The sequence below is a fragment of the Poecilia formosa genome, unplaced genomic scaffold (genome assembly GCF_000485575.1).
Source record: "Poecilia formosa unplaced genomic scaffold, Poecilia_formosa-5.1.2 Scaffold122, whole genome shotgun sequence".
Taxonomy (NCBI): domain Eukaryota; kingdom Metazoa; phylum Chordata; class Actinopteri; order Cyprinodontiformes; family Poeciliidae; genus Poecilia; species Poecilia formosa.
The window spans coordinates 128641-199276 of record NW_006800061.1 but is presented as its reverse complement, the minus strand read 5'-3'; the positions used below and the strand labels follow the sequence as shown (position 1 = coordinate 199276).

The 70636-nt window shown below is 39.8% G+C and overlaps 4 protein-coding genes across 7 annotated transcripts in view; 3 read left to right on the top strand and 1 right to left on the bottom strand.

The window, feature by feature from the left end:
• Nucleotides 1-14264: 14264 nt before the first annotated feature.
• naga (N-acetylgalactosaminidase, alpha) lies at nucleotides 14265-19548 on the bottom strand. Its single transcript, XM_007560935.2, has 9 exons — nucleotides 19390-19548; nucleotides 17877-18033; nucleotides 17501-17641; nucleotides 16923-17134; nucleotides 16737-16831; nucleotides 16254-16415; nucleotides 15358-15555; nucleotides 15102-15242; nucleotides 14265-14940 (listed from the first exon to the last, which is right to left on the bottom strand). Exons 2-9 carry the CDS (start codon nucleotides 18029-18031, stop codon nucleotides 14752-14754), a joined length of 1293 nt encoding a protein of 430 aa, XP_007560997.1. The 5' UTR covers nucleotides 18032-18033; nucleotides 19390-19548; the 3' UTR covers nucleotides 14265-14751.
• Nucleotides 19549-20661: 1113 nt separating this feature from the next.
• Nucleotides 20662-37115, top strand: adcy3b (adenylate cyclase 3b). Its single transcript, XM_007560933.2, has 22 exons — nucleotides 20662-20778; nucleotides 22283-24307; nucleotides 24401-25135; nucleotides 25445-25594; nucleotides 26525-26664; nucleotides 26778-26889; nucleotides 28273-28400; nucleotides 28620-28778; nucleotides 28853-29012; nucleotides 29142-29249; nucleotides 29412-29488; nucleotides 29623-29781; nucleotides 29876-29963; nucleotides 30118-30234; nucleotides 31632-31903; nucleotides 32025-32106; nucleotides 32207-32365; nucleotides 32960-33106; nucleotides 34289-34405; nucleotides 34498-34624; nucleotides 34703-34827; nucleotides 35180-37115. Exons 3-22 carry the CDS (start codon nucleotides 24458-24460, stop codon nucleotides 35360-35362), a joined length of 3288 nt encoding a protein of 1095 aa, XP_007560995.2. The 5' UTR covers nucleotides 20662-20778; nucleotides 22283-24307; nucleotides 24401-24457; the 3' UTR covers nucleotides 35363-37115.
• A 414-nt stretch (nucleotides 37116-37529) lies between these two features.
• Nucleotides 37530-55879, top strand: wdr26b (WD repeat domain 26b). The gene is made up of 14 exons (XM_007560932.2): nucleotides 37530-38341; nucleotides 40650-40749; nucleotides 42219-42275; nucleotides 45563-45699; nucleotides 48551-48648; nucleotides 48766-48922; nucleotides 50275-50413; nucleotides 51218-51358; nucleotides 51909-52028; nucleotides 52374-52519; nucleotides 52637-52715; nucleotides 52869-52998; nucleotides 53820-54014; nucleotides 54098-55879. Exons 1-14 carry the CDS (start codon nucleotides 38034-38036, stop codon nucleotides 54121-54123), a joined length of 1833 nt encoding a protein of 610 aa, XP_007560994.1. The 5' UTR covers nucleotides 37530-38033; the 3' UTR covers nucleotides 54124-55879.
• Nucleotides 55880-60094: 4215 nt separating this feature from the next.
• fez2b (fasciculation and elongation protein zeta 2b) overlaps nucleotides 60095-70636 on the top strand; it is a 14263-nt gene continuing 3721 nt past the window's right edge. Inside the window, exons 1-10 of one of the 4 annotated variants that reach the window (XM_007560930.2) lie at nucleotides 60096-60487; nucleotides 64681-64789; nucleotides 65591-65719; nucleotides 66431-66572; nucleotides 66967-67094; nucleotides 67710-67859; nucleotides 68122-68202; nucleotides 68914-68989; nucleotides 69112-69177; nucleotides 70245-70272. In XM_007560930.2, coding sequence (XP_007560992.1) covers nucleotides 60183-60487; nucleotides 64681-64789; nucleotides 65591-65719; nucleotides 66431-66572; nucleotides 66967-67094; nucleotides 67710-67859; nucleotides 68122-68202; nucleotides 68914-68989; nucleotides 69112-69177; nucleotides 70245-70255 — 1197 coding nt within the window. In that variant the 5' untranslated portion in view covers nucleotides 60096-60182 and the 3' untranslated portion in view covers nucleotides 70256-70272. Of the gene's footprint in view, nucleotides 60488-64680; nucleotides 64790-65590; nucleotides 65720-66430; nucleotides 66573-66966; nucleotides 67095-67709; nucleotides 67860-68121; nucleotides 68203-68913; nucleotides 68990-69111; nucleotides 69178-70244 lie in introns of all 4 variants that reach the window. The other 3 variants (XM_007560929.2, XM_007560928.2, XM_007560931.2) reach the window with 3 other exon arrangements.

Below are 70636 nucleotides of genomic sequence, written 5' to 3'. Positions count from 1 at the left end.
ATACATATGAATTCATGCCTCTGTTTGTCCGGAAGAATGGGTCTGATAAATATTTTTCAAAGTTGTCACTGGGCCAAACTAAAGATCCAAAGTTCAGGGAATTCGTGGAGGAGGGCAGGGGTGGTAAAATATTCATGTGAGCTGGAAGCAGAGAGCCTGCAGTTCTGGCAAGGCTTGGGCGGCTTACATTTGGAGTGTTTGCTTGTTTTCTACTAGAGATAGAAAACTTATCAATCTTGATTATGCTAAAACAAATTATATCATTATAGTCTAATTTACATTGTTTGTCAAAGCAAACAAGTAATTTTCATTTCTAAATAAAAAAAAAGATCCACGGATTCCTCCCATCTCATGAATAAAGTATAATTATTTCCCAATATTCTCCCTATAAAGTTTTCCCCCACAATAATTAGCTGCAGTAGGAACTCATTTTTCTCTGTGTGTGAGCCAAATGAATGAGAGTTATGATTGCGTAACAGTATTTAACTCCTATTCTCTCCAGTATATCTTTAGCATTAGCCTAAGACTGCATGTAGCTCTAAATGTAGAGTTCAGCAGCAGGACAGATGGTATCTTCGAAATGAAGCTTACAGTTATTGCTACATTTTGACCACTGCAAGAACACTTAGTAGGGTGTGGAATCTCAAGACTTTCAACTGCTTCCATTCCCCGCTCTTGTGCTTGCTGCAACCGCGGCACAACCCACTAGTACAAAAGGTTCCAGTGACATAGTCTTTTGAGGTAAAAAAGCAGCACTTGTGCACATCAGATTTAGCAAGCAGTTACTGCCACTGTGGCAACATTACAGGCATTCATCATTTTGATACCGTCATGGAGAGCTTTTAAATATCTGGGTAAGGTGCCGGTCTATAACATCTCCATGCAACTGCCTCAGAAAACATTTCTTTTTGCTTTCTTGCAGACATTTAGTCACTGTGTTCCTGATATTTTTCTGAGCTTCAGACATTAAAATAAACATAACAATTTCCACCAACAAGCTATAAGACAATTGGAAAAGCAACGTTGTAAAAAGTAAGAGACATGACCTTTAAAGAACAATTTACAAAAAGTTTTATTTTCAGATTAGCACAAAATTTAAGGCTGGGGTTGGAGAATTATAATGACCAGGTTTAGGGAATGCATCTTCTTTTGGAGAGAAAATGGGAATCTGTGTTTATGTGTGTGGGTAAGACGTTGAGAGAAACAGTGAAATATTCGACACGCTCTAATTGCAGCTTTAGTCTCATGGCTTTAAACGGTCACATTTTCCGTATGTGTTGTAATCGAGGCTGTTGTTGTACCCGACAATATGCTTCTAAACCAGACTCTTCAAGTTATTCACATTCTGTGTGCATTAACTGCTTAACTGTGTGTCAAGCAGGAAAGAGATCATTAGATAAAAACTTAAATCTATCAAATTTGGCTTTCTTTTTCCCTTCTTAGTGCAACGTTTTTCAGTTTTCCCACCCTCCTTCTCCAATATTTCTACACTTTGCCCTGAAAATCACAGCAATAAAAGTGACACATTTTCAAAAGACATTTATTCTTCCTCTATTCTGTACATTTTCAAACCCCAGATTCTCATGTTCACATTTTCTTTTTCTTTTTTTTTTCTTTTTTTTTTTACATAACCACAAACCAGAAACCAGATTGTGTTTCCTTTGCACAGTCTTCTAAAACAAACAATGGTCGCTTTTCAGGACTTAAAAGAGTCCGAGGGGGTGAGAATGGATTGCTTTGTCCCATAAAATATCAAGGTGAGATTAGAGCTTATCAGATGTTTCCATTCAGAAAAAACTGCTTTGCCCTGCAGCTGCTGCTGGACTGAGCAACCAGCGGACTTGGAGGGAGTCTCTGGGTGTTGCAAAATGTCAGAAGGTCAACCGCTGGTGGTTTATGCACATGTACAATGAACACTAAGGTCCACAAAGATGTTACCCACGCGTCTCGAAATCACTGCCTTTCATTTCTGTGCGATGCCACACTTCCATTTTGTTTAACCTAATGTGACCAGAGGAGCAAAATTACAGGAGAGTGCTAACCTTCCAGGAAAGTCCCCATGAGGCGACTGTTTTCCAGCTATGCCCGTCTTGAGTTCAAAATGAAAAAAATGGAAAAAGCGAGAGCAAACAATGATCAAAATTTTGAAAAAGAAGCAGCAGCAAAGGTTAGCAGAAAGGATTGTTTTTGGAGTGTGGTGTGGCCGGTGAGTGCAGCCAGGGCATTGGAGACAAGGTCGCAGCTATAGCTGATGTCACTTCAAATGCCAGTCATTCATGGAGGTATGGGTCATTTCATCAGAGGACATGTGGCACAGAAAGTTCTTGTGGGTGGGGGGGACTACCTGAGTTACTTGAGGGTAAATCCTGCGCAACTGGTGATTCTATACCCTACTGCCCCCCTGTGGCCATGGAGCTAATGCTAATGGGTCACTTCAGTGCACTGACCTGGTCAACCGGACTTAAAAAAGTGAGGGATATGTGAAGCTGACGTTTTAACTGAATTTATTTTCAGAAATAAGCTCCTTGGGATATTTGAAAGAAGTAGTAAGTCATTTTTCAGCCGAGGGTGAGATGGGGGGGAAAAATGAGTGCAACAGAGCTAGATAGCAAGTTACAATCTTGCGAATTATCCATCATGTGATTCCATCTCATGAAGAACTTTGCAGCTCCAAAGGAACAGTGAGCAATCCCAGATAAAGCAAATTTGATACCTGGCTGACAATAATCAGCCGTGAGTCATTTACAGCGCCGTACGTGACAGTTTTCACACATGGCTCTCGCGAGTTGACCCAAAACTTCCCTGACACTTTGATACAGAGAGGGGGGACTTTTTGCGTCACCGCTTCGACAAGTAGCTCTTTTCTTCACGCCGCACAAAGCCTCGACTGTGCTCATAATGGAGTGAAAGAACAGCTGCTGGCATGTCTGCTCCAAGACTGTGAGCCACTCTTAGTGGTGGTTGAAGAAGAAGAAGAAGGAAAAAAAAAAGCCCCCCCTGCAGGTGGCAGCAGGCCCCTCAGCCCCCGGTGTCGAGGCAGCAGCAGCACAGGTGGAGCTCTGCAGCCAGCTGCATCTCGAACCAGACGGACTGTGGATGCCAGCGACGCAGGTGCAGTCTGCTGCCCGGCGAGTGTCTGGTTAGGGTAGACACTGAGGCAGCATCTTCGCCCTGCCTCCATTTGCAGTGCTAATTTATAACATCTGCTTCCTTCTGCTGACGTGACATTAAATAAATGTTTGCTGTCTCTGCTATTAGTCTGCTTCATAAAGTCTTGCACAACAGGTGAGTGGGAGCACATGCACTCCGTGGACACTCATTCATGTCAGCTCCATTAGACTAAACTGTGCCGAGTCCCCGGAGTTAATGTTTAGACGCATTATGCCCGCCGAGATACATGCAGCAGTTGGCTGAAGGTCAGGCCCACATGTTCCATGTGATCTCTTTAAAATAGACCCAAAACCGTGTAGATTTAAGCGCTGGGGGGCCGGGGAGGTGGCTCTTTAGGGCAGCCCAGTCCTAACAGCTGGCTGATGGCCCACACATAGCGTTGTGTGGTCTTTCCAACCAACAGCAGCCCAACTGACTTGGCCTTCAAGTCTCAGCAGCTGACTCAGTCAATAACAGACAGACGCTGTAAAAGGGGGAGAGAATCCCAGTTGCTAAGCAGGGCATCAAGTCACAGCGATCAAAAGACGCCAATTTTCAATCCGACTCACGCGCCATTTAATCCGTCGATTTCTTTTGTCAGATTTTAACTTGACGAAAGCAACAGTTTTGGTAAAACACTTCATAACGTTACTAATGCCTTGTTTCTAAATGCGAAAATATTTTGTAAATAATTGCGTTATTATTATTACCGATCAATTATTTTATTTTGTTTTTTGTTTTTTCAGCGCATTCACATTAAAGATGATATTAAATGGAAGCAGCTCATCTAGAACCTTTGAGCAGTGTAAATTACATTTTATAAAAAGAAATGATTAAATATTCCATAAACTCAAGAGCTGCTGTTTCCATGCTCCCAAGTATAAAGTCCAGATAAGACCTCAGGCGGTTCAGCCGCAATAAATTCAGCTTTATTGGTTTAGTCAATTTCAAACCAAAATTATCTTAAAGAACTGTTAAAATGCAGTGTGATTAATTACAGTTCAGTTGAGTTCAAATGTATAAAACTACGTCATGATGTAGAGAGTTTGTTGCTTTTCCACACAAAACTCAAGTTTGACAGAAACAGCATCATAACAATATGAGTCAGACTAAGAAAATAGGAGAAAAATGGCACTGTTGTTTTTGTGGTTGCTATCATACATGTGTGCTAGCAACGCCTGCATGCTAGCATATAGGTGTGCTCGAAACCACATTTGCTCTGTCACATGCATTTTATCAATATCTCACAAACAAATTAAGTTTTTTTTAATTAGTTTCTACTTTAGAAACTTGAACCTCTCTGTTTTCCTTGCTGTTTTAATATAATTTAAAGGTGGTTTCAAACCAGGCAGTTTTTCTTGTTTTTTTTTTTTTTTTTGTTATGTTTTGTTTTGTTTTTTTCAAAGTACTTATGTTGCAAAGTACTCATTAAAACTAAAACCAAAAACAAACTTGCGGGACAAAACTCTTGAACAATACACCATCATTATTGAGTCTTTTCACAGAAATACCAAAGCCACAAGATAAAGGAAAATCCTAAGATTTTATCCTGAGAGCTTCTGCCATGTTAGCTAATCGTGCTAGTGACGTAGTCAAACAGTCGCTGTGGTCTACAGTGCAAACCATTTGAACTTAGAAGCCAAAAAAAACTTTTTATTGACAAGCATTGCTAATATTAGTCGAAAGTAAAACAAGTAGCAAATCCCACACTTTCAATCTGGAACTATAATGGGCTCAACTTGGATGTGATCTCATTCTCAGCTTCAAGCTCCAGTTACAGAGACAAATTGAAAACAGAGTTTGTGTCTGAGCACAAACGGGGAAAAGCGCAACATCGTTTTGCATTGCAAACAGTTAGAACCAAAAGAAAGAAGTCCTTCTGGTCTTCCAACTAGTGAATTGTTATATCTTTTGCAGCTGTTACACCTGAATTTCCAACTTTGCAGGACAATGAAGTCTGTTTCTATTCCATTCTGGATCACGCTGTGTTTATTTGCGACGTCATTATAAGATCAGAGCTTTGACTTCTGAGACAAACCGAGTGCGGCGTCAGTGCAATGTGTTGCTGAAAGGGACGGATATCGAGTTCTGTGGATTTCCATGGCGCAAATTGAATTATCACAGTCAGCTTTGACCTTCGTGTCACGTGGATCCCTTTGCTCGTCATAGTGATACTGTACAAACAACTGACAGACAGGCAGGCCAGCAAGCCGGAGGGGTCAGCCGAATTAAAGAGAGAAAGTTCACATGCTATTAGGCCCAAGCAAAAATAGGACACAAAACCACGCACAGATTCGGACGGGCCAGACAAAAGGTTACGATGAGCATTGTTGACCGACCATGCATCTATTTTTGTTGGCCTCCTGCAACAGGTCCCCCTTTTGCACACTAATCTCATCAAAGTTTCTGCTGTATCCTGCTGGGGGCTTTAAATGGCTTTTCCCCCAAAATAGACCGATTATGGAAAGTAGGTGACAAATTGCTGCTGCGCGAGAGCTTGTCAAATGTCTGTTGGAGTTCTCACACCCACAAAACTCATTTTCCAAGGAACTCTACCTGCGCTTTCCAGCTCTCTCTAACCATTTTCCTCAGAACCTAGCTTGAGCCAGACCCTGCAGCTGGGTTGGCTGTGAGTGGGTCCGAAAGCTAAAAGTAGATTTTATTCTTGCTGATCTGTTGCCTAGAAAGGTAGCGGAATCTGACGAGGAAACCTCAGACAGACCTCAGAGTGGACAGATGTGAGGAATGTCTGCAGAAGAGTCTGAGAGTTCCCTGTGTGGTTTCGGAATGAGGAGCCCTGAGATGTGAAATGAGCAGGAGGCGGCAAGAGAACATGAGAAGGACAGTGTGTGACCGAGAGTGCAAAGTCAAAAAGGGGAGATATAGAGTTAAAGGGAAAGAATGAGCTCATGGCACAGTGTGCGTCTGTGTGAGCTTGTAAGCAGGGAGAAGCGCATTGGCTGCAGCCTCTGACTTTGACCCACACAGACTGCCAGTAAGAAGGCAGCTGACATTTTGGCCGGCTCCCAAACACTTCGGCAACGTGCAGCCTGCCTCGTACGCAGCGGCGTCAAAAAAACAGTTACCAGGCACGTCTGTTTTACTGAGTCAACAGCAGCCACTGGTGGACAAGCCCTGACATTCATTCATAAAATCTAACAGACACCAAATTTAGTGGCTGCAAGCAGGAAAAATCTAGAGGAGTGAAAGTCCCATGAGTCATGCATGAATCAGACACTCCACCCCCCATCGACCAGCTGCAGACGTAGCATATGATGTACATCCTACGTGTCTTCCTCCCACACCCCCCGTGTGTGTACATGTCTTAGAAGCTATATGCACAGAATCCGGCTCAAGCTGAAATAACAAACCTCCACACAAAGACGTCGTCCTCTGTTGCATTCATTTATAACAGAACAACTTACACCAGCCACTGGGATTCTGAAACAATATCAATTACATGCACCAGACTCAGGGAGGGGGTACCTTTATTGCTTTTTTTTTAACCTAAAATGTTAGAATGAAATGTCTTATTGGCCTTACATAAGGATGCCCTATTCTTAAACACCTATCAGTACCTCCTTACTAATACGAGTTTAGATGACTTTGCAGAAAAATCTGGTAAAAAAAAAAAAACCCAGGTGAGCCCAGGTCTTTTGATATATTCAAGCATTGTGTGTGTTTCTGCATGCTCGTAAAAGTCAAAGAGTGCAGTTTTCCTGGGATTGCTGCTTACGGCAGATCAAATAGTAAGTCTCTCCAGCGAGGCTTGGCGGGGTGTGCCTCGCCGGGTCACAGAGTACAACAGGGGAGGGGAGAGTGTGCGCGCCGTAGCCGGTCTGATCCCAGAGGTGACAGCATCCAGTCATCAGTGAATGCATGAGCAAGTAAACGTAGAAGGAAAAATACGGCAGAGGGTCACAGAAGACGCCAGAGTGACAGAGAGCAGGATAAGTTCCTGTTAGGTGATGCGCTGCAGGACTTTCCGTGTTTGCTAAAAGCGATGTCTCGTCTAAACTTTCAGAAGAAAGAAAATGACGAATCAATGATTCATGATGGCTAAACCTAATCTGCGCACGATGACCAGTGTACTGTGCACTAATGGAAAAGCCGGTATGATTCTGTTTGCATTGAGCCATTCCATTGTTAACCTCACTACATCTGTAGGATTGTACCAGGAGGTACAATTAGGTATAGGTATAATTGTACCATTATATAATTAATCTTCAGCATTGGGGAGAACTATAATGAAGGGGTTAAAGAACATAGGAACTTCTCCATAAGCTTACAGTGGACTCCAGCTAATAAAGGATGTTAAGAACCCCAGCTACCAGGGAAAAGCTAAGACTCCCTCCAAGAATGCTTTCTACTGAAGTTCAAACCAAATATGCATTAATATGCATTAATGCTCCTGGCACTACTGCAGAAACTATTAATATGTTTTTCTTCCTTATTTCCGCTCTTGGGGGGGGGGGGGGTACAGCCAATGAGCGGCAAGGAAAATAAATGGCACTCCAGAATTGGCCGCTTTGCAAATGCCAGCCATCTACATGTCAAGCAGAATTGTGCCAAGGTATTTCAGCTTCCTGAGTTGCATGCTTTTAGGTGGATTTTCCAAGAAAATTTGCAGTCATGTTCCACTGAAAAATCTGCAAATAGGTGAATTTAAGTAGGCAGAGTCCCACTGTGTAACCAGGTCAAGATAATTTTTTTTTCTCTGGTTCTTCACATCATTCACACAGTATGATATGGGAACTGTGGAATATTCAGGACGATGCACAATTCTTGACCGTATTTTGCCATGCTATGTTTTTTTGTTTGTTTGTTTGTTTGTTTTTTTTTGCATTTGGACCAGAAAGGTTAATTTTGGTCTCATCTGTTTGCTTTGGTTGGTGGCAAACTTCCAAATAAGATTTCTTATTGCTTACTTTTTGCCAGACTTCTATAAAGTCCATATCTGCAAGATGCAATGGGTAACGGTCCAGTGTACCTAAGAATCAACGTTACTTTTCACCAGATATCCTAACATTTGGGGCTAAACATACACATTTAATGTAACTTCAACATATTTCATTCAAACAATGCTAAACAATTGTCTGAGATAAAATTCTACAATGTCACCTTCTACAGTAACTGTGGTTACTTCTGAAAAGCAGTTGAAATGCTATCAAATATCTTAATATCAGCAAAAAAAAAAAAGCTGAACCAGTCAATTCACACTTAATGAAATTAATCACACTTATGTTTTCAATTAAAACTGATTTATATCGTAATTTTTTTATTTGAAAAGTAATGTTTTCCCTCTTTCACCCAAAATGCTAAAATAAAAGGAGCCTTATTGCCCTTACAGAGAGACACCCTAGTTTTTAACACCTGGGATGTCAGAAGCTACTTTGTAATAGAAAGGAGCTCAGATGACTTTGCTTCATCTTTGACTCCAGGGACACAAAGATCTGGTTAAAAAAAAACCCCAGGTGGTCCAGTTCTGCTTGCTCACTCTTTTGTTGTTTAAGTATTCTACATGTTTCTGCATGCTCAGGAAAATCAGAGAACACATTCATTTTTATTGGGATTACTGTTTGTGGCAGAAAATTATGATTACTTGCAAATCCAATTAGTTGTACCAATGTGTCAGTGCGAGGTTCTGCTGGGGGAAAACTGCATCTGGATGTTACTTTGACACTTGCCACCTAAATAAACATTTTTTGCAAATCCATATGGGCAACCTTTAACCCTAAACTAGCAGGACGGAGGAAGTTAGCTTAAAAACTGCAGAGTAATGTTTCAAAAAACACACACACACAAAAAGAGTCTGAAGCTTTCTGCCAGCATTAATGCACACCAGACAGAAATATGAGGTGAAGCAAGCATATTTCGCATAGACCCCGTCCCACAAACCACTAATTCCTACATTGCTATTACTCCGTTCCAGCACCAGAGACTCCATTACATTCTTCTGTGTTCTTCCTCCAAGTACTGGATTGAAAGTGCCTTGAAAAAATATTCATATTCCTTTAACTTGTTTTGCATTTTGCCCTATTACAGCAAAAAGTATCCATGTACTTTATGGGATTTTGTGTCACAGACCAACACACGGTGTATTACTACGAAGTTGAAGGAAAATAATGTCAGCTTATTTTATTATTTAGTTTTTTTTAACCAACAGAAATTTGTGAAGTCCATTTGAATTGAACTATTAGCTATGCATCACATATATAGCATTTCAAAAGAAGTGAGAAAAAGAAAACTGTTGTGGGGAAAAAAAAAGTCATAGGAAGTCGGTTTCCGTCCTCCAAGCCATGTAGATGCATCAAGCGTTTGGAATTTTATCGTGCAATCAAGCAATTATGTTACCTTCAGTTGTTATTAAAAAAAATTCTGCTTACATCAAATATAACTTAAAAGAAAATTTGACTTTGCAATTTGACACTTTGAAACTGGCCTCCGTCTCTTTAAGTTCCATTAGGTGAAGCTCACTGGAGGTTGCAGCTCCAAGGAGGAGCTTTTGGTAAATAGGCGGAGTTAGTTTATGATTATAACATGATAGAAAGCGCCAAAATGCCCCACCGCCCCCTACAGATGCGAGGAAGTTTGAAGGGTGTAAATGTTTTTGTAAGGCACTTTAGATCTACTCTGCTGGCACATGGAGGATCTCTAGAAATTAAGCAAAGACTAATTTCTACAGATCCTCCATGCCATTGGCAATACAGTTTTGCTTATTTATTTATTTTTTTCATTTTGCAATGACTCAAACAGTAAATCTGGAAATAATTTGAATTCCACCCTATATTCTTGGATTTAAATTTAACTCTGATAGTAATGACATGAATAATTCGATTCCAAGCAGGCTAGATTGGATTCGATGTAGGGTTTTGTGCTGACTGTGCAAACATACTGAAGCCAGCCAGCCAGCCAGCCAGCCGTCCGTCCAACGAATCTCAGTTCCTAGTACCTTCTTGCTGTGTAGGCCAACAGTTGCACGACTCAGTATCACGCAGTCACACCAAACGTGAGTTTGGCATCAAAAAAAGTTAAAGAATCAGTTATTATTTTTCAATTCAGCATCATGGGAATCTTTTGTTCCTGTCAGTGGATCACATGATCAGGTTTTATTGCTCCTAAGGTTTGGAGTCAACGCAGATCATAACATGGTAAAAAGGAGAGATGAGATTATGGCGTATGTGCCTATCAGCTTCCTAGCATTGGATCGTGTTAAGGGGTGGTGATGTCACGAGTTAGCATCCAGCCAAGTAGACTGGCAGCGTCAGATGGGGTGATGATGTTACCACGATCAGGTGCATGGAAACAAATGTTTCAGTTTCTTTATGCAGAGAAACAATCCAGCTTGTATCTCTGCACAAATAGGAATGTGTGGACAGACTTTTTTTTTTTTCCTTCTCTTTTCTACCTGCAGTTCTGGAGGCAATGCATGAGCATAGATGTAACTATCAAACACCTCCCTTTTCCTTTCTCCGTAGCTGAACCTGAGTAGTGTCAACCCCCCTCCCCGTTTTCTGAGAAGGCGCAGTTACCCCGGCGTGTATATATACAAAGTCTCGTCTGCATGCATTTAATGTCAGAATCCCCTTTATGTGTGGGATTTCGGAGCGCGAGGCAGGGAGTGTGACTAGCAGCGTGACAGAAATGAGTGGGATGGCTGTAGGAGGGAGGGCTGAACAGAACAGAATCAGGGGTGTTAGTGCGACACAAAGACGAGACTGGCAACTGCGCCTCTCTGCAGCTGTGGGCCTACGTGAGCATCGGCAGGAACGCTCTTCTCCTCTCTCCGGCCCCTCCCTTACCCGCGCTCTCATCTCTCCCCCTCGCTGCCTCGCTCATTTGCACCTCCGTATAGACTTTTTGAGGGCCCCCGCCTCCCTTCCTTTGTGCAAATCCTTCTTCCACTGTTCTCTCGTTATTTCAGTCATAACTCCCTTCACTTCTCTCCCACGTCAGGTTGCCAAGCGGCACAGACCTGGACAGGAGAGAGAGATGGGCTCTGCTCAGCCAGCCAACAGATATCCGAGCCGACTGAATGGGGAAGAAAAGAAGGCGAAGATCTGGTTTCCCACACGCACGCACGGCCAATTTGGCCTGAAAAGACAGACGAGAGCCATGTCTGTGTGTGTGTGTGTGTGTGTGTGTGTGTGTGTGTGTGTGTGTGTCTGCACATCACTAAAAGCAAGTTAACTCGTTTTTATGCATGCATGCCACACCATAGGTTCACGTGACAACTCCAGCATGTTAAGAGTGAGCAAACACTGGGCTTTAAGGCCAAGGTCAGAGGTGACACGCAGAAGATCGAGCAGGAGGAGACAAGTGGGAGGAGGAAGAAAGGAGCGTAGATTAGGCGACAGAATGAATACAATGAAGAGATCAGAGGATTCAAGGACAAAATTGAACATAAAAGTAGTTTATACATTGTAGTAAACGTGCAAAAAAATTGGGAAGGTGGTGTCAGCGGAGAGCAAATCATAGCAGAGAGATAAATGAGCGGACTCAATGGGCTGATTGTCCTTGTGCCGTTGAGCAGGTGCATTTCTTGGCAGAGGATGGGACTGGCAGGCGCACGTTGCCGTGACTACAGACAGAAGAACGATGCTGACCTCTACAGGCTCAGAGGGAATGTGTTGAAACAAATGCAAGCGTTTACATTGAGCTTGCTTGACAAAAAAAAACATACAGCTTGTCGGAAAGGTATTCACAAAATACTAAAAATTGTGGAATGTACTCATTTTTAGCCCCACGTTACTTTAAAACTGCCAAAAATACAATCCAGTCCCTCATATTTAGAACTAGAAGTCACCCATGTCGTGAGTTATTTTGCAAAGAATGGGCAAGAAACATGCAATGCCAGGAAGAACAAACCCAGAAACTTTATGATTGTGTAACTGGCTCAGTTGGCTGTAAAGATATATAAATAATGTTTCAAATTAAACAATTTAAAAGCCCAAATTTTAATTTCATTGTATTTTTTTGCATAACTTTGTGTTGGTACATATAAATCCCAAAGTAAATATATTAGAGGTTGTTTTTGTTTTAAGGCAGATGAAGCATTTTTAAAAGGCACTGCAGAAAGACAGCCACCTGAAAGTTATGTTCACAGAAAGTTCACAACGTCTTAAAAACAGTAAAATATAATTAAAGTTGCGGTTCATAAAAAAAAAAAAAAAATGATTTCAATCAACATGCACACCATCTATTTTCCTCTCTCATTGCTTTTGACAGACGCTTGCATTTTTATTTATGTTGTGCACAGCGTTGTGGAAATAAAGACGAATGGAAGACTTGGGTTTCCACAATGAAGCAAATCAGAACAAAAACACTCACAGAAGCAGAACTGGGGTTGGAATGTTTTCTGCAGATGTGACTTTAGGCGACCTAGTTCAATAAAAAAAAAATGAAGTGAAAACTAGAAATGAAAAACATTTTTCTGCCCATGTCTGCAGAAATATTTTAACTGCTTTCCGATTGATTGAGTACTTTTCTTACAATATCAATATAAAGAAAAGTTGCAGTTTCTTATCCCTGAAAAAAAAAAAAAAAAACAGGAGCCGTATAAAATTGTAACTTTTTGGGGGGGATATTTTACAAAACTCCAACATCCACATGTGGGTCGAAAATAATCCAAAGTCATCTTAAATGTAATGTCATGACCACCTTTGATTCTTATCAACTGCGCCTGTCAGTAATAGTTTATGAACCACACAAACTAAATCATAAGTGTCACCGTTTAAAATGATTATTTTTACACAGCAGGACCTTATGTATGTAATTCTGATCTTATTACTTTGAAAAATACTTTGTCATCAAGTTGACGCATTTTAACAACATACTTGCATGCGCTTCCAATTTACCGTAAATTTGCCTGTTCTGTTCGGACGTCAGTTAAGGTCAGAAGATTAGACAGCAGGTTAAGTTAGGATTAACCGGATAAGCTAAGGTGAGTTGAGAGAGTAAAATAAAGCAATGCTTCAATGAAGCAGGTTTTGATTTGACATTTGCATTCAGTCTTCTTAAGTTCACACCTACCAACATCATTTAAAAATAAATCTGATTGCAAACGCAGTGCAGCTGTCCCAGTAGGATTTTCCTGAATTATGCTTCCTCAGCCTTAACACCATAGTTTGCAGAAAGGTTGGAGGATCAAAATGTTCTCACTGTTCGGAGGCAGCAAGTCAGGAGAAATACTTCCACAGGATTACATGTGTACTCTGGCGAAGTGAAGACAGACATTATTACGTGATGAAAAGATGGAGACGGAAAGTATGACGCGTGTCTCCAGAGGCTGTTGTGTCTGAACACGTTTAAAAGAATTCAAGGATTTGGAAGTGAGTACATATTATTATCGCTGCTTTTAAAACATGTGCTTATTTTTATTAAATGCTTTTTTTTTTTCTATCTTACAAATTGTGTATAAAAACCGTTTCTGTGCTGCTGTCTTGGCCTGGACGCTCTTGCAAGAGGGGCTTTAAAACTCAAGTGTTTATGAAATGAAATAGGAAAAAATGAATGCGAGACAACTTTGACATTATAAAACCTTGATAATTTACTAAACCTAATGAAAACACAATAAACTAACCGGGAGGCCAGCAAAGAGGCCAACCACAACACTGGAGGACCACCAGGACTCTCTGCCATGTAATGATTGTGTTGAATATTTCACAACAATGTTCTGTATCCTTCATTTGTATTGACTAAGGAGTATGTTTACAAGATCAGAAGCATTTTCTTCCATTGAGAAAGAAATCAGCACAATAGGCATTATGCTTAATACCTACTGAAATAGGTATTAAGCACACCTATTTTAAAGGGTATGCTATGAAAATATACCTATTTTCATTTTAAATATGCAGAGCACCATATCCACGGGATCCACGTGTTTTAACTAGTTGTGAATCCTTTACAAAGATTTTCTTTAAGTTTGCTTTGATTTAGTTCAGCTTAAGCTACATTTGATATCTTCACCTGGTTAACATTTCAGAAGTACACTAAAACATTTTACAGTTTACTGAATTTCAGAGAAAATCTAACAGCAGTAAAATAAGTGCTTTGGATTCCTATTCCTGAGACTTCTTGATGAGAAAAAAACCCAAAACAATAAGTCAAAGAAGCACTTCTTATAAAATTTACTTTTATTCCAAAAAGATTTAGAAAATTTAACAGTTTTGGCAAAACGTTATTGACAAATATCTAAATATAATTCTAAAGAAAAACAATGGTGGTAATTGCATATGGTACCCATGATTCCCAGTGCTTTAGTTCCTTGAGAAAGACGATTTGCTGAGAAAAAAATAAAAAACTAGACAGATCGTAATTCTGCTTTTAAAACCCTTTTATGTGAGATAATAAAATCACTACCTAGAATATAATCTCTTGTGTTTTAAGAAGACCTTATAAACCAAACCCGATTTGTTATTTTAAAAGTTGATATTTTATAAAAAAAAATTTAAAAAAAAAAGTTAAAATTAAACCTGAATCGTTCTGAGGTAGAGAAACAAACTCATTCAGAAAGATCATGTGTGATTGCAGCAAAACAGACCGAGCAGGGACAACGACACCGAGGCCAAACCCCTAAAGATACCAAGCGATAATAAAATCTCAAAGGAAGTTGTTTTGCTTTGTATCATAGGTCTGTCTGTGGAGTTTGTTCCCTCTGATAAACGGATGGTACTGCAGTTTGCCGGGCGCTGAGACATACCACATGACCACACCTGTTGGGTTCACTGAAACCACAAACTCAGTGGAGTCTTTCAGCACATCAGTCTGATCAGTGTAGACATCAGTCACCTTGGGAAAAAAAAAAAAAAAAAAAAAAAAAAAAGAAAACAGAAAACAGAAGTGATTCTTTGAAGAAAACCTCCACATTAAAAAAAAAAAAAAATCCTGTTAAAGCCTGAGTGACAGCCTCGTACTATTAAACGGTGAAAAACTAAATCTCTGAGACCTACCTTGTAGCTGCCAGTGGTGTAGTTGAGTTTGCTCAAGGAGGTTTGGTAGCGATAGGGCATGTCGTTACGGCGGCTGAAGAATACTAAAGCGCTGGCGTTGTTTGACAGGGGGCGCCAGAACACCTCGATGCCGGACTTCTCCTGGAAGACGGAAAGCAATTTCATTGACAACAATGAGACGAGAAAACGCTTTTCACTGCCATATCCGTCTTCTTTTCCTCACAGCCAACGGCAAAACAGCAGCACCAATCCACACCTTGAGAATGCGTCTCCCCTGGATACCCAGGGGGTCCTGGTTGATGCTGATGATCATCTTGTTTTGAAGGATGCTCCGGGCTCCGCTGCTGATTGTGCGAAGGTCGTTGGACATGAACAGGGGAGCCGCCATGATTGCCCACAAAGCCATTTGAGAACGAGACTGCTCCATACTGAGACCAAAATCTCCGATAACCAGCTGGTGGGAGCAAGGAAATGATCACACAATTAAGAGGGATTACATTTATTAGTAGGTATTCAGACCTTTTTGACAACCACTACGTGCCTACCTGTCATTATGAGCCTGACCGCATCATAAATAGACACACTGAGTTCCTAGACATTTCAGTGAACAACACGTTTCTGGACTCCAGCTTTCAAGAGTTCCCATGGCTCTTTTACTCAAAGTTTGAAGTATAAATACAAAAGCTGGAAATATGAAAATATGTTTAATGTGGCTATTCCCACTGTAGTTAAGCTTTAAATACTAAAATAACAAAAACCAAAGTCTGGAAGTAACTTCCCAAAGAACTTGTTAATTAAGTAACTAAGTAATCAGGGAAATAAGTAACCAAGTCATTCAGTAAGTAATACTTAAACAGGTAAGTTTAGATATAAGTAACAAATTAACAATCACTCACTAAGTATGTTTGGATTGAGAAAGTAAAAAAAAATAATAATAATAATACCAAAGAAGCAGCCTGGTTTCTTTCTAACTAAGCTTGTGAGAAATAAGAATGTAACTAAATAACTTATGAGTAACTAAGTAGAAAAGTGACTAGTATATAACTAAGAAACTAACTAAATATGTAACAAGGCACTGAGTAACCCACAAAGTAACAATGGATGGAAAAATAATCGGAAAACAGTAAAGTTTATTAGGCCGGTGGGACAAACCATGTCAGGGTCGTTCCATCTTCCAGGTCCGGCTGCAGGTGCCAGGACATCCTGGTTTTCAAAAAACCAATCAGCAATGCTCAGCACACTGCTCCAAGAGTCCTGGATGTCGCCATAGTTACGCCAGAGGTTGCAGATCTGCCCGAGTTGAGTGTAATTCACCTGAGACATCAATAGCATTCACATTATTAAACCACCGTACCGTTTCATACCAATGATATTTATAGAGCAAGTTATACACCCACAGGACCAAAGTGCTGTACACAATCATGTAATACAAATATGATCAATTGGTAAATTAATAATCGCAGTAGTATATACAAGTAATAGTAAAAATAACAGAATACAGGACAACAAAGTCAACAGCTCAGATTGTCTCAAAGGCCAAAGAAAAGAGACACGTCTAAAGCAGGGATATAGCTATAAAACTTTTCCTGATTTTACTAGAACACGGTGTTCGAAACATTTGCCAGTGTTAAACACCTTTGGTGGAAGTCCACCCTGGTAAGCAGGCCAGCTGCAGGAGTAGCCAATGGGGCGGCCCGTTGCGTTTAAAGCCTTTGACATCAGAGGATAACCTGCCAGGAAAAGCAAAAAGAGTCAATTAATATCAGATGGTGAATCACCTCCGAATTCATACCATTAAACTAATGACTCATGCTTTCTTACCCAGCTCCTGCTCGACAGCATTGGAGTAACAGCCGTCAAATTTAAACATGTCCACCTCCCAGTCAGCGAATGTCTGAGCATCTATATCAATCTTATCCACCGTCGTCCCGGGGTACCCCCCACAGGTGTGGGTGCCCATGTCCCCATAGATGCCCAGTTTCAGGCCTCTGTCATGCATGTAGCGCGCCAGCTTATTGATTCCCCCTGGAAACCTGATTTTAACATAGGAAATTAAACATTACCTGCTGAAACTGTTGAACAAGTGCAGGTTTTTCCATGTTACCAACAATGCTAGTTGCTAAAGTCATGATCACACAGTCATAAGAGAGGAATATGTTCCCATTTGTTAAAAAGTAGGTCAGGCACTTATCTCAGCTTTCCACAGATCTCAAAGGTTATTGTTTTTAATCAGACTTCTACTGACTCTGATTTGAAGATACCTGCAGGAAAGCTACAGACAAATGCACTTTGCTGTGATTGTGAAACTGGTTGCACTGCCACCACTTCTGTTTTATTGGCCTGGATATGATAATGTTTTTATAAAAGAGCGCGCCTGTCTGAATGTGTCCAAACTATACCTATTAGGGTCAGCCTGCAGCCGTCCATCTTTGTCTCTGTCCATGGACGCCCAGCAGTCATCTATGTTCACGTAGACGTAGCCCAGTTCCTTCCAGCCGTCCTCGTAGAGTCTGTCCGCCATGTCTATAAACAGATTCTCACTGGAGGGAGGAAGGACAGCAACATTCAGCACTGACCCAAATAAGATGTACGGTTTGTAAACATCTAATGAATTTATGCTGCATTTGAATAAAGTTTCCATCCACTATTACTATTAGAAGACACACATTTCTGTTTATTGAACATTGCTTGACTGCTGCTTCTGTGTCAAGAAATGTTCTAAGGTTATTATCTAACGTTATTTTAGGCGTGCTCATTTATGAAAAGCCTGCTTGCCTGATGCAGTTCTTTGGGTCGTTTGTGCAGTCAATGTCACAGCGGAATCGTTCCCATGCCAACCAGCCCATTGGAGGCGTTCTCATCAGTCCATTGTCAAGGGCGAAGGTGGTCATGGTGGCCACAGAGGCAAAAATGAGCACAGCGAAATGCATTCCTGAAGTGGAAAAAAAGGAAAATCTGATTATATAGAATGAATGAAAGAAAAACAGAAAACCATAAGAATAGAAAACTATAACATGCATAAAATCCTTTTTGCACTTTTGTTAGGCTTCAGCTGCAAACTGTCATTGGGTTTTTGTATGATAGACCAAAGTACAGGGGAAAAATGCATGGTAATCAACATTTTCCACTAATAAAAAGCTGAGCTTGCACCTTTTGCTGCAATTGCAGCTGCTATACGTTTGGGTTTTGTCTCTACTGGTTTATCACCTCTTGGGAAGTTTTTTTTTTTTTTTCATTTATGCTTAGAAAACAGCTCAGGCTCATTTAGATTAGGAGTCAAAGATTCTCAGTTGGTTTTAGGGCAACTCCAGCATATTGATTTGCTTTGATCTAAACCATTTCATTGGGTGAATGTTAAGAACTGTTGTCCTGCTGAAAGGTTAACCTTCCTCTCTGTCTCAGGTCTTTAGCAGTCTGTAACATGTTTTCTTCAATGATTGCCCTATATTATATCCCATCCACCACCCCATCAAGTCTGACCACTTGCCAATCCCAATTGAAGAGAAAGTAGTCCTACGACATGATGCTGCCACCACCATATTTCACATTGAGGATGGAGTGTTTAAGGGTGATGTGCAGCCTTCAAATATATACGGTGTCTTCATGTACTTTTGTGAAAGTTTAGTTTTGATCTGCCCTAGTCATAACAAATGTAATTAATATCAGAATACTATCAAGATTTAATCCCACATTTATCAGATTATTCACAACCAACTAGTTTTTGTACATGAAATTTTAATAAATTACACTAAGTTTATTTATAAAGCACTCTTCACAGACAAAGCCACAAAGTGTTTTGCATCATAAATCACAATTAATGTACACAGACTATAAAAAAACAAGCATCGGACCATTTCATGAACATAAGAGGTTTAAATAATTTTGCAAGAACACTACATGCAATGTGCTGGATTACATCAACACCAAACAGCTATTTACACATCGAAGGTGTGATGATATTTTCTAGGTGTGTTTAATCTTGACAGACACCTTAAACCTCGTGAGTCTCAGCTGAATGGGAGCAGCAAGCAACACCAACCTGCTGAGTGACAATGTTCATTGTGATGTGTTTAGCTGTCATTTGACCATCAAAAACTTTGGATTTTGTAGTGTAAGTCTAAATGCTGTGGCAAAAACAACACTGCGCAATAGCTGCACTTATATTTTTAATGAGTAATATTAAAAATATAAGTGCATAATAGTAATGTGGATAAAAAATAGACATACATTTTCGTTATAACAACTTTTTAAGTAATTCTTAAGAATGAAAGTAAAACTGTAAACTTACTGTAGAGCCAAAGCCGCTGTCGATATTCTTCTTATATTGGTTTCTGCTTTAGTCTTCACCTTGCTCAGAAGTTAAGTGTTTTAAAAAGGCGAGGCACAGAAACATCAGTTATTCGGAGTCGCTCCTGTAAACACGGAAGTGGTACTCACGTGACTTCTGCTGTCAGGTGACCATACACCGGAAATTAGAACAAGGAAGACTGGATGTTGCTTATTAATGTTTATTAAAACAAATTGAAATGAAACAAGCTTTGTAAAGCGGTCTTTGAAGTAAAATAGATCATTTTAATTCATATAATTTTTCGGATCAAATTTAAAAAGCATTAAAAAAATTATTCTTCTTATTGTATTTACATTTAGGAATGAAATAATATAAAATGGGATCAGATTTATTTTATATATATATAAAACAGCAACATAATTAATGTCCCTTAGTTTTTTTATTTTGTTATTTTTGCTTGCTTACTTGTTTTGTTTTGTTGGGGTTTTTTAATACTTGTGAAAACCAAAATCAACATTCTCCTAATCTAAAACAAAATTCTTACATAATAATGTAAACTCTGCTATAATACTATGAAACGACAATCGTTTCCTCATAACTTCTTAGTATGGCTAGAGAGAGAAAAACGATGGGAAATAGTTTCAAGGTAGAAGTCACCAACAATTTATATCAAACTCCCTTTTCAGCGTTTGCATGTAGTGGCAACTGAAGGTATTGTATCATGACAAGTAATGTGCGTAAATTATTGCCTTTTGAGGCAATGTTTCATGTTTGCATTAGGTGACAAGATTTTGTTATTTTAGTGCAACTCAAAATCAAACTGTGTGAAAAATGAGGAATCAAATCACATTGTTGGTTTTATCATGCTTGTTCTCTATTATTGTCAAACAATTATTTAATTATTTTGAGGTGGTGGTTGGGGAGGGGGAAGCCCTAATACATGAGATATTTACGAATATTTGTTTATTCGTTCTCGAAAATTTAGCCAATAAAATTGTTTTAGCAAGTGTATGTTATAAATGTAATTAAAATTTAGGGTATGGAAATGACCGACTGGGATTGTTGCCTGACGCGCGCCGTGGTAGTTCAAACTTTATTTATTGGATTTTGAAATTATTATTTATCTTACTGTAATGATGCTCAACATCATGAATAAACCTTTCTAAGCACATTATTTTATATTAATAAAGAAAATAGTTTATTGTGTTCATTCATATAAATGTGGGCAACAGTGAGGCGGTCACATGGTAAAGAGGCAGGAGCTGGTATCTTTTATCTGATTGGCTCTTCTCACCGTAAGATCGTCTGACGTCTAACCATGAACAGGAAGAGCTTGTAATGTCAGTGAGGTGCACACAGCTCAGGGAGAAATGGCAGAAACAAGCCTGGGTAAGATGATAACGCTGTCCTGAACTTCACACACAACCTCAGACGCAGTGAAAGCTGAATATGAGATCTGTTTGGTGGCGTGTTAGTTGCAGAGCAGCAGCTGTACTGATATGCTCCACTGAAATGCTTGCTTTTCTTTTGTACGGCAGACAGACTTCCTGGTTTTAGGTTTCAGCGTGGAATCATTCACACATATTCTACTTTCATCTTAAAGTAACAGGAACAGATTTGAACAAAATTGAAGCTGGGAGATAATACAAGAAATATGGAAGGACTGTCATACTTTGGAACAAAGTCCTTTGTAAGCATTCTTAATGGGTTATTGATTATAGATTATCAGTTTTAGTTGAATATGTTGTATGCGAAATAGTTGCAAATACTTCACATCAGTTGCTTACCAACTCTACCACAGAGTCAGATGAGTGTCTTTGTTTTGAAAAGTAAGGTTTAAATCTTTACGATCAAATATCAAGTCAAGTCTAAAATAAAGATATGAAATTCCAGAGTCAATCCAAATGTCCTGAACTTTCAATTTTGATTCACAAACAAATTAAGACAAGATTTTCAGTTTGGTTAAAAACTTATACCAGTTTTGAAAAACAATTAATGCCCTGTGGAATATAATTGTAAAAAAAAAAAATATTTATTTCAGACAAAAATAGCCTATAAAAATAAAAACTTAAGTGATTTCATTCAAACTTAAGTGATTTCATTCATTAAGGGCCAAAGCTTATCCAGACCAATCATGGGTTCTGGGACAAATCTGGATGAGCTGCCAATGGTGTTTTTGGACTAATTTCGGTGGGCTTGCTGGGAGGACTCACCACTGCGTAATGTTTTTTCCCCATTTGTGGGCAATGCCTCTCATGATGATCTGCTTATTGTCCCATTTCCAAACTGATGGATGTCAAAGACTTTTTTCCCCCAAAAAATACTTCCTTCAAAACACTGCATATAAGCTCTGCTACATAACGCCATTATTAGATACTTGAGGATTTTCATTAATCAGATAACAATCACATTAAAATATCATTCATGCATTTTTATCTTTCTGTTATTGACACAAAACCATTTTTGCCATGAATAAATATCAATTTTAGTAAAACCTGTTCAAATGAAAAAAATAACAAAAAACAATTTCCTTTGTTATCTGGGACCTTTGCCTGTAAATAGATCTGATTCGAATGAAAATGATATTTAAACCACTTAATGAAGAATCTAAAAATGTTTATACATCTTCTGGTGAACCAGTGAGTAAAATTTTTACTGGAGCAGTTAGGACTCTGCTTAATTAATTAATTTATTTATTTATTTATTTATTTATTTATTGAAATTCATCAACAAAAATTAAAAAAAATATTGTGAACAGATCTATTGAGGAGGTTGTTTTAAGGGTAATAAATTTATACCTTTTCCATAAAGCAGTTCTGAATAGCATATACATTTTAATGTAGAAAGTAAATAGTAGTTTGAATAGCATAAAATAACTGAATTTTGTTTTTAGGTGCCTTCCGTGTGGTGAAGACCCTCCTCGGAAGTGCAGCAGCTGGTTTTGTGTTCGGACAAGCTGCCTCATACGCAGTCAAGCCCTCTCTGACTGAAGACGTCACTCTGCTGAATGCTGCCACTCGAGCTGCTGGATGTGCTGGTTCAACTGGTGTAGCGGTCGTGGCAGCATGCCTCGTGTTTACATCAGCACTCCTTTCTCTTGGACTGGGTTTCCTCCTCAGTGCCATGGTGCTGAAGCTGCTCAATAAAGCAGGAGTGACCCTGCCGTGGTTGATTGGAGCCATGTCCGGGTCATCAGTCGCATTGGGTGCAGTCGTCACCGGAGGGTTGGAGGGCATCATACCGCCTTGGATCTACATCATGGTTCAGGGTACTCTGGTTCTTATCGTGTACTCGTACTCCAACATCAGTGACATGACAACAGCTCTGTTAATCATCTTCACCACTCTGTACACCAGTGTTATGTTTGGACGATTGGGTGCCATACTTGGGTTCTTCTGTATGGGACTGACCATCATCGTTCTCTTTGCTCTACGACGAGCTCTAAAAGCAAGGTCGCCACCAAAACCAGGATCTAAAACCAGGTGCAAATTGTTGGAGAGGATCTTCTTCTACTCTGTTTTTGTGGCAGTTTTGGGGTTTTTTGTTGGTTTGGGTTCAGGTGGGGCAGAAGAAGGCACAAAAACACAAGTGATTTTAATTCTACAGTCCGTTCTTTGGGTGGGATTTCTGTCTGTGGGACTGTTGGGGGCTGGCCTGGGAACTGTGGCCATGGTTGGACTGGGGCCAGAGGTGGCTGGAAAGGTTTGTGTGGGAGCTGTGGTAATAACATCAATAGCCCTGAGAGTTGTTGTACTTTTGAGCCCTGCTCTAGGACTGAGAAGCTGCTCCGGAGCAGCTTTAGGAGCAACTACAGCTGCAGGAGTGTCACTGGGTGCTGCGAGTGTTTCAGCCAAGCAAACATTTGGGTCTAGGAATTCAACATTGGTACTTTTAGGTTCCGTTATCTTGGGTGTACTTGTAGCCCTTGAGGTTCCAGGACTGACATCAACGCAGCTGACAACCTCTGAGCTGGTAACGGTGACAATCACTGCAGTGGGGGCATTCGTCTTGGGTGCTCCAAAGAGTCCGTTCCACACTAAGGTGAATCTACAGCAGGGGCTTCTCACAGGGGCGGAGCTAATTAAAGGAATCGGCATGGAGACGGTCACCGCAGCAGCGGCGCCTATTGGAGCCGGGGCTCTGGGGGCCGCAGCATTAGGCACGGCAGCTCTGGGGACGCTGGGGACCGTAGGAGTTCTGGTGGCTATAGCGTTGGCTTTGGGAAGCGCTCTCAGTGGTATGCTAGAAAAATCACCATCAACAACCAACACACACAGAGACTGAATGACGACTGAGTTTACATCTGTTTCTACGACTGGAATCAAACTCCAGCATTTTGCTGCTGCCAGTATTTTTCTAACAAAGAGGAATGATAATATTTTTTTGTTTTGTGTAGATATTTAGTATTTGTGTGTCATAAGAACCATATAGTTTTGTCCACCAGGAAACATTGGTATTTGTGTCCTTTTCAGGACTTAAATTATTTTTCTGTGAAATGATGGCGAATTAATAAAAACACTTTTTTTTGTCATGTGCCTTAATGAGACCCCCTCGTCTGTCTTTTTCTCACTTCTGCGCACATCACATTTCCCAAGACATGACTGTGAGATTTTAGTGTCATCTTAACAACAGTAACAGAGGATTAGCTGTTTACCAGTGGGAGATGTTGGGGGTGGGAGGTAACAGAGGACTTACCAGAGCACAGAAGAGCATCAGAGAAGTGATTCTGGTTTTTAGACACAACCTTGTGATGCTGTTTACCCGTTTTGAACATGCATTACTTTCAAAAGGGTAGCTGCACATGGCTCCTTTCTACTGCAAATTCAACAGGATTTGGATACTGCAGGCCATATTTTCACTATGAAGTTTTAGTTTGGGAAGAACAAGAATGAGCAAATGATCCTAAATGTCATACAAGGTAAGAACCTTTTATGATCCATTTATATTCACCCAGGGACTGATTTCTTTTTTTTTATATATACATTTGATTGAAATGTTTGCATCTTTTCAGAGGATTTTACCATACGTTTGGGAATACCGTCGGAGAAACCCAATGGAGTACCTTTAAATGAGCAGCATGTCTGTGGACCGTGTCAATACAACAAACGCAGAGCAGTCCACCGAGTGCTCTGCAGAGTATTCAGGACCGGCTCCCAGTGATCCCAGCCATACCCGGGGTGTGGCTGTCCTCCAGTCCGGCTGCTGCCGCTGCCTGCCCTGGTCAGTGCGACTTACCTTTACCCCCGAGTCCTTGGAGAGGCTGTACCAGAACTACTTTCGTCGGCAGAGAGAAGAGAACCTGCTGGTCTTGGTGTTATTTGCAGCCCTCTTCAACAGCTTCATTATCATTATGTGTGCAGTGGTGTACACCGAGGACAAACTGGCCATGGTGGTGGTCGCTGCTGTGGGGCTGGCAGCGGATGTAGTTCTCTACCTGCTCTGCTGGTTCCAAAAACTCCCTACATCCCCCGTGGCACGAGGAGCGGCGCCATATGTGCTGTGGCTGATGGTCACCATCCATGTCTTGTGTTACATGGGACTGAACTACGAGCGATTCTCTGATGCAAGCGACTCTGTGGGCTGGCAGGCTTTCTTCAGCTTCTCCAGCTTTCTGACCTTACCGCTGAATCTGCTGCCCCTCGTCCTCCTCGCAACGCTCTCCTGTGGGATACACACCCTGACACTGGGGGTCACTGTGGCTCAAAGGTTTGGGGATAATCTCCAGGGGCCCATGCTGGTGAGACAGGTAAAGAAATGCAGGTGTCACGAAAGGTGACAGTCGAACTGCAGCAAGAGAGAAGTAAAATTTCACAACAGTTTAGATGTTGCATGACTCTGTGCTTATTTGTTATTTATAATATTTCATTGATCAAAACTGTAATACACCCTGGTACACATTCTGCATTTATCATTCATCAACAAAATATATGACTCTCACGTTTAGGAGTCCGTCAATATTCAGCTGAAAGCAGCAAATTATCATATTATTACAGACAAAGGGTGGAGAGCACCTAACTACAGGAAGAAAAATATGAGATTTCCTCTTTTTCTTCAGCTGCTGGCCAATGTGATGCTGTACCTGTGTGCAGCCACGGTGGGCGTGATGTCATTTTACATGGCCGACAGGAAGTACAGAACAGCGTTTTTGGAAGCTCGTCAGTCTCTGCAGGTTAAACTGACTCTGGAGGACCAGAGCACCCAGCAGGTAACGTGACTCAGGAGAACAATGTGACTTTCAGGAGACCTAAACTAACCTTAGCCACTGCTTTCCCTCCTAATCGTAACCTATCATTCATCCAAATATTGTGACCTTATCCGACATACAGTGTAATTGTTTACGTCATTGAGACACTCTTTATGCATTTTCCCATGAACCTGCGCCCAAATGGATCAGATGATGACAGAACGTCCTTAATTGCCCTGTGTTTTCCTCTGCTGCTGGCTAATAGGTTGATTAGACAGGCCGTTGTTTTCATCAGTGGATCAGTCATCAGGGACTTGTGAAAATAATGTCATCTTAGCTGTTGGGCAATAAATGCAGATATGCTTTGTGTCTCTTGGGCAACATACCATATAAGCTGATTAGCTTATCAAATATTTATTTTAATTCAGTTTTACAATTTTACATTTAGTGTTGCGTTTTGTTTCTGTTGCATCTACTTATGTAGAAATGCCAAAGCACGTTTATATGTTAGAATGGCCTTGTCAGAATCCAGTGAATACAAGTGCTTATCACACTTCAATTTTTTTTTTTTTATTTGTAAAATTATTTGAAAACCATGTGTTATTTTTCTCTTCCACTTAACAACTGTACAACACATTGTGCTGTTTTGTTGGTCTGTAACATCAAATCTCAATAACATTTTTGAATGTTGAAATCTGTGAAGCAAATTGAAAAACATTTAAACTTTAAAACAGTTGTCTTCCTTGTAGTTTAAAAAAATAGAGAGTTGCAAACTAAATCTCAAGTGACATGTTTAGTGATTAAAAAAGAGAAGAAATATGTCAACCTGACCAGAATATTTTCAGAACCACAGATTAATAGCTTTACATGTTGGGCACTCAGACGTCTTTTTCTGTTTCATGTTAATTGAACACGCACACCCTTCCCTTTCCCTTCCACCCCCCCATGTAGGAGGAACTGTTGCTCTCCATCCTGCCGAAGCATATCGCAGACGAGATGCTGCAGGGCATGAAGAACCAGGCCAATCAGAACGAGGTCCAGCAGCAGCAGCAGTTCAACACCATGTACATGTACCGCCATGAAAACGTCAGGTCTGGCTCACAAAATCAACTTTAATGCTACCCAAGAGTTGTGATTTTTGTAAGTGAAAGATGCTTGCTGGAGGTCATGTTGTTTCTCCTCTGTATATGCCTTTTGGTTTCAGTATACTCTTTGCAGACATCGTGGGCTTCACCCAGTTATCCTCAGCCTGTAGTGCACAAGAGCTGGTGAAGCTGCTCAACGAACTGTTTGCCCGCTTCGATAAACTGGCCTCAGTGAGTATCAGCAATGAATGATTACCTTAATCATGTTTCGTTTAGTGCTGTAAACAGTTATTAGCACCCTACGGCCTTGTGTTTTAAATTAATCTTTGTATGCAGTAGAACAATCTTAATCTTCAAACAATAACAAAAAAAGTCTGTCTTTGCACTGTTAAATATAGAAAAACAATCACCAGTTGCAAAATCATCTTTATCAATAGTAATGCTTTTAAAATAAATGCAACTGAAGTATTTTTAAGGTGTCCTTTTTATTTAGCAGTCTATGACTTCTGCTTTCCGGAGTTGAAAATTTCATATGATTCTGCTAGCCACAAAGACAAGCCACCGATTCTCAGTCTTTAATGGAGACGTTATTGTCTCGATTAGGAAATTGAAAATTAAGCAAATAATCAAACTAATACAAAACTGATATTCACACAAGCATATTTGCAAGCAGACAAATGTGCAGCCAGAATGTAAAACAACATCCTCTGAAGTGCATGACTTCTGTGCATAATACTGCCCAGTGTCTTACTAGCATAACCAGGTTTTAGAAGATACCATAGTAAAGACAGTTATAACAGATTCACATAAACTGTCTAGACATCTTGATCACGAAACAGTAGAACTCAAAATCTGTTGCTTTAATTTTTGTTGTTTTTTTTTACTTTTATTACAAAGGACTGATTTTTCCTGTTTTTTGACAGGCCTTATTACCAGTACTTTCAACCTGGCGCAACAGCTAAAAAAGCAGTGATCAGTAAGAATACTTGCGCCTTTGTTCTGAGATCTTTGTTTATAGATCTGCTTGAAGTTATTCAAATTGTTAGCCACAAGGTTATTTTATTCTTTGTGTCTTCTTTTACGTTTCTGTTGTTATTTTGTCTTGACAAAATGTTAAGATAACCATTATGTGCCAACCAGGTTTATGGAAGGCATGTCAAAAAATAAAGCATTTTTGGTCAACAAAATCACACTTTCTTCTTCGCCATCTTGTGTCCAGACTGAAATCCTATAAAAAACCTGTGAAATTAGCCTAAAATAGGCGTCCTTGATCTTTTTATAGCAATGGCTGAATAAAAACCCAACACACAGTCAACAGAGTACAGTCATTGAAAGGTTAAATTTTGAAAATGTCAGTGTGTTATTTTTGTAGCTGCAGTTTTTCGATCAGAATAGAATGTACTGTTGTACACTCATTTTAATTTTTCATTGGTTGTGCATTCTCAATAGATATATCTACACAAAAAAAATCTACAAAACCCACTGAAACTTCTATGAATTTGCACAAACCTAAGACGCCAAGTTTAATCAGTCCCCGTATTAATAATTGTTTCTTTATGTCCAATCTCTTTTTATAGAGACTTTTGCAAATTAAATGTTTTCGTTGTTCCGCAGCAACATCACCAACTGAGAATTAAGATTCTTGGAGACTGTTACTACTGCATCTGTGGTCTGCCAGACTTCAGGGAAGACCATGCTGTTTGCTCTATAATGATGGGCCTTTCAATGGTGGAGGCTATTTCGTAAGTAGTGCCTCCTTTGAAAAATATGTAAAGTGAAAAAGAAAATAGTTCTCTGCTTCCCTGATATGGAGATAATGTAAAAAATGATCTCTTATAACAGGGGGGAAATTTGACAGCAAAAAATGAAGTACAGAGTTCTGCTCTCAATATGAGAGTATTGGAGTTTGGTGAGGAACAGTCAAATGGGTGTAGAAAATAATTCTTCCTCTATTTCAACAGGTACGTGCGCGAAAAGACAAAAACCGACGTGGACATGCGCGTGGGTGTTCACACAGGCACTGTGCTCGGCGGAGTCCTCGGTCAGAAGCGCTGGCAGTTTGACGTTTGGTCAACAGATGTCACTGTGGCCAATAAGATGGAGTCTGGAGGAATCCCTGGGTAGGAAAATAAAAATAAGATCTTACACTTAGCAGTTAACTCCTTGTGTCTTAAAACTTTTATACGCTGCACAGGAGAGTGCACATTTCCCAGAGCACTAAGGACAGTCTGCATGGGGAATTCGAGGTAGAGCCTGGAAACGGGGGAGAGAGGTGCGAGTACCTGCTGGAGAAAGGAATTGACACTTACCTGGTTCTCAAACCCAAACAGGAAGCAAATGGACTCAATGGAACCGTAAGTTATTTTTAGCTTAAAAGAACATTGATGCTAGCCTGTAGTAAAGATGAAAATAAACAACAATTGGTTTTAATGTCATAGATAAATATCCCTTTTTTGTTTTTTGTTGTTTTTTTTATACCTCAGACACCTGGGGCACTGACCAGCAGAAATTCAAATCAGGTGATCAATACAACGATAACCAATGGGAACACAGTCTCACCTCAGTCAATGCTGACTAGTCCTAAACAGGAGGTAGATAAAATTGTATGTCTGTTTTTTGTTGTCTACTTTTTTGTTGCAAAGCTAATGCTGAACGCGACCTTGGCATTAAAATAATTTTAAAAAAAATCTATGAGGTAACTTGATAACCTTATATGCACATTTTATTTCTGTTTTGTTTGCAAATAATCTCAGAGAAATAAAATGGCTGACGAACAAGCAATCAATAGACGACTGCAGCAGGAACTTCTGGACAGAGAATCTCAGCAAATGTAAGTTGCGTCATCAATTATTTAGTGAACTTTTAAAGCAAACATGTGACATGTTTGTCCTCCCTATGCGGATGCCATTTTTTATATACATTACCTCCCAGTATCCGGTGTTGAGTTGTGTTGTTTTGAAACAGAATGAAGGATCAAATCAACCCCGTTTCACTGCGCTTTGTGGATGGAAAGTTAGAGGAGCACTACTCCTCGGAGAAGGAGAAGAGAAGTGGCGCGGCCTTCAGCTGCTGTGTCATTGTGCTCTTTTTCATCACAGCAATGGAAGTGTTTATTGACCCGCTGTGAGTTGGTGTTTAGTCGCTGAATGTTGTTGCAAGCATCTAATTCTCAATTTATTTGTAGTGATTTTAATAGTTTCATGCGTTCTTTACCCAGGTTGGTTGTGAACTACGTGACTCTCGCTGTTGGCCAGCTGTTGTTGCTTATTCTCACAGTTTGCTCCCTAGCTGCAATCTTTCCTAGGGTGAGAACTTAAGCATTAATCTATTAATCATTCTTAACCACAAGCCTCTTTGTTTTGTTTTTTTTTGTTTGTTTTTTTTACTGTAAAGACAGAAAATTCCCTTTTCAATTTTTCCATTTCTTGATTTGTGTTATTTATGGTTTGCTTGTTACAGATGTTCTCTAAGAGGTTGGTTTCCTTCTCAATGTGGATCGACCGTACACGGTGGGCTCGGAACACGTGGGCCATGGCAGCCATATTTGTTCTAACCATGGCCGTAATAGCCGACATGGTAAGACCGAAGGACATCTTGACAAACGCAGAATCTCCATGAATGCTGACTGTTGCGATCAAAGGAATGAATCCGTTTTTATGTTGTACACTTTTATCTCCATTTATTCAGAACTGAAAAATGTCACCATTCCAAGCGGTTGTGTTGTGTGTGTGTGTGTGTGTGTGTGTGTGCTGATTTCCATTAGTGAGTTTCCACTTTCCCATCATCAGGTTATCACTGCCTGCTACACTTTTCACTGCATGCTCCCAGTGGAGTCCATTAGCTGTCTGTCTCGCTGCCTGCTGCCTAATTTGTCACAGCCTCACAGGGAAACCTGCTACACACACTGCTGAGTTTTGTCACGTAGATGCAAGAATGAACCTTCATTTTTGTGTCTTGGTGGACAGGCATGGATGACAGCCCATCTTCAAAGAGCCCCTAAAATCATGAACTTCTTATTTCCTCAAAACATGTAACTGTGTGCGTGTAATGTTGCAACTTGATTTAGAATTTGCTACTGGGCAATACCAGGAATATTAATATTAATATTTCGAAACCTAAACACCACAAAATAAACCCTATACTTTACAAATTGGGGCAAAAACAGTGTAAGGGTTGAATGTATTTTTCAATGACTTCTCAGAAGCAGGACAACTCAATGGAAAGTGCAATGGCAGACATGAATGTATACACAGATTTGATCTTTTTGCAAAAATAAAAAATAAGAGCTATTTATAACATTTATCTATTCGAGTTATTCCCATTTAGATCAGGACAGCTGGGCCAGAGGACAGCAACATAAATACATTACATTTAGCAGCAAAAGATGAAGCATATTAAGAATTGTTTGTATTAAAATCACTTGCACACAAATGAGGTGGATTCCAACAATTTTACAGTAGCTAAATTTGTTATTTAGTTCATACATTTGATGCCAAAAACCTAAATACTTTCTCATCTAGTTCAGTTGTTGCATTACTGACGTAATCGCAGATTGTAAGTTTCACATTAATTTGTTAAAAGGTATGTCGCCTCAGCTGGGATAACACCCAAAATGGCTTTGCATGTAAACACATACCAGTGACTAAGGTCTAGGGCGGTAATTACCTTTTCCGCAGGGGAAGGAAATAAACTCATTATCCCATAACTACTTGTGGTGGAATCATGTCCCAAGTAAAACTTACAATGAAGTTTTTAATCCACTTCTACAGTTTGTTTGTTTTTTTTTTCAGCTCAATTTTTTTATTGCTTTTTGAAATATATTTAATGTCTTTCTGACAGTATTTTAGTTTGTAACATAAAGAATATAAAGTAATTAGTGTCAGAAGATTTAATGTTTTTCAGTACATTTTTTTATATGAATTAACACCCGTTACTCCTGTTGCCAATGTTCTCCGTATCTTTGATTTTTCCAGCTAAGTTGTGTCCCGCCTTCACTGAGGCTCTTTAACAGTACCTTTGGCCCGATGCTGGAGTCTCTTGGCGACCGAGGCTGTGCGGAAAATCCAAAGTATTACAGCTTCATGGCTGTGATGTCACTCATCGCAACCGCCATGCTGGTTCAGGTCAGCCACCTGATCAAACTGGGCCTCATGGTGTTAGTTGTCACAGCAACAGGAGCAGTAAATATTTACAGCTGGAGTGACATATACGACTTGTATGATTTTATACAGTTTGCCTCCTACAGGTAAGGAAGAGGGGAATATTAATGCAAGACTTTTTTTTTTTTTTGCCTGCATGTTGCTATGGATTTTTAGTGGGGTGTGCATGTGTCATTTCTAATGTTGGCCCTCTCCATGTATTTTCAGAACATCCATAGTGCCATCAAAGTATCTCATGACAATGATGATTATCGTCATGATGATAAGCTTTTACGTCTTTGCTCGCCATGTGAGTAAAACTAGGGGATCACTCGACGACACTTTCACTACTGATTTCAAAAATATTCTTGTTTTATGACTTCCCTTCTACCAAACTTGCATTTGTGTAGCTGGAGCGTCAGTCCAGGAAGCTGTTCTTGTGGAAGATTGGGGTTCATGACCAGAAGGAGCGGGTGTTCGAGATGAGGCGCTGGAACGAGGCACTGGTGACCAACATGCTGCCAGAGCATGTGGCCAAACACTTTCTGGGCACTAAAATGAGAGACGAGGTACAAATCAAGCCAAGTCAAGTTCAAGTTTATTTCCAAAGCACATTTAAAACAACAGTATGACAAAATAGTCAATCAAAGTGCTGCTCAAGGTGAAACTCATCACTAGCCTAACAATGGAAAAAACAAAAAGTGGAATACAATGAATAACTATGACAAACTGCCACACGGAATATGTGTTGAAGATTCTTCCTTGCGTAAATGTGTGTAAGAATCTAATGAATCAATGGCATGATGGATCTGAGTTGGTTTGCTTACAACAAAACTAACAGATCATTTTAATAGAAATAAATGAAAGTTTTTTTGTTTTTGTTTTTTTTTTTTTCAATGCATGCATCCTGCAGTGCACCCAACCTATTTGGGAATATAACATGTTTGTTTTTACCTACATTGTGTTTTTTTGCCATTCTTTTGAAACGCAATCAATGTGTTATAAAAGAGCTTAGATCCTATTACTATGCAATCCATTGCATTTCAGTGCCATCTTGTGGTTTGTTCCATAATTACATATTTAATCCTCTGAAATATAAAAAAAAATATGCATTGTCATAAAAGTCAGCACTAGTTACTTTAATGTAATTATTTTTGTTGCAGGAGCTGTACAGTCAGTCTTACGATGAAATTGGTGTGATGTTTGCCTCCATTCCAAACTTTTCTGATTTCTACACCGAAGAGAGCATCAACAACGGAGGCATCGAGTGTCTCAGGATCCTCAATGAGATCATTTCAGATTTTGACAGTGTGAGTTGTGGCCTCCTATCATAATGGTCACGAATGATCTGTTTGCATATTTTTTTTTATTTTATTTTTTTTTCCAGGGGTTCAATGACCAAACAGTAAAAAAGTTTTTACTTGCACAGGTTTGAATTTACAGTGGATTTCTACTCATTTCATAAAGGGTCAAAACTGTACATGCAGCCCCACTAAAGCTTGTTAAAAGGTGTTTTATAAAGTTCAAGAGAAACCGTATACTTTTTAGCAATGAAAAAAGGTCCTGGCAAATGTTTTGCACAGATTTTTGACAATCACTTATTAGAAATACAGACTAAAATGCTCCTATTTAACGCCATAATCTCTGTAGCCACAATGAAAAGGCTTTGTGGATAAATAGTAGAGTCGAATCACATCGAAATTATATGCGGATTGTCAAGCAATCTGGTGGTAGTGACATCATGACAAGGGTTTATTTTGCTGTCAGTGGTACTGATGCATTTAACATGTTTCTTAGTAATATAAAATAATGAAATTAGGGAACCTTTAAACTATACAGCCTCACCTTATATCAACCAATAACTGGATAAAACTTGGACGCAACTGAGTGTTGAGCAGGACAATAATACCACAGGATTAACATTAAGCTTATTGACTGACCCCTGACCTCAACCATATGGAACAGTTATGGATCATGCTTAAGCAACGAGTCCATGCCATGAAGCCAAACAATTCAAATGACCTCTACCCTTTATGCTAAGAAGAGAGGTCAAATTGTCCAGATTTAAATATTTCGCAGCCTGGGAGATGGCTCCAGGCAGATTCTCAGGATTGTGTTGTGAGATACTTAACCGAATATTAGCGTGTATGTGTTTACTTAGTTATCCTGGATTATGGCCCACCCTATCCCACATATTTAAACATCATTTATGCTGTGCAGTCCTTTCACCATGGACAAAGAAGGGTTTTGAGATGCACTATCCAAAACCTAAAATAATTAGGTTATGGATCATGCGATCATGGTTACGTTCACGATCACATGAATGTAACCACGTGATCAGAGAACTATATTAAAAAATGTTTTTGTACCCTGCAACAATGCAATGATAAAGGGGAATAGTCAACAGACGGAGTAATGGATGGATGGATAGATTTATTGTTGTTTCTGTAACACCTAAATTAAGAATAGCAAATACCTCTTTTGCTCACCAGTTATTGGACCGAGATGAGTTCAGGTGTATCACAAAGATCAAGACGATAGGAAGCACATACATGGCTGCCTCTGGACTAACGCCCGAAAGCAACACCAATGGATATGGCAGCCGTAAGGTGTGATCCTGTCTTGTTTTTATCTACATACTCTAATTTGTGCCACACAAAGTGATATTAACACAACAAAGTTGCATTCTGTTGTTCCACAGCCAGAAGACCAGTCACTCACTGAACGCTGGCAGCACCTGTCTGAGCTGGCAGATTTTGCCCTGGCCATGAAGGTCACTCTTGATAACCTCAACAAGCAATCCTTCAACAACTTCATGCTACGGATCGGTCAGTGAGCCTGGAAGAAGGTGCCTCTCTTTTTGAGTCTTTGCACACGTTACGATCTTTTCATGTCGATTCCTTTAGGTTTGAATAAAGGAGCTGTTCTGGCTGGAGTAATTGGAGCCCGTAAACCTCACTATGACATCTGGGGTAACACAGTCAATGTGGCCAGTAGAATGGAGTCAACTGGTGTGATGGGCAACATCCAGGTAGCTCAAACATAGACAGACATCTTTCAATGTCGAATGGGACAATTGATTTTCAAATTACCTTTACCACCCACCATTTCCCTAACCTTAAACCATCATTTCTAAATGTCAAATATTAACGATCTTAACTGTAAAGCTAAATCTAAACCCTTAAATATTTCTTTACGTATGGGTGATCACAAGCTAAATACCATTTTGAAGGAAACACTTATAAGGTTTTTTTCCGGTTTTATAAACTCCCATCATCATGCATAGTGACAACTGAATAAACCGATGCAACATTCTATAAGTTTGAAAGTTTTAGGTTTTCAGAATAGCATTCATGTAAATATCTGTCCTGTTTTGCCATCAGGTGGTGGAGGACTGCTATGACATCCTGAAGGAATACGGCTTCCGCTTCATTCGAAGAGGGCCCATATTTGTCAAGGGAAAAGGAGAGCTGCTTACCTTTTTCATGAAAGGGAAAGACAAGTCTAGCGGCAAAGCAGGTCCGAGAACAACTGCTCTCCCGCACCAAGTGGATGACCTTCCCTGACTTTTTTCACCTGAATATTTCAATTAACATGCAAACAGATTTAAGGGCAATGGTAGCTTTGCTCCACTCTTCTTGTACACAGTTGTTTTTCCAACATATTTTTATAAACTCTGCTGCTTATGTTAGCAGCAAAAAGGTACACAAACCAATAAATTCAAACACCACTGCAAAATAATCATGACTATTAGAAAACTGCAGTAAATTTTTTTGCAAAGTTATGCAATAGGTCCCACACTGATGGCATCAGAACAAACAAACCTGTGGTCTTTTCTAAATAGTGCCAAGAAACACAGGTGACATTCTCAAATAACAGAAACACTTTTACATTTTCTTTTGTGTAAATGTAGCATGTAGAATCCGTTAGGTAACATCACTCGATGCAATGAAATGAATTTCTTCTTCAGGTGAACACAGAGCTCGCCTTACTCTCACCAGTGACATAAATGACTCATTATTAATTTTTTATTTGTTGATATTAAGGAGCGTGATGTCATCATACTCCACATTTAAGTCTATAGCCTTAAAACACAAGGATGTCTAAGAGTGCAGCAAGAGTCGGAATGTAAATCTGTTTATAATTCCATTGATATATGTAACAAACATGTAATATACTTTGTTTTACCTTGTGGCTAATTACATTGCATTTACACTATTAATAAATTATATTTAGTCTTTGCGTTTCAAATTATTTTACAGTGTTTTGAATGTTTGGAAAGTGCCAATTTAAGTGGCATTCTAGTCAATCAAAACTAATTATTAAACTTGAGTGATTGCTTTGTTTACTGAATTTATTCTTATTTAGAGCTTTTTATTTCTTTAAAATTGAAATGTTCAGAATCAAAACCCCATTCCAGTGGATAAATATATATATGCACCAAGACATACAAAAACACAAAACAAAAAAAACAGTGGCAGTTGTGGCAATAAATATACAAATAGTGACTCCTCCAGATTGTTTCACACCAAACCTGTTACCTGATACCGACTCACATCTACCTGTACCATGGAAAGTTAGGGATCTTCACGATGCTATAGTTGCCTGCGCTTTTTTTTTTTTTTACATCGTAACCAAGGCTGGTGTGATGTTTAAATTCCACAGAGTCTGTGTAGCAGGGAAACAGTCTTCATCTCATCTAAACTATACTTGCTCACCCACAGTATTCAAAATAGAGAAAGTAAAAGGTTAAGTGTCAGAGTCATGGTAAGGATTTAAACCCTAGCAGATGGCTGACTGAGTTTGGTTAATTGAGCTTAATATCTCATATTGCAGTTGTAAGAGTAGCCTGCACAATTATAATAGTAGGAACTGAATCTCAAATATCATCTAAAACTGAAAAGTTGATCATATCTCCCATACAGATTTTGATTCGTTTCTCAGCATAATTTGCCATAAATAAAGGATATTATGGCTTTTTCATGATGGTTGTGAGATAAGAAACAACAGCCTTGTTGGTGGCCAATTTGTCTGTCACATTGGAGAGATGGGCCTGAAGAAAGTCTCTAAGCTGTAAACATCTGAAACAGAGTATGTGGGAAAGTGTACATCTCTGCTCAATGATGCATCTTTGTTCTGTATAACCTCCAGGTCAAAATTGACTGATTTAACTTGTTTAAACTCAGATAATAACTGAGTGGAAGAATTTCTGATGTGTTGACATTTGCTTAGCCAATCAATAGCTCATTGATCAAGCACTGTTTCTCTATTGATCAAAGGTTTATTCAAAAAGTAAAAGTGGAATGACTTATTCTTTCAAATTATTGTGTTAATGTGTGACTAGTAATGAAGTTAGGCATTTGCACATTAGCATTTTAAGTATCAGGTACTGGCAAATGAATATAACAGACACATTAAATAAAGAAGCAAACTGCAAAGAAACTGTCTGCATAGAATAGCTTTTGGAGTTGTATTTCATAATTTCTCAGTCACTTTGATGATAAAACACAAATTGTTTCTCAGTATTACATTTTTAAAGACATTTTGGAACTAAACGTTGACGTTACATTATTTAAATTATTTTTTTCTACAGTTTAAGCATAATTAACCAATTTCAATACATTATTGTGATTTGTCAGTTCACTGATTAAAAAGATTTGTGTAAAATCTACAAAAAAATTATATTAGTTTTAAAATACATAGGTCATAAAAACAACATTCACACACTTTTTTTATCTTCTATTTTGTCAAATATTTAGTTATAATGCTAACTATGTTCCCATGCACCACCCATGGATTATATTCTACTCGGAAGCCTGCTAGTGTAGGAATTTCCGGCTACGTCAGGGCGTCAGGACTCCATTAGAGTTGCAGCTGTTTTGAGAGAAACATCAACAAAAACGAGCTGACATTAGGCTCTGAGTCTGGCAACAAGGCCTTCAATCTGGAAGCATAACCTACATTTCCCACCCGGAGCTTCGCCGGTTTCTAACCACGGCCGCTCTCGGTGAGGAAACTCTGGCCTCCGCTTCCTCCTCCTCCGACTCGGACACCGGCGGAGCGTCGCCGCCCCCGCGGAAGAAACACCGAGCCTCGGCGGCGGAGGGAGCAGGAGAGCCCGGGGCTTCAGCCGTTGTAACAGGCCTCTCTGGAGTTGTCCTAGGACTTGCCGCACACTCTCAAACCACCTCTACCATTCACTTTAATCGAAGTGTCGTTAACAACTTTAGCAACAGCATGCAGTCAAACGGGGCAAGTCAGGGACAAGAATCCTCTGAGCTTCCCTGCCTGAACAGCGCACAAAACGGGGAGTCATCATCCTCGGCCGGTGGAAACCACTCAAACGGGCTTCTGTCCAACGCGGACAACGGTAACGGTGTCGGTACCAGTAACGGGTCTTCGGTTGGACCTTGTTCGGGGACTTCGGCTACCTCCACGGCCTCGGGTTCGGAGGTGGGCTCGTTGAAAAAGAAGAAACGGCTGTCGCAGACTGAGGAAGATGTCATACGATTAATAGGACAACATCTCCACGGACTAGGGCTGAAGTAAGTTTATCCAATGTGTCAGTCGTAGAAAAACTTCAGCAGACATCAAATATTAGCGATGAACATTTCAAGTATAATCCACATCACTGTTTTTTCTTATGATAGTGTAGTTGCTAAAAGCGCTATTAGAGCGCTTGACACAAACATGGGGGGATGGGGTAGTAAGTTAGCCTGTGAGCTCGGCAGTTGGTAGGAAGAAGGGGTCCATCTTGCACAATAACAGTTAGCTTCAAAGCTAATAGCATTTGGCTGCGCTGAGGTGCTGTGCCCTGACATCAGATATAACACAACATAAAACACAAGCTGCAGTTTTAACAGCTCATCGCATGCAACGCAACACGAAGCACGTTTTTGAAATTAGGACATGATGTACTGTCAACATATATGGATTTCGCACTGGATAAAAGCATTACATCATCCAATGTTAGTATCGTTTATTCACACTAAACAAGGCTTAACTTTTTCGTCCGATCTATTCACAACACATCAACATGAAGTGTTTTATTTGTGTTAAAGGGGATGTTGTGGTAGCTTCTTAATGAGGTGCTAAAGCAGGATTATCGAGTTTGTTGTGTACCTGTTTGCGGTTCAAAGGCTGTTGCGCAAAAAAAAAAAAAAAATTGCGGAGAAATTTTAAGGTTAATGTATAGATTGTCAAGCCAGTGCGATTCGGGGTTTTCGTGTATTGTTTTTGCTCGGCTGCAAAATAATTTCTTTTTGTTTAACCTCCGGTGCAACATAAATAATAGTGTAATGCGTAAAAGCCCCTGTAATAACAAGGCAGCATCTGGTTATTATTCCTCGTCTTTTCCAACTCCGCGTTTCTTTATATCCGTCATTTTGTGCAGCTTTGTAGATTTTGATATTTGTTTCCCCCCTCTCGTCTTTATACGGCTGTCTCCTGCAGATTATGTCTCTCTAGCATTAATGCCCTAATTCCCGTGTCTCATCGTCATAGATATTTGTCAACAGTCAGCCAGAACCTGTGACATGCATTTTATTGAGGGCATGTGTTTATTTGAAGACGGCATTTGTTCCTGAAATGAGCAGAATCAGATGGTTTCATGGCGGCTGAGGAATGCGCTCTCTACCAGCTGTTTTAGATGGAAACGCTTTGCTTGAATCTAATTATAGCCACGGTGGGGGTTTCAGGATATGCATGTGTGTGTGCACTCATCGTTTTCAAAGTGACTGTTGTATAGAAGCTTAAACCTGCGCTGATCTGTGCTGTCCAGCTGAGAAAGTAAAAAGCAGCCATTACAGGGCTTTTTAAAAGACAGCCTTAACGTTGCTCTATCCATTGAGATGGGGGGTAGGTGGCAGGGTAGAGATGAGAGGGGGGGGGGGGGGGGATACATGGCATTGCCTGGTATGAATCACAGCCCCTATATTTCAGCAGGGGAAATACAGGAGAAATCAGTATTGCAGACAGCTGGATGAGAGGCTGAACACAAAGCTGCTGCGCCACTTCATTGATACCTGAGAATGATGTCATCATGCTGAAAGGTGTCTGCCCCCCCCTCCCCTCCTCCTCCTCCAGCACCTCCCACACCAACTTCCCCCGCCACCCCGCGCCTCCTCGTTTTCATTATCTCGTGCTCGCATCTCGGCAGGCGCATTTATGGTGTCCTTAGCTGGGAGATGCTGTTTGGACAGATGGTAATGGTTCATGGTTGACAAGCTGAGAGGGTGATGTCAACTGCAGAGAAAGCTCGCCCCATGTTAATGAACCTCCTACTGTCCACACATAATGCTCCGGTCATGACACAAGTGCTCTGTGTTGGTTTCCCTCAGATATAGGGAGCTATTAAGTTTATGTCACCAGGTAGAGTTGATGATGCCCCCTCTGCATTGAAAGTGTCCTCACAGACCGCCGTGCCTCTCATCTTAACCCTTTCGGTTGCATTTTGTCGCAAAAAAGAAATGCGACGGTGACAATAAATAGCTCCGACATGTCACTTCATATAATCATGTTCTGACATTTCGACATCCTGCTGACTGAGCTCACAGTTCTGATTACCCACTCACTGCTGACGCTGAGATGCCACCTTCATGCTTAATTTCAAAGTCACCCATCCTCTACTTTTCTTCCCTTTTTACTGTCTTCTGTCTATACATCAGCATAACTTTGTCTGCTTCTCCTCCAACCCTCCACCCCCTCCCCTCTTGTCTGTGTGCGTGCGTGTGTGCGTGCGTGTGTGCGTGCTTGTGTGCGTGCTTGTGTGCGTGCGTGTGTGTGCGTGTGTGTGTGTGTGTGTGTGTGTGTGTGTGTGTGTGTGTGTGTGTGTGTGTGTGTGTGTGTCTGCAGTCAGACGGTGGACCTGCTGATGCAGGAATCAGGCTGCAGACTGGAGCACCCTTCAGCGTCCAAATTCCGCAACCACGTCATGGAGGGGGAGTGGGACAAGGTTAGTTTGGATGCCTATAATTGATGAGTTAAGGTTTGATAAACATCGAATGTGCTTTGAATCTGTTGTGCTATTCACACTATAAAAATAATAAGTGTGTTTGTTTAAAAATTGTACATAATAAAGGACATGAATCTTAGAGGTTCTTTCAGGTTGCATAGAAAGGCATTGACCTACCTTTGTGGTCTAACTGTTATGCAAGTTTAATTTTGTTCTGCAGTTATTAATTGGTGCATTTGACATTTTTAATTTGTCATACAGTCAATAAACTTGCAAAAAGGTTCTCATACATTTCAAACAAAAATTGAAAGAAACACAGAAGAAGTTAGTAAGCCATATAAGAGACACGCCAAGCACATGCAAGAAGGTTGCTTTGGTCAGATCAAACCAAAACTGAACTCTATACCCTCCATGCAGAATGCTGTATGGCAGAAAACACTCCCCATCTATTTTTGCCTAAGCTTGAGCTTTCCTGAAACAAAATAGACAAAAAAAAACATAGTTTCTCAATGTGCACACAGTCCCACTTTTCATCTAATTTTTGTACAAACAAATAATACATAGAAATGTGCATCCGTAGTGTGCTCTACTGTGTCTGCCCATCATATAAACTCCTAATAAAATACATTGAAATCTCTGGTTTTACTATAGTAAAAAGTGAAAAAGTTTCAGATGTATAAATATTTTTGCAAGATGCTGATTGAAAAATACTACGGACTGCATCATTTCAGGTGATGTGTTGTCGTTTTTAGAATGTTTGTTTAGGCAAGAAATCAGGTGGTGAACAACAATAAAAATATGAATGCCATAAATACTGTTTTCATCTCCATAACAAAATTGCTTTGTACTAAGGGTTTACTCTGTTGGATAGTTTTGTAATTGTATGATAGTTGATAATACATGCTTTTACATTTTAGAACTGTATAAAATCTGTAATATTTGATCAGAACATTGAATTAAATCCAGTAATGAGTTCAGCACTGATGAAAATTCTGGTCCAGAATGTAACACAGTCTGACATGTACGTTTTGTTTTGGCATTCTTTTAATTTTCAGGCTGTCTTGCATTTCTTTGTTTCTAGGGCTTAAGTTAGCCTTAGAAAATTACAGACCTTGTTAAAAAGAAGCATTGCAAAAATGATTAACTTAAGCCAAAAGCATTCAGTGTGGGCTCAAGTCAAGTGGTTGTAAATTTGTGCATGTGGATGGCAGGTTTGTTCTTCCCACAAAGCTACTTGTAAAATCTAAGTTGTGATTGTTTCTTCTGCTCAGTTTTATCAAAGAACGTGGAAGCTATGGAAGCTGTGAAAGCCTCATGGACAGTTTCCATGCCATTTCTACCACTTAATGTTTATATTGCTGTTTTTCTTTCTTTCTTTTTTTTTCCTCCTCTGCATGCATTGAAACTGCTGAGCTAACAATTTCTCTCTGTGTCTCCCTACCATCATGTACCCTTTGTTTTTGATCCAGGCTGAGAATGATCTCAACGAGCTGAGAGCACTGATGCATTCTCCCAACGCCATTGTGGTAAGCGCCCGCTTTGCCCAAACCCTGAACTGGGTCTGAATGACGGGTCAGTCAGCACACAGGCTCTGCTGGAGGTTCCAGAACTGTAGCAGTAGAAAACCAGGCCTGTGTTGTGGAGTTTTAAAAAGCTCAAATGTTCTGGATAAAGAGTTAGAAACGAACCACACACTGGATTTAAGGAAGGAATATGCTATTTTGCTGAATAATTTCTTTTTGGCTTATTTGTTTTCATCTTTAGTTCTTCAATTTGTTGTACTTTGCCATTTTTTTATGAATCATACTTAAAGCAAACTACAGCGCCTACTGGTTTTTAGTGTATTGTTTTAGTTTGCAATGCTCTGTGATGTCTGAGTCGAGCTTTTTCTGCTCTCTTTCATAAATTACAAAACAGTGCTATTAAAAATATATAGAATGGCTAAATTTAAAGGGGGAAAAAAAAATCAATTTTAGATAGAATCGTATTCTGCCCTGCATCCCAGTGAAAATTAGCAGTTGGGAGAGGGGTCGCTGCAGGGTCGTGTACTTTAAGAAATGCAGCGTGTGGGTGGATGCTGTCTTGAATTTATGTGTGGTTGTCTCAACCCTGCTTGTATCAGTTGTCGGGGTCGTGCTGCATCCCTGAGATAAGACTCAAATTTAATACCAAAGATGTCTCTGCTTGCACTGATCAGTAAACACGTTTCTGTTACCCTCGGCGCGAAATAAAGAGACAGAGAGGGTTGATTTCAACAATGGTTGGAGTGTAATTGAAAATAACAGTGGAAATGTCGTGCGCGGGGCTCGAAACGGGTGCTTTCGCCATTTGAAAATGGCTGAGTTGTTGTTTATAATTTTTTTCCCAATCTTTTCAAAATGAAATTGAAGCTGCACTTGAAATGGTAACTGGATGTGCTTTACTCTGCCATCTGGATTTTTGTTTTGATTTCAAAGTTCATGTTTAAAGATGCTCCCTTTTAAAGTACACAAAGCAAATATGTCAAAGAAGTGGTACACCATGAAGTTAGATAAGTAGTTGGAGAAGGAGCATAGGACCAATAATAGCCATTACTTTCCCTCTCCTGTTCAAAAAAAATGATACACTGTTCGGTGTTGCGGTCCAACCTGCTAATTATCCTCTTTACGCTCTGACATCTCTGCCGTTCTTCATGCTTCTTTATTGGGTTCGTTAACCTTTTATGCAAAGGATAGAAGTGGGGGGGGAAGCTGATTAAGCTAGCTATTACCAAATTTAACAATCTGACAAACTGTTAAACAGAAAGTTGAATTTAGCGTCCTATAAAACAATGCATTCATTGTTTTGTAATGTTAAAAAATGAGCTCAGCCGACATGCCAGAATAAGCACCACGTGATAGAAATGCACATTTGAATGTAATGTGTGTGTGTGTGTTTTTTATTTTTTATTTTTTAAAGAGGCTTTAAACATGCTTGAATAAAGGAATGGAGTTATTTAGTGTGTGTTTCTACAACACAAGGCCATAATTTGAGCAGTCATGCCTTTGCATTATTATATATGGCTCCTGTGTTCTTGCTGTACCAGCCTAACCACTCAGGGTATGCAGTTGTTGGAAAAACATTGCCGTGGTTGCTTTCTGAATTGGAGTTAAACATCATGAGAATTTAGACTGATATTAAATGGTATGAGTTTCATAACTATAAGACCAGGTTCAGACCTGGTATTAAAATACACCCCGACTGATTCGGATAAAAGTAGATCCCGCTAAGCACTGTCATTTACTCCTGTCCTGCGCGATCAGATTTCAGTAACTTCCTTTACACACAGATGAGCAGGTCGCCACATCACAGGGGTGGGCTGCCAGCTGAGACATAAACTGGACATCAGCAAGGACCTCTGATGTTTCCGCTTCATCTCCGAAACTTCCAGTCACACGAGCTGCATTATTAATCAGTTATTAACGTCGTTGAGGTTTAGATGAGTTGCATTTTGCTGCTTTAGTTTGGCTGCAAAATCTCTATAAAGGTAAATATACAGCTGAACAGATGTGTTACGGGAGAAGTAAAATGTTAGAGATCAAAAAGCTCTACATTAGCGGACGGACACTGAAGAATGTAAACTATAACTTTTAATTGTTTGCACAAAGTTTTTTAGCCTGCACTCTTATGTAAAAGTGACAAGACATTTGTCTGATACAGATTTTGTTCCCATGAGTCATTTTTTGAATTACTAACTTTTATGCAAGGATTGCAGTGGGTGCAATCAGCTAAAAAAAATATACAAGGAACAAACATTCACCCATGCAGCATTCTGAAGTCTATTGATCTATATATATAAAAAATAAAAAAACATTTTGAGAAAAAATGTCTTTTTTTTTTTCTCTCTCTCTCTCTCTAAAGAGAATTCCATTAAATTTATTATCTCTGGTTATTAAAAATAACCCTCATGTTGAGTTTTATAGGGGTCATGAGGTCATGTCTGTGGGTTCTCCTTCAATGTGTCCCAGGACGGTTGTGTTTAGTGACAAACTGATGCACATTCATGTGTCCCAGAACGTCCCAGTTAGAATAGTGGGAATAGGTGATCTTAAAAAAATAAAAGCACCTCATTTACATCTAAGTCAGACTATCAAGTACTTAAATTTTCCTTCATTTATAGATTATAAAATGCATTACTTTGTTCAGATATGTGCATATTTTATTTTTTTTCTTAGTAAATCACATGGAAAAAGATAGGGATTTCTGTTTTTTGTTGTTTTTTTGTTTTTTTTTGTTGTTGTTGCTGCCTGGGTCTTTATAGGCAGAATCATAACTTCAAACATATAAACAGAATCTTAAAACAGCTTCTGCCTTCCACTGTGTGCTTCCTTAACAGGGGATCTTTTCAAAGTAGGGGAGCTTTATTCAACACAGCATGTGGGAGATGTGGTCATGCATCCTTAGACTGAAGCTGCTCCTCCACTCCCTTTATACAGTTTCCAGTACAGTATCAGATAATAGAATATTCAACTCACCATGAGGGTTTATAGATATCGTTTACCTTTGAGTGCTTAGCTGCAGCACAACACCTTTAAAACGCAGGGAGAAATCTCTTTTTGGCTTAAAGTTGATTCATTCCCATGCTTTTTTTTTTTTTGGTGTTTTCAGGGCAAAGATTAAAGATTGTGCTGATAAATTACAGCTGTCAGTACTCCATGTGTGGTACTTTTAAGTATTTTAGAGATGCATTCATTAATGATTTCTTTAATCGTTTTAATGCTATAACCTCATAAAGCCAAGTTTTTTTTTTCTTTTATCCATTGTTTTATTGTTGACTTCTCCTCCTCCTCCTCAGCGTATGAAGTTCCTGTTGTTGCAACAGAAGTACCTAGAGTATCTGGAGGACGGCAAGGTCCTGGAGGCTCTGCAGGTCCTCCGGGGAGAGCTGACGCCGCTCAAGTACAACACGGACCGGATCCACGTCCTCAGCGGGTACTTTCTGATGTTTCACCCGGTTTCACAAATGATTCACTCAAAGTACTAAATTTAAACAGCTCCACACATGTACTTTTGTAAAAATGCACAATTTTGGCAGTTAAGTTCTTAAATGATATTTACCTTATAACATGCTCTTTTTTTTATTGTTTGTTCTTTTATTCATCACAACACAGCTTGTGGTACTTTGAATTTTGATATACCGTATTTTCCGCACTATAAGGCGCACATAAAAACCTTCAATTTCCTCAAAAGCCGACAGTGCGCCTTATAATCCGGTGCGCCTTATAAATGGACCAATATTGAACCACAACAGGTCTAGCAACTACGGTAAGCAGCCGCCGACTTCATTTTCGCCCGTAGAAGAAGAAGCGCGCGGTGCATGCTGGGATAGTTGTCAGAACGCTGGTTTGTTAATAAAGTTTGACTGACCTATCTACCTACCGACCGTCTAGAATCAGGTCGTCTGCAGGTCATTTAGTACCACGTTCTCCACAAACATGCTGTGAGCGAACGGAGAAGGGTGACCATCGTCCGCCCACGCCCTGGCCCAGTCGCGGAAGGCTCTCCTCGCCGACCGGAGTCGGACTGTTTTGTTGACATTCTTTATGTCAACAAAGTGGCTTTAGACATTCATCCAAAGTGCTTCGACTAGGGTTACCAAGGGACCAGCCCCTATACATTTAAAGCCGGGAGGGTGTGGGGGAAGAGAGACGGAGACTGCGGCGGCAGCGTGTCGTTTGGTCTGTGTTACCCAAAAAGCAGTTGGGCACAATATCGCAACACCAACACCGTGAGTAGAACAATGACTGGGGCAGCTTACTATATAAAGTACTCGGGGACCATTTCTTTATTATTACACATCCACATTTGTAGAGTACGGAACAAATCGCGTCCTGTTTAGGTTCAATATGGGACGGGTGGCAACCCTAACTGTAGTGTCGATTCTATGCGCCTTATGTATGAAAATAGTTTTAAAATAGGCCATTCATTGAAGATGTGCCTTATAATCCGGTGTGCCTTATAGTGCGGAAAATACGGTACATTTGCAGATGAAATAAACTATCATCAGCTGAGCTTTGATGAAAAGATGAAAAGCAGAGATGGCCAACAAGATGAGAAGTTCAAACACTTAGCATTAACTTCAAAGGGAAGCTTCTTAAAAAACTGAATGGACAAAAACTGCCACTGGCTACTTGGGCAGTGCTTCTGTAGGAAGCAAGCAACTAAAAGCTGAAACTGTGGCAAAATATAAGATTAGATTAGGTCGAATTTGTAGTCAGTTGTTGCAAGGAGTCTTAAAAGATGAGATGTTAGCTTGGTGTTGTGGAGGAATTAGGGAACAGCAGAGGAATTAAAAAGACATCAAAGGACCTAGCTGTTCTTTTACTTTCATTAAGTGAGACAAGTAAGCTAAGACCTGATTTGCTTTATTTGTGTATTAGGGGCTTGTTAGTTTTTAATACTGTTTGTATAAGTGTCATTTTGGTTTTAAAGTTAAAGAATTACTGCTTTAATCTGTTACCTGCTGTGATGAGTTTGGCGACAGTATCACTTTGCCTTTTTAGGACTTTTTACTCTGTTTTGTATTTTGCCAATGTGCCAGTTGTCAACCTTTCTTATGTTTGTAGGTTATTATTCATGTCTTGCTTGCTGTCTGAGTTTTTACAGTTATTTTAAGTGTCGGTCAGACAAGCTTGTTGTTGCTAAGAATGGGCCAGCCTTGTATTTTTACTGGGATGTAGCAGAAAGCCTCATCTGGGACATTTTTGGGATCAACTTTAAATCACAACAAATGTCTCCAAGGGCTGCGGTTGGTTCCAACCGGCTCATGTGTATTCATTGGCTGAGGGCATCGTCATTACTTTCTCATGATTTCAGAAAATAAGCAGTGCTCATGTTAAAGAATGTTGTAAAACGAACTACACAAGTCTCTATGACAATACAGTCAGTGATATTTAAATGTATGTTTCATTCAGAAACCAGTGTGACCCTGTAATACGCCTGCTAGCAGTATGCTGCTCTTAAGTCAACAGGTTGCTTCTACCCCAATTAACACAGTGAATAATATGGGTATAACAATAAACCCAGCTCCTGATATGAGACTATACATAATGTTGTGTCTTCAAGATTGACATGCAAGATTGACATGGTGCATAGGGCACCAAATGATCAGGCTCTTGGAAACTCGTCACACTTACAGTAATTATGATGTATTAAAAAATGTGTGAAGCAAGGTACAATTCGTGCAAAGACAACATTTGGTCAAGAAAAAGAGAAAAAAAAGATGCCTCAATCTCAAGTCCAGCAGGCAGTCTGAATATGCCCTCAAAAGGCATTAAGAGATGTGGGTGGAAAAGAGGAAAAGAACAGCGACGTGATAATCGCGTGTCGTATGGAGTCTCGCTTCACCTCCTGTCCACCTTACTTCTTTTTCTGTGTTGTTCGTAGCTTAGGGAGCCCAAATGACTAGCGCTGCCCCTTGTCATGACTGACTATTAAATTAGATTTGTCCAGGCATTTTCATTGACTGTATGTTAAAATATTGTTTTAATTAAAAATATTCAGTTTTCTAGGCATTTTTGGTTAGTTTTTCCTTATTATTTGCTGTCCGCCTCCAGACAAGAATGATATACGGTACACATAATACAGCATGGGCGTGTTGTGCAAAAAGAATAATTGTCGTTTTGATTTACTGTGACCAGCGTTGTAGGTTAAATGAGAAATTATACAAGAAATGTTGCATCTAATATAGTTTGGGTTGTGCGATGAATCATGTTAGTTTTTCTGATTTTTACCAACAGTGAATCTTGTTTTCCCTAAACCTTGACTTCGTATTTTCTTGCAGGTACCTAATGTGTAGCCATGCCGACGACCTCCGAGCCAAGGCAGAGTGGGAGGGCAAGGGCACAGCCTCTCGCTCCAGGCTCCTGGATAAATTACAGAGTGAGGAGATGCTTTCCGTTTAATCAGCCTGTGGAGCTAGCACATGTTGCCCAGCTTCCACACGTACGTTTGATGTGCTGAGGCGAACTATCTTCCCGCTTTCTGACCATGTTGCAGCGTACCTGCCCCCATCCGTGATGCTGCCTCCTCGGCGACTACACACTTTGCTGCGGCAAGCGGTGGAACTGCAGAGGGATCGCTGTCTTTATCACAACACCAAGCTGGACAACAACCTGGATTCAGTCTCCCTTCTCCTCGATCATGTCTGCAGCAGGTTGGTAAAAAAGAAAATGGTTTGAGGAGGGTTGGACACAAGCGGGAAGCATGATGTTGGTTTTCCCCTCATTACTGCCTGTTGAGGCTGTCAACATAATCAACTGAGCTTTAATATATTCGGTCAACGGAAAAAATAAATTCTACTGCAGTCACACAGATGGTGAGATAAATTTTAAGTAGTCACATCTAAAACAGTGGTCTTGAAGATTTTTTTAAACAACAAATAGATAAATATTTCCGCTTCTATTACATATTAGCTGGTTAATTAGCCCGGGTATCATTCGCTATGTTGGCCTGTCACAATAACAATTTTTACTGGACAAAAAATTGTCCTAGAATTTATTGCGATAAACAATAACATTGTTCTTTTGAGACTGTTTTCCAAGTAATATATTGATAATGGCATAAGAACAAACGCTTGCTCTCTTAAAGACCAATAAACTTTAATTTTATGAAGAACACTTAGAACTGGAAGATATTTTAAACATCCCAAATAAAACAATACAACCAAAAACGATAAACGAAAATAAAATCCACACACAACCAAACCCATAAGTAAAATGGATTATGATGTGTCTTTGAACAAAATGAACCGGAATGGAAATGATCAAGTTCATTTTGATTTATCGTGCAATTAATTGCTGTATTGTGACAGGCGTAGGCTGCTTTAACATAGGAAGCAATGTGGTTTTTGTCAGTGGATGAAGTGACCAATAGTCCCAAATAGTGGTCAGCTACAAAACAGGGGATTTTATTTTATCAGCACCACAATAAACTGAAAATCACAAGTGATTTTGCTTCAAATGGTAAAGCATTTGTGCGTTCCTTTGTACTAGTTTCATTATAATTTAAGTTATTTACATGTGGCGTATATGTCTCCCCTCCTTTTCTTTAATGTACTTTCATGTTCCATTATATTTAGGAAAGCTTTTTTTTTTCACATCCAAATCAACAAATAATTTCTTCATGAGAGGAACATGTATTGTTTGAAGTGGCCTAGCTTGTCCTCACAATCTCATAGATTTGGAGAACTTTTGTAAGACAAAGTTGGCAAAAACTGAAACTGGATGTAAATGTGCTTTAATAAAGTATTTACTCAAGGATCCACAGAAATGCAATATTCCTCCCACCACATTTCTGTTGTGTTTTTTTTTTTTTTAGCTAAATTATGCAGGACGAACATCACATAGACTCTTATGCATTCTCAAATTTCAGTTCTCTCTGTACATCTGAAAATACTACAAACGCCACATTTTGAGGGCCAGTTTGTATTCTGTTGTAGAATTTTCAAAACTCATTCACCGGTGGGTTTTGTAGACTTTTAAAAATCAATCTGTTTTCTTTCTGCAGGAAACAGTTTCCCTGTTACACCCAGCAGATTCTGACAGAGCATTGTAATGAAGTGTGGTTCTGCAAATTCTCAAACGATGGCACCAAACTAGCGACTGGCTCCAAAGACACGACTGTCATAATCTGGCAAGTGGACCCGGTGAGTGTGCAAACATACACGCCTTACTCATTCGACTGCAGTCTGTTGGTAGATTGTAGTAGTTGCAGTCTCTTTTTAGGTCTAAACTAGAAAAAATATATACTTTCAAATGATCAAGAGACGGTGTGTGCTCATCTGTTAAAATATAACGAGTGGAATTTAAAATGTGCTGTTGCAACATGATCTACTATTGCAAAAGCAAATATAATTTAAGACAGAAACTAGCAAGAAAACAGAGCTTTGTCCCTAAGGTGTTAAGAAACTCAGGTGATGGTAGAATTTTTGTTTGCCGAGTTGCTGAGATAAATAATGCGACTGGTGTATTTAAGCCGTCTCTGTGCAACACGATCCTCCTCAAACGGAAACGGAGAGAAGATCAAACATTTACTGGATGAGAACACAATGGCATGGGTTGAAATTAGCTCAGAGATTATGGAAAACAAAACAGGTTCTTTAATAGAACCGGTTAAGAATTAGCTCAAGATTAAAGCACTGGAACGGCTTTAATGTTGTCCTTTCTGCAAACGTTCAGCTGAAAATCTATTTGAAACACCAGAGATTGGCAACCTGGATCTAGTTCTCCTTGTATGCTCTCAAGTGTTTTGTCTTGCTACTGTTGCATGAGATTAATCATGTTTAACAGAGTTTCTCACTAAACCAGTAGAGAAACTCTTACAGAATAGTGAGTTTATTTAATGTTCTAAAAAGTAGTCTGATGAAAGGTAAATCTGAATGAAATAAAGTTAAAAATGCCATTATAAAGTCTCTTATTCAAGTAATGTTTCATTTGTGCTTGCCACGTAGGAGAGCCACCAACTGAAGCTGCTGCGAACCCTGGAAGGGCACGCATACGGCGTCTCCTACTTAGCCTGGAGTCCTGACGACACCTACCTGATCGCCTGTGGACCTGACGATTGCTCTGAGCTCTGGCTCTGGAATGTCCAGGTAGAATAAAAAGGAAGAAGGAAATTAAAAAGTATCCTTAAATATTCTTTTCAACACCATTCAGACAACAAATTGAGCCTTTGCTGTTGGCACAGGCTGTTGGCTTCATACCTCAATTAATGAACGTAGTCATACAGAGATATTTTCTTCTACACATTTAGAAGATGCTTCAGCTGTCAGAATTTATTTATATGCTGTTGGTGTTATTTGGGGTACTCTGATCTCATACATTATATCACTGTTTCTGTATCATTCAGCTTGACACGCGGTAAGTGTGTCTCCTCATAGCCATCCTCGGTATGACGTGGTTATCTAAGCACCATTAATCGTATCCCAAGTCTGAAAAGTGCTATGGATACCCTGTAGTGTGCCGTTTGTACTCAATGACCTTTTCTTTTCACCCATCCTCTCTTCTCCCCTCCCGTCTCTCTCTCTCTTTTTTTTTTTCTTACTCATCCCTCCCCCTCTCTTGCTCAATGTGTCTTCTCGCTCTCTCTCCCTTCCCCCATTTCCTTCTCTGTGTTTCTCTATAAATACCCTCCTTTGCCAGACGGGGGAGCTGCGGACCAAGATGTCCCAGTCCCACGAAGACAGTCTTACCAGTGTGGCCTGGAATCCTGACGGCAAACGCTTTGTCACCGGTGGACAAAGGGGGCAGTTTTATCAGTGTGTAAGTCCTCCGGTCATTTACCAACTTTTTCAAACACAATTATTTTCTTTCTTTTTTTTTTTTTTCCCCATTTTGCCACATTCACAAACATCGTAGTGTTTTATTGCCATGTGAGCCACAAACACAAAATAGTGCATGTTTGTGAAGTGGAAGGATATTATGACATATAGACCTGAAGCGTGGTGCTTATTTGTATTTAGTTCTGATTTAAAAACTTTATAAAACTACCTTTTGCTGCAATTTCAACTGTAGGTCTTTTAGTGTTTCTTGACTGGTTTTACATACTTAGACATTAGCATTTGTGCTCATTCTTCTTCTGATGTTTGACTGGGTTTGCGTTGTCAGGACCTGGACGGGAACTTGTTGGACTCGTGGGAGGGGGTGAGAGTTCAGTGCCTGTGGTGCCTGAGCGATGGGAAGACTGTGCTGGCCTCGGACACCCATCAGCGTATCAGAGGGTACAACTTTGAGGACCTCACAGACAGAAACATGTATGTATATTTTGAAATGAGATTGAAAGATGTGACTTAATGTAATTCATTTTAATAGCAGATAGCTAATTTATTTTCACGTTTTTTTTTTGTTTTGTTTTGTTTTTGTTTTTACAGAGTTCAAGAGGACCACCCTATCATGTCTTTTACCGTTTCAAAGAACGGTAGATTAGCTTTGTTAAATGTAGCAACTCAGGTAAGCTCATCAGTTCTATCGAGGTGCTTGCAAACAAATAAATAGACTTATTTAATAGACTAAATAAATATTGGAGAAATATAATAGATTTGGGGATTAATAAAGTATTTTTAAATTAAGTAGAATTTTGAATTGAAACTGGTTTCAACATAGGGAGTGCACCTGTGGGATCTTCAAGATCGGGTGCTTGTGAGGAAGTACCAAGGTGTGACCCAGGGCTTCTACACCATCCACTCCTGCTTTGGAGGACACAACGAAGACTTCATCGCCAGTGGCAGCGAAGGTACAGTTAAAAGGCAGCTGAAGGCCATTGACAGGAAATAGTTCACAGTATAACTAAATTTATTTACCCTAATGTGGGAAAGCATCTCCTACCAAGGTGTTTTTTTTTTTTTTTCATTAGCCTTTTCTGAACCAACAACTCTTGGACAGAACATCTATTTTTTTCTACATTCAGTCTCTAAAACAACAAAAAAATATATTATTTATAGAAGTACATAGAGATATTTGTTGGGAAATTAGCACATCATGCCAACTGTGAAACATGATAGTGGCAGCGTCATGGTGTGGGGATACCTCTCTTCAGCAGGGAGAGGAAAGCTGGTTTAAATTGTAAGAAAGACGAATAAAGCAAAATCCAGAGTAATCCTGGAAGAAAACCTTTGAAGAAAAGTTTATAGATTCCGAGTGAGACAAAGACCGCCAGAGCTTTAATGAGCTGATTTTGATCAAGTGTATTCTGTTATGGAGAAAAAAAAAATCAGTCTTTTAATAACTCAAAGATTTGTTGGAAAGAAAAAAAAACAAAAAGCATAATTTTCCTTCAGCTTCATAATTATTTACTACTATGATTCGGATCCATCACAAAAAACGTGAATTTATAAAATTCAATATCTGTTCAAATGCAATTCGAAATGTGGTTAAAATTTGACAAAGTGCAAAGGATTCTTTCGAGAAATTGCGGTAAGACTTCAAATTTGAAGACGACATGTAATCTTTTGTCTCTTTGATTATCGTCGTCGCTCGGAGCGGTGGCATTTCTTTCCCCTGTTCTAAATCTATTTTCTTCCATCTGTGCACAACCTTTGTCGTCAATCCCACCAGACCATAAAGTGTACATCTGGCATAGGCGTGGCGAACTTCCTATTGCCGAGCTCACAGGCCATACACGCACCGTTAACTGTGTGAGCTGGAACCCAGCCATCCCGGGCCTCATGGCGTCCGCCTCGGACGACGGCACAGTGCGCATCTGGGGTCCCGCTCCATTTCTCGATTCGCAAGAGGCAGACGGACTCAACGGTAAGAGGATGACGTTCAAACGGGAGCTGTTCTCGCAACCCATAATGACGAGTTGCATGTCTGCTTGCTTTTCGTCTCCTCAGAAAACAGCAGTAACATGGACAGTTGATGGTGACCTACGGAGCAGATGACGTCTCAATTTGACAACAACCCAAGAATCCTACAGTGTAACAAAACGTAAATGGGCAAATACAATTTGATATCACCAGAGAGAAAGCGAAGAAAAACCCAACAAATGTCACCGACCCATCTGAGAAAACAAAAAGCGAGAAAAATATGGCTCCAGAACCGGCCTAGACAAATGGTGGACATGACGACAGACTCCCTGGAATTTTGGGTCCGCATCCACACAAAAAAAAAAAATTTGGATCCCTTTTCTAAAGGCCTGGAAAGTCAGTCAGAACTCAGCGGGATCTTCCTCTGATGAACTGTAACAGCTGTTCTCCTCACTTCTAACTGACCCCCCCCCTCGTCCTCCATTTTGCTCCGGTGTCAGTAGACATGCCAGCTCTTTGCAAGTATCTGAGGAAATCCACTTCCACCCTGAGCCTGGGGCCCGCTGCATCCTCGCGATGCCTCCAGACGGACGGGGCGGACCAGCCCCTCTCCTTGCCGGACTACAGCCGTCTGCCCGTTTGTCTCAGACTCTCTAATGTCTCTATGGACATGGGTGGGGGAACTTGTTGTTGAGAGAGGAGGATGGTGCGTGTGGGGTGGGGGAGGGCTATAGTAGGTCATCTGTGTGTGTTTTTTTTTTTCCCCTTTACCTCTTTTTACTTGCTAAATTCTTCAGCTGAAAATTCACAGTGAAACCATCAACAGACCAGCTGATAAAGAACACCGATAGGCTATGCTAACTGTTTGAAGTTTTTTTTTTTTTTTTTTTAATGATAGTCATAGTGTTCATTCTTGTTTAAGAGGCAAACCCTTGCTCATGTAGTGCCCAAGGAAAACTTCAGCGTGAAGATTCCACGTTCTGTTTCTCAGCTTTAGGAGGGGGGAAAAAAAACTTTTTATTCCCCTTATTTAACATCCGTCACGGACAGCTCCCCCATTCCCTCCCTCCTGTCGAGCTAGCCTGTGCACAACTCCGTTAAATCTACCTAGGAGGAGGACAGAGTGATCCACAGGTTACATATCCACTGTGAGGGGGTCACACACTGGTGGCGAGGTGTGCTTTCCATCATCGAGACACGTGTGTGTATATATATATATATATGTATGTGTGTATATATATATATATATAAACCAAGACCTTTCTCAGAAAGAGACGCTTTCAGACGTGGAGTGCAACTTCATTTGCACGCTTAGTGACTGCTGTCCCTCCTGTGTGAGAGTGGATGAGTGCGAGTGTGAGTAATAGTGACAAGAGTGTTTTTTTTGCATGCACACAGTAGAGCGAGAGTGGACATTATTGGGTGCAGATTTAATTGGCGCGTGTTTTATTTTGTTGGTTTTTTTTTTTTTTGTATGTGTGCAAATCACACCAGCAGAAGATTCTCTCCCTTCCTCTCCCCTCATCCCCTTGTTTTCATAGTAAAATTGTTCCAGATTTTAAACCAATTCTGAGTTATCCAAAGCCCCATAGGGACCTCTATGTCTGTGGAACAAAAAAAAGACATTTTGTAAAAAATTTAAAAAAAAAAAAGATTTTTTTTTTTTTTTAATGTGGGGCTTTCATTTTTACATTAGAATGTGTTTTGTCCTCAACGATGCAGCATTCAAATGGCACTGATATGTTGACATAAGATTCGTTGGGTGAAGCGAAGCAAAATACAAAAAGGAAAAAAATGAATGCAATTTAAGTGAGACACCAGAAAGAGGCTGAAAGTTTGTAAAGGCATGGGCCGGTACGAGATTCTGTGGAAAAAAAAATTAAAATATGTTACGGCTTCAGGGTATCAAAAATATTTCCAGAAAACTTTCAGACAAAAATATAGAAACATGTTCAAGGTTTTACACCAACAATGATTCTTACTGCCACAAAAATATGATCACAAATTGATTATTGCAGTTATACTAGCGTATTTAATATTTATTTATTATTCCGATTTTGATCAGTAGACTTGGAATAAAAATATAAACACCCACCAAGTTTTATTATTGCACAGTATCTGACACCTATCTACTTGGACTATCCGTGCTGGTACCTAGCCTGCAGTCGTCTGCTTTACGGCTCTCCAGCTGCAGTTTTAAAACGGCGTTACTTTAGAAGAGTGATTGCTGGAGCTACTTCAGTTCCCAAAGTAAGCCGCTGTTAATCTTTTTACCATGAAACCGGCCCATGCCCAGTCATAGGCGAAGGATTATTTCATTAGAGAAGTTGATGCTTGGAATTGTTCGACAAGTTCATAAAAAGAAGAGGCATTCATTAGCTGAAACAACGCTCCGAGCGCATTAGTTTGGGACTTTTGCAATCCTGAATCAAAACGACACAAACTGCCTTCCTGTTCCCACAGTTGCACAGATCCCCCGCCCCCCTCGGTATGTATGACTCCCTCACGGCACTTTGAGTGGTCTTTCTGCTCTCCTGCACATGAAGCGGTGGCATTAATCTTTAGTCGGCTGCCACCCCAAAAGGTTACATTGGTGAAAGATTTAAAAACCTAATAGGAGATTTCAAGAGGACCCGGGTCCTCGCCATGCCTCTATGCACCCGATGTGAGTGATTGGCCCAAAACGTGATGAAACTCAGCATTACAAGGCAAAGCAGCCTCCTCTTGAAGGTACCCCCTCTGGGAGTTTAGAGAGAGTTAGGCATCAACCTCCCCTCTGCTCTCCAGCCAAGTTATTCAGTGGTTTTTGCACCATTTAAAGCTTTCTTCCTCCCTTATTTCAGGGTATGTAATGACAATTCGCTACAGACTGATATAGTAAAATGTTTAAACCAGTGCTTTTGTCTGTTTTTATTGAACTTTTTTTTTTTTTNGCTCAACACCATGGGCTCCTTTGAGGCCAAACTTCCTCCTTCTCGTACGCCAGCTTGAAAGACCAAAAATGGGAGGAGCTTGTATAAAATGGGCGGAGATTGGACCTAACATTATTTAAAAATCATCTGTGTCAACTCTGAATGTTTTTTTTTTTTTTTTTTTTTTTTTTTTTTTTTTTTTTGTTTTTTTTTGTTCACGTATATCATTTTTGGTTGATCTCTATCCCTGTATGATCATATTAAAATATAACCAGACATTTGGAGTCCTTCTATTTTTTTTTGTAACATAACTTCTCCTTCTTTTATGTGTACTTTTCTTTGTATTTAGTTGCATTTTTATCTACCACAACAATCATAAAACGATATGCACAGCAACACTCTTTGCCAGTAGAAGCAGGGGAGGAGTCACGGTGTGTTTAAATGTTTATCGAATCAGGTTCTAACTATCCACCCATCGCCTTTAAAGAAATTCCTCCCCGTGAAGATTCTGCTTAATCGCATCTCTGTGTGTTTTACTATCTTCTGCTCGGTGTGCCGTTGTAGATAGGCAGTTGCTACTTTTCCGACCTGTACTGAAGCCAAATCCCAGGCACACAGTTGTTTTCTTGTAGGTTATGTACGTCACGGACTGATATGCACACTCTAGAAACCTCTTCACTCCCGAAAACCACAGAATGGACTCCTCTTTCCATGCCATGAATCCATTTCAAAAGACTTGATGGAAATCAATGCACATTTTTAAACCCTCTCCCCCATCAAAAAAAGTAATTCAGTAAAGAAAAAAGGTAAAAAAAATAAAAACAACAAAACAAACAAAAAACAAAAACATCCTTCACCTGCTGGTGGCAAAATGCTATTGTCTGTATGCAACCCGGTGTCTTCTCTGTTCTTCTGTCGGAGTTTGCCGAGGGAGTTGTTTCTGATTTAACTATGTCTTATTTCTCTGAGGTTATGGTGGTGGCGGGACAGGACCGGGGCGGGGAATAAGGGCTTACTGTAGCATCTCTAAGTTCCTTGGGCTCTAGGGTGGGAAGAGGGGTGATGTGTTGGTTTGCGTTTAATGTCTTATTTACAACAGTGATTGTAATGTTTTGTATTGTTGTGTAGGAAAAGTGTTATGTATGCATATTTTCAATAAAGAATTCAGGGTTTTGAAAAAAAAAAAAACAGACCTAAAATAATTTAATGGTGCAGGGCTCAGGTTTTGGACACTTAAAAGATGACTGGAAAACAAAGTTGTTTTTTTTAGCTTAAAAGACTGCGTGCAAGTTGGGGGATGAAAAGTTATCACTAAATTCAGGCCCCAGCGAAGCATTCTGGGTTGATTCTGTTCTTATTTAGATTACTGTATTAAATGATTTGATTTTGACATGTCTTGAAAGCTACATCGAGAGTCTAACAGAGAGAGGGGGGAGGGCTTTGCTTTGACACCAGCATTAGGAATAACAAAATCTGTTGACAATAAATTCCACTTATTTTTAAGTAAGTCTTGTTGTTGGCCATCCATTTTAATATAGAGTTTGCTGTTTTAGGGAGAGAGGAGAAACATGAAAATGGTTTGTGTGACTATTAAGCATGTAGAAAGTAAAGATGTGTAATCAGATTTACTGGTGCTCATGATTAGGGGATGAAAGTGTTTGTGGTTAAATAAATGGAAGATCCAAAGTGAAACAATACTAACCTAAATCAGAATTTGTTTTACATTACTAAAGGTTTGCCCAACAAGCAAACTTCTCTTTTAAGTACTTAAAAAAAACAAGTTGACTGTTGAAAATTTATTGAAATTGTAAATTGTCTTTTTTTTAATCATTTCTAGATTTTTTTTTTTCAAAGACAAATTTTATAACAGTATAATGCTGTTATAAAATGTAAACAATCTCTAATTTAAGCATTTGTCAAATTGCGCCATCTGGTGGTATTGCAAACAACAAGGTGACCTATAAAAACGAAATGCTCTACTGACAAAAAAATAAGAAATCTGAAACTTAAAAATAAACAACAAATGAGTTACCAGTAAAATAAATATTTTTAAGCTATTTAAGATGGGTATACTGACTTTGTTTATGAAGTAAATATTAATGTTACTACAGATTAAATTGAAATGAACAAGCATATAATACTAATTACATAACATGAAATAGATCAATTGGTCCAAAGTTTAATTGTGTTGAAGTAATACATAACATGATTGTGGCTATTATGATGTTGGCATGATTTTAAAATGTGTTAAAGGGAAAGAGGAGAAAATTGAAATATAATATGGTTGCTCAGATTTGTGAGTTCTGTAAGCCACATTTCTAGGCAGGTTATGTGAGAAACCTCTGGCTTACCAGGCTAGATTTCTAACTTTAGAAGTCATTCCAGTTTATCTTTTATCAAACTGAAACTCAAAATGCTGACTTATGAGTTCAAAGGAATGCACCAAAAGGACTAAGACTGCATTTGTGTTATTGTAATTGTATGCTGTTAGAGCCAACCAATGGAACTCACTGGTTGTTGCTCCTAAGAACTTTAACCCTGCAAGAAAAAAAAACAAACAACATATTTAGAGGTGTTGAGGCCTTTCCGTCTCCAACAAACATTTTACTTTTAACAACTATCTGCAATATCAAATGAGATAAACTAAAAGATAAATCCTACTATATTGTAGGTTTCTTGGGTTGTTGACTAATATTGAGTGTTTTCATAGAATATAAGGACCTAGTGGTGGGATATTTATTTGTTTTGTACCTTATGACTGATTTTATAACAGTTTCTCTTACATAATATATTTACAGAAAACATTTTGTGAAAACGTGTTAGGATACTTTAGGTATGCAGGTATTACTGTCAATGTAGCAGTATTTTTAGGACATTCGTACTTTGAATTATATGATTATATTCATATACCAATGTAATGCATCTTAAATGTATCTCATTGTGTCATTAATATCAATGTGCAATGTATCTTCTTTTTAGTTGGGAATGCACAGTAATTACATGATCACATGGTATTTTGAATCAGTTATGTACAAAACTTAAAAAAAAAAAAAACTCTTAACCTTTTTGGGTGGGCCTTAGCCCCCAGGTTTTAAAGTCTTAACATCGCCTCTGAATGTTTGGTTTGTTTTGCTGGCAAATGGGAGGAGCTGTATGCTGACGTCATTATACCCCGCCCCCTGTCTGGTGTCAACGCAGACAGCAGAGCACCGGGGAGGACACCGAGAGACCGACAGCATAGACAGGTTCACCGGGCAGCCATGGCGGCGCCGTTAGCCCACTTCGATGAGGACTGGCAGGACTTCAACGAATTCAAACCGTCCTCGGAGTCGGCCGAACAGCTGGACCAGCTGAACTCAAACGTAGGCGACCCATCGGGCCTAGACGACTTCTCCGATCTGGACAACAGTTTCTCCGGGGAGATCTGTAGCTTCAAGTCGATGGAGGACCTGGTCCACGACTTCGACGAAAAGCTAACCGTGTGTTTCCGAAACTACAACACTACGACGGAAAACATTGCTCCCATAAAACCAATCACAGAGGAGAATTACCTGAAAGACGACGAGTGAGTGTTAATTATCTGTCTATGCTTTTTATGTTGTAACTTTTAATCTCACAGCTAACCACATTAGCCTCACAAGCTAACTCTACAATAAATTCATATATTACTCACTGAGGGAATCTTAGCTGTCTGGAATACAGCCGGTCAGTGCAGTGGAAAAACTGGTTTCACGGTTCACTTTCTGCTTCTTTGTGGCAAGATTTGATTAAACGCCGAGAAGAAGGCACATCATCCACAAACAGTATTTAAAATTTAAATGTTTCCCTTAAGGTCATAGGCAGCATTTCTCAAAGTTAAGAGAAGACACCCCACTGAGTAAAAAGTAGGAATGGAAATGTGTTTTTTTTGTTGTTTTTGTTTGCATCTTGTTATTGCAGTTTTGAAATCATGAACAGTTATTACAGGAGGTACATTTTCAAAAAAGTTGTATTTGAAAGCAAACTACTCTTTCTAAAGGGGGGGAAAACCTTTAAAAATAACTGACATGTTGCCTTAAATTTAAAGCTGAAATTTTGGAGTAATTCGTATCCTTTAGTTTGCATTGGAACTTGTTAAAAATTGTAAGGCCAATATACAAAAAGGAAAATAAATAATTTATTTTTGTGATTATTGGTCCGTATTATTATTATTATTATTATTACTATAGATACGTCATTACAGAACTTCCTGCCAGTTGAATATAATTGAAATTATAGTCAACAAAACTAAAATACTGAATTTAAATTTTATAAAAAGTAACAGCAGTCCCTTCCCTAACACCTTTATTGCTACAAAGGAAAACAAAACAGACAAAAAAACAACAACAAAAAAACACAGTAAACAGTTTTTTACAATACAAATGACAAAATTGGTGCAGTTAATTTTGAGGAGAGGATTCATTTTAAGAAAAGTAATCAAGAATGCAATATATTTTTAAATCTAAAAACGGAAATGTTTGTTCAACCGGGTTTAAGACGGAAGCAGCCTATTCTTCCACAACAAAACTATCGACTCGTGCCGTTTAATGCGGTGGAGATGGTTACATTTTCCTTTTACACAATCCCTAAAATTATTCCCAACAATAGATCCTCTGCCTTGAACATGAACAAATGTACGATTTCAATGTCTTTGGGAGCATTTATTACATAAACCAGTTAAATCTGGTCTAGATTTGCTGCAATAAACTCTATAAAGTATTTTATTTTTATTTTTTGCACAAGATGAGCATCTGTTCTGATTCTTAGCATACTGGAGGCCTCTTTGGAACTGAAAGAATGGGAAGGAAATAACAGGAGTAAAACAAAAATCTGCATTCTTTGACCATTTATAGATATAAAATAGTCAATTCTACAGGTGAAGCAAAGAGGTGTTAGTTTGAAGAAATTCAAGTCGGACTCTTCCTTGCAGTTTGTCTACAAATGACAGAATCAAGAAAATACGAAAACGAACTTGAAATGCAACTACCGGAAGATGACTAAAACATTAATGCTTTCAGATGCCGTTTGAATTTTTATTATTGAACCCGTCGAAAACAAGGTTGAACGCTAAATATGAGAAAAATTATAAAAAAAATCAAAATCCCCCAGCGACACCTGCCTCACCTAGACTTCCACTGGTTTTTCCTCCAGCCAGACTCGCTGTGCTGAATCGCATCCAGGGAGGTATTACAGAAAGATTGAGCTGTCGGGGTCTGTTTGGATCCTGCTCCGAGGTGTCTGGCAGTTGCTGGGTCTCATTGACACTCAAAGGTCAAAGCTACGCATCCACATGACAACATGGCATTACAGCGCCGCGGGAGTCGATGTTGCTTTTCTCTGCACAGCTGGCTGCATGAGTCAACCTCCTCTCGCCCTTTGCATTGAACACTATGAGACTCTTTGATTTGGCCACTTAGCGTGGGCAATATGTAAGCTCATACTCACAGTGTGTTACATTTTATTTGAAACTTAGAACCGGTGTCGACTTCTTAACAATAAATGTGGAAATCAACTTTAATCTACATGTTGTTTAAAAGCCTAAAAAAAAATAAAAATAAAAAAAGCTGTAGATGTGTTTGAATTTAGTTTTTTATCCCAAGTATTGACAGAAAATCCTTTTTTTTTTTTTTTTTTTACTATATCTTATTAGATCCCATTCAAGTTGAAGCAGTGTTTATTTGTTCAGACTAGAAAGCGTTTTTGCTATTGGCAAAGATTTTTTTTGGTACCATTAAAATTACAGAGTGATTAATACGTCATATTTTACAATTTTAAGCCAAACTACCCATGTACAGCTTTTCTGCAAATATAATAAGTTTAAAAAAAATATTGAAGTTTAGGTAAATATATTTTGATGAGTTTAGACTGGTGTTTTTATTTTATTTTATTTTTTAAGGGATAAACGGGACGTAGGGAATGAAATAATTGGACGGCAGCCTTCCACGGCCCTAAAGTCAGCGCCAGACTCAGTAAGAGTCTTTTCTGGATGGCTGCACTTCTACAGAACGTGCCCATCTCCTTAACAAGCTCCACTGAAATACTGTGTCCGAAACAAACCTGCAGGCTAACAAGGATGAAGTTTACGTTTACGGACCTTCCTTTGGGATCAGCTGCTGCTATTCTGGAGCCAAGTCCTCCAGATTTTGCCTGCGTACAAAAGATGCTATAGGTACACATAAATTCGAGCGAGTTCCCCAACACTAACGAGTGGTGAGTTGGAGTCACAACAATTAAATAATCTTTCTGCAGCGCCGCTGTCAAATCGCTGTTTCGAGACGGTAGCCGGCGGTGTGTTTAGGCGGGCGTTCACGTTCCCAAGACGCTGTCACCGCTCGGGGCGCGCGGCGTTTCCTGCCGCGCTTCGTCCTATTTAGAACAAGCCAGCAGCTCGCCGAGCAGCGCACGAGCACTTCAGGGAGAAACATGGATGTTATATAAGCATTTGTCCTGGACATTGTAGCGCAACTGTGACACATGGGTTCACAGCACCCATCCATGCACAATCGGAGCCAAAAGTGCCAAAACACACTTGCACGAGCACGTGAGTCCTAGTGCAGGTTTTCTTCAGAGTTTCCATGCAAGTCTGGAAAACGATGGGGTAACGGAAAAAAATATTGAGTCGTGTTTGTAGAAGAAAGAGTGGCATACATGCTTATATGAGAGGAAAAAAAGCTAAAACTAAACAATCTTTAGATATTATCTCAAACTTTATTCTATGGAAGGCCCAAAATATCAGCATTAACATCGGTGTTGACTGTTGCTAGCCATTTTTTTTTTTTAAGTATCGTATTGTTCCTCTAAGTGAAACCGGATCAATTCTTTTTGCCCAACTTATGAGCACATAAAAATAATGGTTGTCAACCATAACAGCACTATAAATGTCGGTATTGTCCCAAAATGTTCACATGGGCGCCTCATCACTTATTTAATCACTCTTGTTGTTGTTCTTCATTAGTGGTGAACAACAGGATATTTTGAGTTTCTCTCTGTTCCCACATGGGGTTACCTAGGTGACAGTTTCTAACAACGCGCCACCTAACAACACAGTTTTTAGCATTCATCATCAACTTCTTATCGTCTTTACAAACGACTGTCTGGCTTGGCACATTTGGCTGTGGAAAGGTTTTCAGTAAACACTCGCCTCCCTTTTCCTGACCGTCTTTGCTTAGCAGAGCAAGGACTCGCACTCCGATCATTTATTCCTGCGGTTCCAGTTATTCATGTGCCGACTAAGCTTAGAGAAAATGTTCTCCTGCTTCGTAAAGTTCATAGAGGTTCGCTTGTTTAAGTGTTGCAATACTCGATGACTAGTTTTGAAGCGTCATGCGGCAGTGTTCAGAGCTCAGGTTGCTCTTATACTGCTTTAAGTCTGAGGCAGAGATGAGCCTCAGCTGAGCGACTTGCATCAGACAGACGCAGCGGAGCAGCAGCCAATAGGGTCTGATTTTGAATGCAAATGAAGGTTTGAAAGCTGAAAACGCCTATGTTGTCGAATTCCTTCACTGTGATTTCCACGTTGCTGAAACTACTGCTAAAGACGCACATCTCGAAGGTCGATCCTTTTGTTCCTCTCTGATCTAGTTGCAGCAACGTAGTGAGGGGGGGGACACAGCATTCTGCCATGCAATGCTGTGTCACGATAAAAAAGAGAAGGAAGTGCGCCTCCTCTCTGCAGCTTAAAAAAAAAAGTCTCCTTTGTTGTGCTTTGACCTTTAACTCTTCTTTTATTCGTCCTTTCAGGGTGTGGAACTCTTTGACCAATAACTACGGCAATGTGATGCCCGTGGACTGGAAGACGTCCTACACTCGCTCCCTGCACCTGCCTGCCCTCAAGCTCAAAGATCAAGAGGTATCACACGCACGCAGACACACACACACACACACTCACTCTTTTATTTAGTGTTTCAGTTTCTGCAGATTGCTGCAAATGATGCCTAACAAATGCAGAGAATTGGCACCTAATTGACCTAATTAAAGAAATTAATTTCAGTAAGTCACTCGCCTTGTTATTGTGCATCTCGAATCACTTAATTTGCAATTTGATTCAAAGTGTGACAAAGGGCAAAAACAAGAAAAAAAACACAGAGAGACTAAGTTGAATTTACTGAACTAATTACCTTAATAAATTAACCTTTCACAAACAGTTCTTGTATTTTAGAGGAACAACTTTCAGAATAAAATATTCGAGTGGAACATGTTCTAAATAAAAGCACTAAGGACCTTGCAATCAAACAGATTGAGTTTTATTGATGGAAGGAGGTGATAACAGATCGATCTGGTTTTAATCCCCAAAGCTGCACTTTTTCTCAGCTGCTGGCATCTTGCTCACTGTCGGTTCATCTTTATGTCCCCATTACTAACTACTCTGAAACGGTCTTTTATTCTGGTGAGCCTACCTCGACTGCATTTTTCTGGCCTAGAAGCCGCTCTGTTCTTTTCCACTTTTCGTCATATTGTGGCAAAGTGGCACAAAAGTCTCATAAGTTTCCATTCTTGTCAACAAAGAAATATAAAGAAACCTTGAATCCAACAATTCTGATGTAAACCTTTCATTGTCCAGGTTTTTCTTTGGATTTAAAATCCGGTTTAAAGCCTTTTCGGATAAAATATCGTACGCCTAAATTTCTGCCCCCCATCTCCTCCACCCAAGGGACAGAAGATGGACAAGCAGTCTTTGGATCTGTCCGATGATGAGGACGAGGAGCTGCGGGAACAGCTGGATATGCACTCAATCATTGTCTCCTGCATTAACGAGGAGCCTCTCTTCACCGCTGAACAGGTAACTCTTTCACACTCAAAATAAATAGAAATTGGGTTTAAAATATTTCTCTCTATAAAAATGGAATTAATTTAAATTGTTTGGGGATTTTCTGAGCACATAAATCTTTAATGAAAATATTTCAGCACAAATTAAACTGAAACAAAAAAAAATAAACAATGAACTGACAGCAGAAAATCCTTACTTTCTGTATGTTTTAATATATAAGCCTGTCAGCTTATGAGCTACTTCCTTAAATTAGATTTACGTGCTTGCTAAACCAAATACGGAAGCAAGATGTGTTTAGAGAGTTTTGTTATGGATGTGGAAATAAATATTATGGGACAGGTTATTGTTTTGGATTCATACAAATGCATATGTCACACCCAGAATCAACATACAATGTGGTTACATAATAAACATGCTGACCTCACTAGGATCTCCTTACTGAAAATGTTCAAAACACCCACATGTAGAATTTATCCGGAAAAGTTTACTTTAGGGGAAGCTAAGTGTGCTAAACCTTTTCAAAGTTAGCTGAAGCGCAAGACGAATAATTAGCTCCGACGTTGGTGTCATTTCTGTGCTGAAAAACTCGACCTGATGTTTCTCACACAAGAATCCGATGCTACGAGACAGGCATTCTGGTTACAAAACTACATTTTTGAGCAAATGGTCAAACTGTAGTTGATGGAGGTTTGGCGTCTGGCTGAAAGTTGTGGTTGTGTTTAGGTGATAGAGGAGATCGAAGAGATGATGCAGGAGTCTCCAGACCCGGACGATGACGAGAGTCCTTCCCAGTCCGACTTGTCGATGCTCTCCCAGGACCTCGGCGCTTTGAAACGATCCGGCTCCAACACCAGCTTTGACGAACGTGAGTGTACCTGCTCTGACACACACACACACACACACACACACACAGGAGTAGAAAACTCCTGTAGTGTTTTAATGTGCCCGTGTGAGCAATTTTATGATTATCTAAATAACTAAATTAATTCTAATAGGACTCTCTGTGTAGCAAATGTGTTGTGCACATTAAATGTGCACATGTAATATAGTTATGTAATCATCGTACATGTCGTTCCAAATGTTATGTAATCGGCTTGATATGCACGTCACTGTAAATGTTCTAAAATTGGATGGGTGTGAAATTACCATTTTTTTTAAAAACAGTTTTTTTTTGGTTTTCGTTACGGTTCGACCTGCACCGAGCGTCTTCTCCACATTACATCTGCTCTTCCCGTTTCCGCCCGCGTTCTGGTCTGCAGGGCTTCGTCAGCTGTCTGTGTCGGAGCTCAGCCGGACCCTGGAGGAGGTGGAGGCGGCCATCCGCCGCTACAGCGAGGAGCTGATCCAAGCCCTGGCGCTGCGAGACGAGCTGGACTTTGAGAAGGAGGTACTGAAATCTGATCGCGCATTAACTCCAAAATCAGACCGACCAGAAACGGTTGCAGAGATGTTGCTAAAGCAGAGCAGCTTTGAAGCATTCCGAGAGCTTTAAGTAACACACACACACACGCACGCACGCACGTTGTGTTTGGTGAGAACAGACGGCAGCACCCTCTGCCTTCTGTCGCCATGAGGTCAGAACTGCCAGCAGCTTTATTTGTACGTTTGTCTCTGTGTCATGATTCACTCTGAGTAGATTTGACAGAATCTATTAAAAAAAAAACACATTTGAGTGATATTTGTACAGATCACAAGGATACTGAGAATATTAAATTATTAGATTTATCATCTGCAGCCTCAAAAAAAATATTCAGATGTATCTTTATCATAAGCAGCTCACTACTGTAAATGTATTAGTTTTGAAGTACGAATCCTTTTGGTTCACACTGTAATTCTCCTTTATCTTGTGAATTTTTTTTGTGCTTTTTTTTTAGTCAATTCTGTTAATCGAAGTAAAAGTTCTGAAAACTAACTAACTGATATAATCGGTCAGTTTCGTTCCTCCAGCTTTGTGTTTTCCAGACCCCTGCCGCAGTTAAATGAAAATGTTGCGTGTGTGCAGGTGAAGAACAGCTTTATTTCGCTGCTGATCGACGTGCAGAACAAACAGAAGGAGCACCGCGAACTGCTGCGCAAGAAGAAGAAGATCCGGTGTACGACCACGACGGGGCCCAACGGCCAGAGGACAAACAGCACACACATACCAGGCACGGTGAGTCAGCAGGGGAGGTAGTCGCAGAAAACGCACAAAATAAACACATCGTCATGGTTTGAAGGTTAACAACATAGCCACACGTGTGACGCAACACGCACTACTTCCAAGTTCGGAAAAGAGACTCATGACCCGGCCGGAGAGCTTTCACTGTAGTCGCCCTCTTATCAGCGCCTTTCCTTCCTGTCGTAGAGAGCCTCCTCATCTTTCGTCAAATCTCTTTTTTTTTTTTTTCCTCCTTCCTTCCTCTCACTCCCTGTAGCTCCTCACTCTGGAGGGACTCTCCAATGTCATTCAAAATGGTCTCCGTCAAACTTTTGGCCACTCTGGAGGGGATAAACAGGTGCCCCCTGCTCTTTCTTCCAACTGCGGATTCTTTTCTGTGCTGCTTTTTCACCTCTGGGTTTCAAATGGCATGCGCATTCTTTTTTTATGTTTTTGCTCCATAACTTTTGTTCAGTTTGTCCATTCGTTGCATTTAATTTTTGTCTTCCCCCCGCCCCCTTTTTTTTATTATTATTAAATTCCTTATAGTTCCTTGCAAAAGTGTTGGTACTCCCTGAACTTTTCGTATTTTGTCTCGTTACAGACACAAACTTCAATGAGAACATTAGTGTACAAACTAAGGGACACAGCTGAGAGGTCAGGGGTGAATTTGTGGCGAAATTTAAAGAGTTGAAGAGTTGTTTTTTTTTGTTTTGTTTTTTAACAAGATCAGGTTGTCTTTAATATATGGCTGTCCACCAAAAGTAATGCGTCTACCCATGTATATTATGCACTACTTTGTTTTAGTCCGCTGCATAAAATCCAGATGTATCACGTTAAAGTTTGTGGTTGCATTGGGACGAAATACAATCACCCAGTCATTCTTTTTTTTTTTTGTATTGAAATATTTTTTGCCCTCCTTTATTTTTTGCATGTTTCCTAACTTTAACATAACACTTAATTCCAAAATTACACTGAAGATAAATTTAATTAGTTGGTGTATTTTTTTTTATAGGTTCCCATGCAAATTTGTAATATTTATATACATATATATTATATTTCTTTTTAGTATCTGACCACGGTGATCCCCTATGAAAAGAAAGCAGGCTCTCCTTCTGTAGAAGACCTCCAGATCCTCACAAAGAGTGAGTCCATGAACAAGAACGCACAAGTTCACCAAGCGGTGAACCAGTGTGGAACAGAGACGTGTCGTTAGTTAGATTTTGTTTTCGTCCCTGACTCTTCTATCCTTCTCTTTCCATATCAGTCCTTCATGCCATGAGGGACGACAGCGAGAAGGTACCGGCCCTCCTAACAGATTACATACTGAAAGGTAAACATGACTTTTACTTTAAGGCTTTTGCCCAAGCAAGGCAGCAAGGTCAAGTAAAAATATGTTGTAATAACTTCAGTAATATGCTTTTTTTTTTTTTTTTTTTTTAAACTGTAAAACCATAAGACTAATTCGTACTTAATCAGTCACATGTACCTACGAAATATAAAAGTTAAAAGTCTTGACTTCCATCCAGAAGCGTCTTAGTTCACTGTTTGATAGATTTGCACTAAAGAAGTAATAAGTCTCAACAGAAGTGTTGACATGATGCCTCACTCTGCGGTCACACCCGATGACCAGTCACACTGATTCCAGATGCAGTTAAAGTCTGAACACAGAAAGTGGAATCATAACAAAGAGGAACTGCTGTGCATTTAGCTGCATAAACAAGCAAAAGGTTACAGTACAACTTACAGTAAAGAGAGGAAGCTAAATTTGTTACAGTAAAAACACCAGGATGTCCAGGACCAGAAATGTGGGTTTGTTGTTAAATTTGTAGGGCCAAAATCATTTTTATTGATGACATTTCAAAATATGAAAAAAAAAACCAAACAACAAAAAACACGAGTAGTCTTTTTTTAATAAATATGAAGACATGGGTTAGGGCTGGGTTAACAATTTTTATTCTGAAATCATATGTCATAGTATACCAGTTTTTTTTTTTTTTTTTTCTAATCATGATGAGTTTCTGCTAACAGTGAATGAAAGCACATTTAAAACTTAGACTCTTAAATCAGACTAATTAAAGCTCAAGCCTAACATGAGGCTGCTCCCTCTCTGGTTTTATGTGACTTATTGATAATTTGGCTCAAAACTTACTCCAGTCTGTTCTAGTCATTCATGTGTGGGGGGAAAAAAAAAAAAAAAACAGACAGAAAAGTTGGTCTCCTGCTTCATAAGAACCTTGCTTTTGAACGTCATAAAATTCAGTGACCAGCGATTCGGCTGCTTTTCTCCCACGACTCTCCCAGCCCGATTAAAAACCGTGAGCTTTAACGGTGAATGTGTCTGTTGTTGACATGTGCCTTCCTTTCCCTCTCGCCTGTGCTGCTCTGTCCTTCGGGTAGCTCTCGTATGAAAGCGGAGGAACCTGAGGTTCGTGAGGCTGACCCCGCTCATTGACATCGAATGCCTCATCTTCCTCCCTGTCTGCACAACATTCCCTTTTTAACCAGAGCAATCAGCCTCCCTCCCCCTCCATCGCTCTCTGCCGTGGTGCCAGTTGTGCTGTATGGTGCTTCTAGTCGTGCTACACCCACTCTGGAAAAACACAGCCCACTCACGCTCGTAATTTCTCCTCACTCTGCCAGCTTGTAGTAGCAGCTGTTGGTGTGTTTGCTTCTCACCTGTAATCGGGGCGGCTTTCCTCGCCTCTAACCACACATTCCTCCCGGCTGTAGCTGCTCTGTCATACTCCACACACCTCTTCTTCCTCGTGTGCTGCAGCGATTCTCACCAG

Excerpts from the sequence above, each read along its gene's own strand:
- naga (XM_007560935.2), bottom strand. The coding sequence starts at position 18,031 with ATGCATTTCGCTGTGCTCATTTTTGCCTCTGTGGCCACCATGACCACC. Across the intron at positions 16,416-16,736 it reads AGGGTGGACTTCCACCAAAG|GTGAATTACACTCAACTCGG; the intron begins GTGTTTAACACT and ends TTGATGTCTCAG. Across the intron at positions 15,556-16,253 it reads GATGGAACGACCCTGACATG|CTGGTTATCGGAGATTTTGG; the intron begins GTTTGTCCCACC and ends TGCTCCCACCAG.
- adcy3b (XM_007560933.2), top strand. The coding sequence starts at position 24,458 with ATGAGCAGCATGTCTGTGGACCGTGTCAATACAACAAACGCAGAGCAG. Across the intron at positions 29,250-29,411 it reads TGACTAGTCCTAAACAGGAG|AGAAATAAAATGGCTGACGA; the intron begins GTAGATAAAATT and ends AAATAATCTCAG. Across the intron at positions 30,235-31,631 it reads TGGCCGTAATAGCCGACATG|CTAAGTTGTGTCCCGCCTTC; the intron begins GTAAGACCGAAG and ends TGATTTTTCCAG.
- wdr26b (XM_007560932.2), top strand. The coding sequence starts at position 38,034 with ATGCAGTCAAACGGGGCAAGTCAGGGACAAGAATCCTCTGAGCTTCCC. Across the intron at positions 48,923-50,274 it reads CTCGATCATGTCTGCAGCAG|GAAACAGTTTCCCTGTTACA; the intron begins GTTGGTAAAAAA and ends TTCTTTCTGCAG. Across the intron at positions 52,520-52,636 it reads GACCTCACAGACAGAAACAT|AGTTCAAGAGGACCACCCTA; the intron begins GTATGTATATTT and ends TTGTTTTTACAG.